The sequence below is a fragment of the Mobula hypostoma genome, chromosome 14 (genome assembly GCF_963921235.1).
Source record: "Mobula hypostoma chromosome 14, sMobHyp1.1, whole genome shotgun sequence".
Lineage (NCBI taxonomy): Eukaryota > Metazoa > Chordata > Chondrichthyes > Myliobatiformes > Myliobatidae > Mobula > Mobula hypostoma.
In genome coordinates, this window is record NC_086110.1 from 10,484,047 (window position 1) to 10,556,135 (window position 72,089).

The following is a 72,089-nucleotide window of genomic DNA, read 5'->3' on the forward strand; positions in this document are numbered from 1 at the left end:
GCTTAGCTGGGAAGGACTACATGTAGGGTTCTTCCACTACTGAACTAAGGAGACTAAGGAGCTGGTGGTAGACCTGAGGAGAGCTAAGGTACCGGTGACCCCTGTTTCCATCCGGGGGTCAGTGTGGACATGGTGGAGGAATACAAATACCTGGGGATACAAATTGACAATAAACTGGACTGGTCAAAGAACACTGAGGCTGTCTGCAAGAAGGGTCAGAGCCGTCTCTATTTCCTGAGGAGACTGGGGTCCTTTAACATCTGCCGGACAATGCTGAGGATGTTCTACGAGTCTGTGGTGGCCAGTGCTATCATGTTTGCTGTTGTGTGCTGGGGCAGCAGGCTGAGGGTAGCAGACACCAACAGAATCAACAAACTCATTCGTAAGGCCAGTGATGTTGTGGGGATAGAACTGGACTCTCTGACGGTGCTGTCTGAAAAGAGGATGCTGTCCAAGTTGCATGCCATCTTGGACAATGTCTCCCACCCACTACATAATGTACTGGTTGGGCACAGGAGTACATTCAGCCAGAGACTCATTCCTCTGAGATGCAACACAGAGCGTCACAGGAAGTCATTCCTGCCTGTGGCCATCAAACTTTACAAACTCCTCCCTTGGAGGGTCAGACACCATGAGCCAATAGGCTGGTCCTGGACTTATTTCCTGGCATAATTTACATATTACTATTTAACTATTTATGGTTTTATTACTATTTAATTATTTATGGTGCAACTGTAACGAAAATCAATTTCCCCCGGGATCAATAATGTATGACTATGACTATGACTAACAGGAAGTGGCTGTGCTGGGTGAGGAAGCCCCTCAATTACTGTAGTAGTGTACCACACCAGGGGCCACATGAGTGGCCACAGTCCTCTGGTTTTAAGAAATGATCTTCTCTGCAGTCTTCACAATCCTACGTAGGGGCTTGCTATCAGATACCTTGCAAGTCCCATACCAGATGGTGATGCAACTAGTCAGGACACACTCAATGGTGATCCTGTAAAAAATGATTAAAATGGTGGTGGGGGGGGGGGCGGGAAGCCTCAATCTCCTCAGGAAGTGCTGTGCTTTCTTGATTAAAGAGATGGTATTGAGGGACCATGGACCATGTGTTGTGGTTATGGTCATGCAGAGGATGTCCACAAAAAGAACTGTGATAAGCTCTAGATCATTTTGTGTGCTGTAGCACTTACTTTTTATTCACAGTTATTTTGTAAATAACACTATTCTTTGCAATTCTGGTTAGATGCTAACTGCATTTCATTGGCTTTGTATCTGTGCTTGGCACAATGACAATAAAGTTGAATCTAATCTAATCTAACTTTGGTTGTACACATTGGATCTCAGATACCATTGTTTTCATTCCAACTCTTTAATGCAGAAGGTGTGATTAAGATGCTTAGAAATGTAAAATCAGCCATTTGTTTGAATGTTTTAAGATCGCACCGGCAATATACGGCAATGTCTGTGCGGGCAGCTCACAAAACTACAGGATACTCTACTCGCTATACTTCTTCTGAATTATGATCACTGCAGTCTGCATTTCCCTTTAAAAGTGTATTTTTTGAACAGTCTAAGCAAACTAATGACTTTACAATCTCCTGAATTATAAGGTGAACTTGACTCTTGTGACTGCGTGTACGGCTATGGTGGGGTAGCCATCACTGGCGGCAGGTGGTGTGTTGAGGCCCGCGAGCAGACAATTAACCCGTGCTCAGCTCCATTACTCCACACTGATTAAAATGTTGAGCCAGTGGAAAGCAAACCCGTGCCCTTCTCAATGTTAGCCAGTATCCCCCACCTGAACCCATCCCATCTGCTTGCATTTGACCCATCTCCCTCTCTTCTCGCTGCTACCATCGGGCAGGAGGTGCAGGAGTCTTGCAAAGGAAAGGGGCAGAAGCTAGAGTAATAAGGTGAGGGAGGGAAGGAGTACGAGCTGGAAGTGACATCTGAAGCCAGGTGAGCGAGAAGGTAGATGGGTGGACGAGAGAGGGAGACCCAAGACCTCAACAGGTGAATGGCCGGTAGCACTCACATCTACAGTGATGAAATGCTTTGAGAGGTTGGTCATGACTAGACTGAACTCCTGCCTCAGCAAGGACTGGGACCCATTGCAATTTGCCTATCACCATAATAGGTCAATGGCAGATGCAATCTCAATGGCTCTCCACATGGCTTTAGACCACCTATGTCAGGCTGCTGTTCATTGACTATAGCTCAGCATTTAATACCATCATTCCCACAATCCTGACTGAGAAAGTTGCAGAACCTGGGCCTCTGTACCTCCCTCTGCAATTGGATCCTCAACTTCCTAACCGGGAGACCACAATCTGTGTGGATTGGTGATAACATATCCTCCTTGCTGACGATCAACACTGGCGCACCTCAAGGGTGTGTGCTTAGCCCACTGCTCTACTCTCTATATACACATGACTGTGCGGCTAGGCATAGCTCAAATATCATCTATAAATTTTCTGAAGATACAACCATTGTGGTAGAATCTCAGGTGGTGACAAGAGGGCGTACAGGAGTGAGATATGCCAACTAGTGGCGTAGAATGTTGCTAGGACAGTTCTGGCCATATCATTGTAGGAAGAATATCCTTACCTGCAATGATGTGTTCAGAACATTCTTAAATACAATCTGGGAAAAGAATTCTACCCACCCCAGTCCATTGGCTGTTGCAAGTCTAAAAGTCACTGCATAGTTGGTTGAGGTGGAATACTTGGGTCCTGTTCCTCCTCCTCCACTGAGAAGAGGTCATGTTCTGGGTGGCATCTCACCCTAATGAAGGATGCCACCGTTTTGAGGCATTGTCTTTTGAAGTTGTCCTCGATGCTGGGAAGGCTAGTGCCCATGATGGATTTGACTGAGTATGCAGCTTTCTGCATTTTTCTTCCAATCCTGTGCAGTGCCCTCTGCATATGAGACTGTGATGAAAACAGTTAGAATACTCTCCACAGTATATCAGTAGAAATTTGTTAGGCTCTTTGGTTACATACTAGGTCATATATGATGCCAGATGGATATGATGTTCTATAATCTACAAATCTGGGAATTGAGTATGAGGAAATGGGACAAGTCTCCGTAGTTGCTTCTATACTCAAGGTGCCGGAGTGAAGGGTAACAGGGGGCAGAAAATCTCAATCCCATGTACATGGAGTGCACACGTATGTTTTCATGATTCTTGTGTGTGCTTATTGGTAAAATAGAATGATAGAAAGCTCATGAAAGTTGAAGATGAAGATATTTATCAAGTAACCAGGAACCCAGCAAACATAGGGTTTGTCCATTTCTCTCCAGATGCTGCCTGACCCGCTGAGTTTTATAAGTTGCGCCGGGTTTCCAACATCTGGGATATGCGATGTTCTTTCTGAAATCGGTGTATGAGATTGAATTCGCTCGCGGCTGGTTTCTTGCAACAAAGAAACGAGCAGCGACAACCCACCCCCCAACGCCCGCTCAGTTTAACATTGCCACAGTACGTGTCCGGCACCCCCAGGGCCGCTCCGATCGAAGATGCCAGTGAGGGCTAATCATCTCCTCTCAGATATTATGAATGGGTTATATTTAAAAAAAAATGAATGGACGCTGGGGTAGAAGGCTGGTTACGCGCTGTTGCTCGCACCTGACGCTAAAGAGGAGTTGCGTGGTGACGTCAGCGACGGCGCCCCGCCCGACGTTAGAATGCAAGCCGGCTAGAGAGGGGGGAAAAAAAGAAGCGGGCGCGCGAGGTGGCCGGAGCTGCTGCTCGAGAGGAAAAGTGCGAGAGAATGGAGCGTGCGCTGGGGCGAGGCGGCGGCCGGGGGCGACGCTGAGGGGGAGGAGGTGTCACCGGGGAGTGGGGGACCGAGGGGCCGACTGGAGTTTGGGGGGTGGGTGGGAGGGGAGGGGAACCCCCACTGTCCCGGCTCGGCCTTGCCCTGCCCTCCGCGGGCCACCCCGCACACGGCGCCTCCGCGGGGGGAATATGAGCCCCCGCCGGCCCGTCAATGTGGCTATCTCGCTCGCTGCACAGGGGAGCGGTTCTCGCTGAGGAAGCGGAGCGGCTGCCCTCCCGGTCGGCCGAGCTGGCCCAGGGCCACTTCTACCCGCGCTGCTACCAGCGCTCCGAGGCCGCCATGGCCGCACCGTTCTGCGGCCAGGAGCAGCAGCAGCAGCCGCCGCCGTGCCAGGACCAGCAGGGCCTAGGCCCAGCCCGACCCGAAGCGCCGCCGCCGCGACAGGAGTCGCTACCTCCGCCGCAGCAGCAACAGTGCGGCCTCTGCTGCGCCCGGGGCCCCGGGTCGCGCTCCCGTTCTAGCCCGGCTGACGAGCTGCGCCTGCTGCCTTGCCGCCACTCCTTCTGTCAGGCGTGCCTAGAAGCTCACGGCGGCAGGCGGCGGCGGCCCGGGGGCCCTAGCAGCAACAACAACGGCGGGCCGGCCCCTCACCGCGTCCGGCCCGAGGCCGAGCCCTCGCCTCCCGCCGCGTCGTCGTCCTCCTCTTCCTCCTCCTCCTCGGCCAACTCGTGCGGGCCTCCCGACCTGGCCTGCCCCATCTGCGACAGCCGCATGCCGGCCGCCGACAACGACGGGCTGCCCGCCGACCTGCTGCTACTCAACAACCTGCTGGACGTGGTGTCGGCGGCCGAGGACGAGCTGGACGGAGGCGTGCAGCGGCGGAGCCGCGCCAAGGGCTCGCAGTCGGGCTGCAGCTCCTGCGACGAAGGCGCGCCGGTGACTTCCCGCTGCATGGACTGCGCTGAATACCTGTGCGATCACTGTGTCCGGGCGCACCAGCGGGTCCGGCTCACCAAGGAGCATGTCATCCAGCGCTTCAGGCAGCACCATTACAACCAGCAGCCGTTCGCCAGCCTGCCGCTCGCACATGACCGGCTCAGCTACTGCCAGCACCACGACAACCAAGTAGGTCTGAGGTCGGGTCAGCTCTGCTATTGGGGAGCAAAATAGTTCTGCACTTGCAAACAAAGCTAAGGTTTACATTTTTCAAATCGGAATTTTGATAAGAATTGGTGGAATTTTAACGATTTACGAAAACGTCATTCAATTCCTCATTAATGAAGTTTTATTTGCTGTCATTTTAATTTTTCGTATTTGTGTCACGTAAACCCGTGTCATCAACAACAATATTCACGATATTGTATACTTTTGATATCGGGAAGTCACAATGTTAACGTTTGGGATGATCTAAGTTTTAATTAACGACGCAAATTGCGGGAGGTACTCGGGCAGCATCTCTAGAAATGTGTAAACAGTCGACGTTTCGGGTCGAGACCCTTCAGGACGGCTTTAATTATACTTCCAAATAAGCGAATTTGATTTCTGGGGAAAAAAAATTTATTCAACGTGCTTAGTGTTCCATGCACAGCGTTAAACACCGGGTTATTCGTTTACTCCCCCCCCTCCCCGAAAATGTTGCGATGACCCTACTTTGGATGCTGGTCGAGCCGTGAAACTGCTCACAAAGATGGCAATGATTCAATCATTGCAATCGTCAGCTTATTAGTATTTGTCTCAAATAAGTTATAAGCAAATCTAATCTGCAGGCAGTGTCTTTTCGTGGGATTTGTAATCATTCTGATCAAATTCTTTAGTGCGATGACGATATTGTATTGCTCGATGTTTTCGTTTCAACGATATTTTACCTTTGGTTACAAATTCCGACAATTATGATTTTCCATGTTGGAATATGCTAAAAATCCAGCAATGCAATTTACTTCATATTAAATTTTAATCTGAAAATTTATTTGACTAATAATTTTTATTTTTTAAAATGTGGTGATTTTATTTTCCTAGCCTCGATTAAAGACGCCGACCACTCTCCTTCGATGGTGTCAGTTCGTTAATGTGCCACCTTGAAACAATGTTTTGGAAAACGTGGTATGGGAGCAACAACAGTTTAGTAGTGTAGCAGGCCATGTTCCTCATCTCGAGCTAGTGATGCGCGGTCTCCATTCATGTCCCTGCCACAACATATCAATAGCGTATCGATTTGTCCTGGCATGTCGGCCGGTCGGAAATAATTTAATTCAGCGCCCTGGAGTATTTTAAAAAGTCTGATTTTTTTTTAGATTTGGCATGTGTGCGCGTACACGTGCCGTCCTTCCCTTCCAATCTAGGGTTGCTCGGCTTGTTTTTCGAGAAGAAAATGGTGCCTGCTGTTGGGCGGGCTGAGTCAGAGCGTGCGATAAAGCAATTAGATCCATTCATGTTTTGCATGCTGCAAGCGAAAGGGCTTTGTCCCCCTTTGCAGATCACTCTACGAACAGCGTGAAGGTAGAGCCGTTCACTGTTAACTCGCATTAAACGAGAGCACGATATCAATTGGCTGTTATCTAATTGTTTATAAACGAAGATTTTCCATTCAAAATAGAGAAAAAATACCCAACTATTTAGCGTACGCTACATAAATAATGGGTTTAGTCATTGGAATTTGGTAATTTTTGTAGGGAGTGCTTCAAAATCTAGGTGAGAAACAAACTTTACATTTGGTACATAAACCCATTTCAAGGGTGCTTTTCACAAAAATCCAAAGGGCAAATGTGCAGGGTTATTGTGAAGACTTAAAAGGCTGAAGAAAAAACTTCAAACAGTTCCTAGATTAGTTTTAGTTTAAGTTAGTGTGCACTGTGCTATAAAGTCATGAGCATTTCAACATGCTTCATATCTGTGGTTGGGAGGAGTACTTGAATATGTTTGGTGTTCATTTTTCTATGTTTCTGGTACTCCCATGGGTGAAACAATTGTGTATTATTACATTGTTGGAATGTCTTTTTTTTTCCTCTCGAAGACTTAGATACATTTTTTGAGGGTTGGATGTTGTGTTTGGGGAAGTGGTGGTATTCTTTCCTCATAGTGAGATTTCAGAGCAGGGCTGACCACAGTAATGCATTTCTGACCAGTGTTGATCTTAGAACCTGAACCATGATTGATTAATTCTGTCATTATTTGAGTAGTGGTGAGTCCTTCAGTATTATTTGCAGATGTTATTAGGATTTGTTAATTGTTGGAGGACTGAAGGGTGTTCCACACGTGGCTAACCAAAAATGGCATCAAGTTGAAAAGGAAGTTATACAATGTTGCAGAGATTAGTGGAATTGATTTTAGAAACTAGGAAAGATTAAGTTGAAATTGAGGTTGACATTAGATTGAGAATCTAGCAAGAAAACTAAAAATAGAACTCTACAAAAATCTGCAGAATGGCTGAGGTAAACTTTTGTCTTTTTGTAGGACAAGAATTAATAGCAAATAGGAATTGTTAGAGACTGAACAAATATGTTTGTCTTCATAGCTGGAGACGTCTGTTTTTTTAAATACAGTGGTAGAAAGCCAGGGGGAAGAGAATTTATTTCCCCTCACACGATGAAATCCACTAGGCATCCAATGAGATATCAGCAGACAGATTCCATGGCCTTTGTTATGAGGCCTTAAAGAAGTGACTCCAGAAATATTGGATTCAGTAGGTGCAGCCTTCCAATCGCCTACTATTTAAGAGAAACGCTGATTGACCTTGCATCTTTTTGGTGGGGGGGGTGGGGAGGATGATGGAATCCAATATTAAGAAAGTGGGAGCAGGATGTAGAGAAAATCAAATAATGACCATGTTTTTTTTGAAAGCGGAATGGCTTTAGATAACTTCATTGCAGCTCTTTTAGGGTGGCAAGGAGGATAAAGGTGGGAACCATTGGATATCTTGTTAATTGGACTTCTAAAAAGCAGTTGATAAGGTCTTCATGAATAGGATTGTTTTCTGTTAATTAGTCAGCCTGGATAATTTGAAAGTTGGGACATCAATTAGTACAGTAACTTGCATTAGTATGGTAACAGTACAGTAATTAGTACAGTAACTTGCAATCAAAGTTCATACAGAATGTATTGCAGCCAAATTTGCTGAGAAAGCAAATTATGGGATTTCATCTGCAGAAGATTACACTTACCAGATGGAAGATAATGCAGGAGAATGTGAAGCTACTCACTTAGCTTAGGGAGAATAGTAAAGCGGAATGATTAACATGAAAGACATTGGGGCATGTGTCCTTGTACAAGAAACTGAGTTACGGGAAGCAAATTGGACTTCATTGTAAAAGGGAAGGAGCAACAAACTTGTACGGCAACACTCGGACAGCATTTGGAGTACTTACTGCATGCTACTTTTACTTAAAGGGATAAAAAGTTCATTATTTTACTTGCTGTGAAGGTGTTTAAGGAAACAGTAAATGGATTAGGCCCCTATCAGTTGAAGTTTTAGAAGAATAAGATGTAATTCTATTGAAATGTGGGATTTTGAAGGGCTTGAGAGGCTGTGGGTAATGTAGAACAAGGGAGAACAGTTTTAAAGTAAGCTGCTAGTTCTGAGGATTGAAACTATGCAGTGCTTTAGAAAGCAGTAGGATGCTGCATTATTAAAATCTTCATGAAGATGGAAGCAGGCAGCAAAGGCTGCATGGTATTCTTCATTTATCTCCTAATTTATTCTGTGAATAACTACCTATTGTCATAGTCTCATTGCAGCACAATTCAATGGTTGAAGTTATTAATGATTTGTACAAATATTTGGATGGTCCATGGAATTGGTCTAGTTTTCTGAACCAGCTGATCATGTTATAGATAGCATTTTCATTGAAATGTGGGTTCAAGTCTGCTTTATTTCCCTCAAATCATTGCATTGGTTTCTGAATAATCTACCCATCATGTTTTTGTGTATATATTATTCATTTACCTTCTAAAAGCTACTATTAAATGTTCTACTATTATAAAAATCCTTTATATAACTTAAAAATTTTAACATGGGTTTCTCTTTAGTAATTATACTCCTGGGTTAGAAACTAGTGGTCATTTGGGCTTTTGATTACAAGCAAGCCACCCAGGCTGTTCAGGTGATGCATTAAATTATCTCCACAAATTGCAACCAAAAATCCCATGCCACTTCCAAGAGCAGAAGAGTTTTGGCTAATGATTCTCACTTATTATTAAAATAGCTTATGTGGTCACTTTTTTGTGATAGTCAATTGTCCCACACATTTTCCTATATTACAACAGTAACTAAAATTTAAGTGATACTTTTTTTTACAGAAATCTTGTGGATATAAATGCCTATTTATAAATACAATAAATAGCAGTCAATTTCACTTTACGTAGAGAATCTAATAACTGGATTTTAGACCACTCAATTGAATTAATTTATGGATATGCTGTAATGATATGCCCATGATTATTGGAATTAATTTATTGCTTTGGATCCTCTTTAGTTCAATGCTAGAATAATTTCTGCACAATTTTTATTAGAATATTTGTATATTCAGCTCTCAATATATTCAAACTACAAATACTTGGTTTTGAATGTAATTCTGATGTTTGCCTAAATCATTTTTAGTTCACCAAACCTCCCTTTTTTTGTACCTTTTGAAAGATACTAGTGGAAAAAGATTATTCTGTTTTTATCAAGTTTCCATCACTTTGTTCTGGCTTAATGTTTGTGGTGAGCCAAGATGCAAAGTGTAAGTTTTAAGTTGGCACTTGTTTGAGGATTCGGTGCAGGGTGGGGGTAAGAGAGAGAGCAATTAGTGTGTTCTTTTCTTCAAATTTCTTTTCAAAGGATTTATTCCGTCTTTCTATTATGCCTCATAGTTGCAGCATCTCTCTCAGCAGGCCTCCTTCATGGAAAATCATGACAACAGTAAAAGTTGTGTGGGAGGGTAGCTGGCATTTGAACCTTATGGTCAAAATGGAGCCAAAGTTGCAGGATGTTGGTATGGCTGGTTCAGTGGGAACAAGTTGCTAATCAACAAGATTAAGTCTTTAGAATGTTAAAGGTTTTCAGTGCCAAGATTATGCCTTTGCGTGAATTGCATCTTTTTTTTGTGTATCGGATCACAACTTGGAGTCAGTCATGGGAAATGCATGATGAATATTTTTATAGTTAATTTGTATGCAGGAGTTATTGGTAATAGATTTTCTGGCTTTTTGACGATATCACAACATGAGTTACTGAATTTGTGATCTAAATGGTCAAGCCTTCATTAGTGAATAAACAGAGCAATCCCAGTACAAATTTACAACATTGTTCTCGGCTTCATGAATCTGAGAACAATAGAAGTATTTAAGTAAGGCAGTAAGAAACTTCTACAAATTGTTGGCCAGCTCAAAAATGTTCCTGCCCAAAAGCTTCTTCATTTGGGCATTTAGACACAAGTGGGGGGGGGTGGGGGGAAGAGATGCATGAAGAAAATACTGCTTTCTAGTGGCAACAATTGACTCATCATATAAATCAGTAAAAGTTGTTACATTTTGAAGTGGATGGTTGGCAAGTAAGTTCAATGAAAATGTGAAACACATACTAGAGTGACTGACATCCAGTGATATAGTATAGATTTGTATGCTGTTTGACTAGGGGGTGCCATGTTTATCTGCATGTGGTGTTCCTCTTGCTAAACCAATTGTACCTGGCTGGTTCTGCTCACTTTTGCTGACTGGAGTGCTCGATTTGTATAATTGGGAAGTCATTGGGTGTTAACCTGTATCCTGATGCTAGGAGCTTTTGAGTGAATTAATAAATACAACCGAATATCCTGCTAATTTTGATAGTTTTGGCCAGTTAAGTATTTTAAACTGTGACTTCCTTGCTGCATTTGCTCCATGTGACCTTTTTCCACTGCATGCTGCACAGCTGTGTAGTTTTATTGATTGTGCAGAGTGAGGACCCCATGGTGGTGAACTAAATTTAATGTTGTGCTTCAGGCATTTTCTACAAATCTATATATAGGTTTACTTCTTTGAATTTGTTAAGGATGTCTTCAGCTTCATAATTTTTCTGGGCGTAACAAGGAGACACTTGCTATGCTCAACTGTTTTAATGATGAACGGCACAACAGTTGGGCCTATTCCATTTCCTACTCACAGCTGCTTTCCATGTGTGCAAGCCAACTTGCTAACCGGTAATAACTTGAAGTAAATGTGTATGTTAATTGTTAAGCATATAGTTAGTCTAAGTTTAAACAAGTTATTTTCTAACTGTGTATATGAAATTATTTTGATTTATCCAATTTCTCTCCTACCCTGCTGCAGAGTTTTCATTGAACTCCTTGGTATCGTGTTCAAACTGATCTTCAAAAATATTTCTCGGTAAATAAATACCATGACACTGAAGCTTATGGAGTACTCATTTGTCTCTTTAAAGGTTACTTAGAATAGATTTGGAATGACTTTTGGAATAACCATATAACAATTACAGCACGGAAACAGGCCATCTTGGCCCTTCTAGTCCGTGCCGAACTCTTACTCTCACCTAGTCCCACTGACCTGCACTCAGCCCATAACCCTCCATTCCTTTCCTGTCCATATATCTATCCAATTTAACTTTAAACGACAACATCGAACCTGCCTCAACCACTTCTGCTGGAAGCTCGTTCCACACAGCTACCACTCCCTATCAATAGACCAAATCTTTTTTGGTGGTTTGGCTTTTTTTAAAACTCAAATACTTAGTTCCATTTGTGAAGGAATATCTCTTGTTACCCACCATCCCGATTGGGACGTTTATTGCATTATTTTGGTGGTTTAAGATTTTGGAACTCTCCAATTGATATTTCTTGGTTGCAGGTGGATTTCACTTGTACAGGAATGCTGAATACAACCATCTCCTATTGTTGATAGGCCACATTAAAATGTCTGACTTAACAACATTTCCAGCAGTGAACACCTTCACTATCTCTGTCCCCATCCTTTATCAATCATTATGTCTTACAAATTTTTAATTTCTGATGTGCTTTTGCATTAAAGACCCCAGGTGAGAAGAAATTAGTTTGGATAGTTAAATTTCATGGGCCTCTAAAATGAGTCCACCAGATGCTGTCAGGTAGCATTTGTTGAAGAGCTGTCCTTTAATGCTGGTGACCTTTTGTCAGACAATAGAACCATAGAACATTACAGCACAGAAACAGGCCTTTTGGCCCTTGGCTGTGCTGAACCATTTTTCTGCCTAGTCCCATTGACCTGCACCTGGACCATATCCCTCCATACACCTCTCATCCATGTACCTGTCCAAGTTTTTCTTAAATGTTAAAAGTGAGCCCGCATTTACCACTTCATCTGGCAGCTCATTCCACACTCCCACCACTCTCTGTGTGAAGGAACCCCCCCCCCCAATGTTCCCTTTAAACTTTTTCCCCCTTAACCGATGTCCTCCGGTTTTTTTCTCCCCTAGCCTCAGTGGAAAAAGCCTGCTTGCATTCACTCCATCTATACCCATCATAATTTTATATACCTCTAACAAATCTCCCCTCATTCTTCTATGCTCCAGGGAATAAAGTCCTAACCTATTCAACCTTTCTCTGTAACTGAGTTTCTCAAGTCCCAGCAACATCCTTGTAAACCTTCTCTGCACTCTTTCAACCTTATTAATATCCTTCCTGTAACTTGGTGACCAAAACTGTACACAATACTCCAAATTTGGCCTTACCAAAGCCTTATACAACCTCATCATAACATTCCAACTCTTATACTCAATACTTTGATTTACAAAGGCCAATGTACCAAAGGCTCTCTTTACGACCCTATCTACCTGTGACGCCACTTTTAGGGAATTTTGTATCTGTATTCCCAGATCCCTCTGTTCTACTGCACTCCTCAGTGTCCTACCATCCACCTTGTATGTTCTACTTTGGTTTGTCCTTCCAAAGTGCAATACCTCACACTTGTCTGTATTAAACTCCATCTGCCATTTTTCAGCCCATTTTTCCAGCTGGTCCAAATCCCTCTGCAAGCTTTGATAACCTTCCTCACTGTCCACTACACCTCCAATCTTTGTATCATCAGCAAATTTGCTGATCCAATTTACCACATTATCATCCAGATCATTAATATGGATGACAAATAACAATGGACCCAGCACTGATCCCTGTGGCACACCACTAGTCACAGGCCTCCACTTGGAGAAGCAATCCTCCACTACCACTCTCTGGCTTCTTCCATTGAGCCAATGTCTAATCCAATTTACTACCTCTCCATGTATACCTAGCGACTGAATCTTCCTGACATGTGGGACCTTGTCAAAGGCCTTACTGATGTACATGTAGACAACATCTACTGCCTTCCCTTCATCCACTTTCCTGGTAACCTCCTCGAAAAACTCTTAATAGTTTGGTTAAACATGACCTACCACGCACAAAGCCATAATTTCTAAATACTGTGAAAAAACTGATAAAATTAAAAATCATCTGGTTTTCAAATGCTGCATAAAGGTGTGTGTGTGGACAGCCTCCCCGTCTGATTTGTCATCCTTATCTGTAGAGGGTGGGGAAAGAAATTCTAGTGGATGCTTTCCTACAATGATGGTTGATTTATGGCAGGTGGTGTAACTGGTGTAGAATAACTGCTAAGGCACTTTCTAGCTGAGTTGCCAATGAATTTTGTTGCAGTGACAATATAGAAGTTGTCATTTAACAAGGTATAGTGACTAAATTTGTACGAGTAGCTACTTATTTTTCTACCGATTACTCTTTTTCCCCTTCCCCAATTCTCAGAGAAAGTGAATTAAAAAAAAAAATCAGTTCAGGCAACATTTATGAAGCAGAAAATAGTTAATGTTTTGGGTCAATGACATTTCATCTGTGCTGGCCTTGAGTTGACCCCCCCCAAATGCTTTGTCCTCACAAATTGGTAATTTCTAAATAATATACCCCACCTTGTCAGCAAATCCTAACCGTGTTAACAGAATGAATTGTGGGTTATTTAGGGTTTATGTTGCACATTTATGGATTTAAGTTGACTGCATTGTCATATTATCTGCATTAAGTTGCTTGGTGTTGTCTGACAGATTTATCACATTTCAGTTTTAATATCAAACACAGTACATACTCAGTGAATTACTTCCCACTTGCTTCTGTGGTAGCATGACCAGTATTGATTCATTAACAATTAGTGATATGTTAACCCAAAGCTTGCTTTGCTCCAAAGATACTGACCTGTTTCCAGCATTCTACAGTTGGAGTGCTGTAGTTCTAACTTGAAGATTTAGATTTCAAAATGTAAAAAACCAGGTCTAGTGCCCTCTCTTTCTGTGATAAGAGATATCTGCAGCAGGCACTTCAAAACACTGGAGTGATATCATGAGCACTGTCTATACAAAATTCCGGAGTCTGTCGGCAGAGTTGGTGTGCGTGTGTCAGCCTGATCTCCCAAATCTTTTATAACAATCGTTCTGATTCCACTGAGTGGATTCTGGTCTCGTCACATTTGCATGCTCAACAGCATGCTTTAGAAATGGATGCACTATCCTTGTGCCATGAAATGACCAGATGGGCAGAGAAAAAATTGAGGCATTCTGAAAATTTCTTGCAACATTTGTACTTTCTAATGGGAATCTCTGCCCTGTGACCACAAAATGTAGAAAGAACATTTGAAATTGCGTTAAGCTCTTGAAGCTATTTCAGGAACAGCTATAATTCTGATGGAAGGGATGGCAGGGTTAAGGTTCTCTTCCAAACTAGTCACCCGCCTTCCTATTACACACCTTCTGCTCATGTGATGGAAAATGCAGTATCCACAATGGTCTCATCAGTTACAGAGCTGGGTCTGAAAACAAGTAATCTCGATTTAAAGGATCTCCTGAGAAGAGAAGAGCATGGCAAATTTGGTTAGCTTCTGATCTGAGATCCCCAAAACAGGAGAGCTAAAGAGTGGGTAGTTTGGGAATATGGGAATTCTAACATGACAAAGGAAATGCATTTTGAAATTGGGAATGGTTCAGCTGAACATTTGAAGTCAGCAGAAGCAACTTTATTTTCCGTTGTTCTTGACCTTTGGGTGATTTGACATGAGGTGGCCACAATGGGGAGTATAACCATATAACAATTGCAGCACGGAAACAGGCCATCTCAGCCCTTCTAGTCCGTGCCGAACGCTTACTCTCACCTAGTCCCATCTACCTGCACTCAGCCCATAACCCTCCATTCCTTTCCTGTCCATGTATCTATCCAATTTTTTAAAAAAATGACAATCGAACCTGCCTCTACCACTTCTACTGGAAGCTCGTTCCACACAGCCACCACTCTCTGAGTAAAGAAGTTCCCCCTCGTGTTACCCCTTAACTCTCAGCTCACGTCCTCTTGTTTGAATCTCCCCTACTCTCAATGGAAAAAGCCTATCCATGTCAACTGTATCAATCCCCCTCATAATTTTAAACACCTCTATCAAGTCCCCCCTCAACCTTCTACGCTCCAAAGAATAAAGACCTAACTTGTTCAACCTTTCTATGTAACTTGGGTGCTGAAACCCAGGTAACATTCTAGTAGATGTCCTCTGTACTCTCTCAATTTTGTTGACATCTTTCCTATAATTCAGTGACCAGAACTGTACACAGTACTCCAAATTTGGCCTCACCAATGCCTTGTACAATCTTAACATTACATCCCACCTCCTATACTCAATGCTCTGATTTATAAAGGCCAGCATACCAAAAGCTTTCTTCACCACCCTATCCACATGAGATTCCACCTTCAGGGAACTATGCACCATTATTCCTAGATCCCTCTGTTCTACTGCATTCCTCAATGCCCTACCATTTGCCATGTGTGTCCTATTTTGATTAGTCCTACCAAATATAGCACCTCACTCTTATCAGCATTAAACTCCATCTGCCATCTTTCAGCTCACTCTTCTAACTGGCTTAAATCTCTCTGCAAGCTTTGAAAGTCTACTTCATTATCCACAACGCTACCTATTTTAGTAACAACTGCATACTTACTAATCCAATTTACCACCCCATCATCCAGATCATTAATGTATATGACAAACAACATTGGACCCAGTACAGATCTCTCCACCACTACTCTCTGGCATCTTGTATCTTGTCCCTTGTGTGATCATCTTTCACCCTGAGCACAAACTGGACATCATCTGAAAATTCACGAATCATTTAAATACTAAGCTTTTGATTCCATGGTAGCTGGCCACCAGCATGGAGGTTAATTTATGGTCTTTATTTCACTCTGGAATTGGACTGTTATAAATTTGGCTCTATTTTAAAAATTTGGTGCGTGATCTGAGAGTAAGCTGTACTCTACAATTTTGTGGAGAAATTGTTTCTGTATGGGTCACTTAAAATGAAACTGGTTAATGTTTCAGGCTCTGGATTGTTTTTCATGTAGGTTGGAATTGGGTGCACTGGTAAAGGATTTTCTGTGCAAGTAGCTGGGGGGGGGGGTGGGGAAGTTAATTTGATTCTGCTTGTAGTTACTTTTGAGTAAATTTGTGTGTATATTCATACTTGACCAAATCTGTGGTTTTAAGAATATCCACTAAAACGGGTTCCCAAACTGGGGTCTACGAACCTTTGCTTAATGGTATTATTGGTTCATGGCGTTAAAAAAGGTTGGGAATCCCTGCACTAAAGGAAGAAAACATTGAGTTGGTGGTTACTTTTAAGGGAATTTGCTATTAGAACTCGATAAGAAAAAATACTTCTCATAAACAATAGCGTAGCAATTAGAGCAGCAGCAATCACCAATCAGTGTTTGATTCCTACCACTGTCTGTAAGGAGTTTCTGTGTTATTCCTGGACTCTGTGGGTTTCCTTCAAGTGTTCAGGTTTCCTCCTACATTGCAAAGACTTGTGGTTGGGGTGAACACCCAAGTATTTGTACTCTTCCAGAATGTATACAGGACTCGTAACAGTCCTCTTCCTCCATCTTCCTGGTTTAGACCACATTCAGGTGCAGGTGATTTCTCATGCACCACTTGTCCACCAGTCCTCTGTACTCTGACTGCTGCCCATCTCTGATACATCTAACCACTGCAGAGTCATCAGAGAATTTCTGCAAGTGGCAAGACTCAGTTGTACTGAAAGTCAGGTGTACAGTATGAACAGAAACAGACAGTACAATCCCTTCTTCAGTGCCACTCAAGATAGAAAACTACCCAGTCCTACAAATTGGAGTCCATCAGGTAGTCAGTAATCCAGGGGATAGCGTATTTGTCTCCGCCCATCCATTGCAGCTTCTCACTCTGAAGAAGTGGCTGGATTGTATTGAAAGCACTAGAGAAATCAAAAAATGTGATTCTCGCAATGCCACCAGCATCATCCAGCTGGGACTGAGCTCACTGTAACAGGTAGATGATGGCATCATCTAGTCCCACATGGGGTTGGTGGGCAAACTGTTAGCTTAAACAATTTAAGAGGCTAAATGACAATTAACTGATATGATGCCTGATATCTTCGCTACTGATTCAATACATCTTAGGAATTGTTATTTGATAGAAGCATTTCATGAGGTGAGGAAATCAATTTTGCATTTGAGGACTTAATAATCTGGTTTTACTATTTTGGAGCAACTGATACCAAATTATTGTAAATGTGCTGCTACAATGTATTGAGGAAGCATTCTGATCCCTACATTTATCAGTAAATTTATTTCAGTAAATACATTCACGTATATGTATATTTCCTTGCGCATTACTACTTTAATTCTAGGCCATTATATATTTTGATAGTAACGTAGATTATAGCAGTTGCGTGTGTTTGTGTTCAAAGAGTAGTGATTTTTGTTGCTGATGGTGATAAATAAGCAGGAAGACAATTCTGAACTGTTCTATTTTGAGGTTTCAAGCTTTCAGGCTTGGAGATGCTGGAAACGGACAGGAGTAAAAATGAAATTATTTTGCTACTTCAAGTTGGAGACTATGGAGAATTTGAAGGTATCAACAAATCATCTTGAATGTTACAGTGAAAATGAAGATCTCAAGGATGCAATCGTTGAAACATTCTATGAAGGCAGTCCATTGTTTGAACTAGATGATTGCATGGATTTTGTTCATTCTGTCAATCAAAAGTGTACATTGGATGAATTCCTTTATTAGGAACTAATGCAGGTCTATAGTACTGTATTGCTAGTCTTCTAATTTGTTCTATATTTCATCTAAATACAATTTGTTACTCAAACAGTAGTTTCTTTTTTTAAAATATAGCTTTTTAACTATTTCCATGCAACTTCGGATAATCGGAGCAGCTGCTTGGGCCAAGATGCACTGATCCCCATGTGTCCCAATTAACCAGATTCTACTGTATGTGAATAGTGACTACATAACTGATGACAGCTGTTGGTGGTATTGGCCTCTAGAGCTTGTTATTAATGTATGACCTTTTTTTTTTGTTACTGGTGACCTTGTGTTCCTGGAGATATGACCTTACATGCTTTGCTTTGAATTGAATGCTTGGAGTAAGACTGTAGGCATCTAAGGTGAGAAGATTGAAGAGAACATGGGTTTTCTGCGGATGGTTGTATTTAAGTATTTTGGGGATGGGGTCTTTTTTTTCCCCTTTCAAATACAATTGTGATTTAAGTTGATGTTTAGAAACATAGAATTTCATTTAGATGCTGTAGCTGGCCATGTATCCCCGAGACAGGTATAAGAAAAGTAAGCTGAGGTTCCAGAGCCTATTCAGTAATTTAACGAGAGTAGAATTTATTTTCTGATGTCTTTCATTGTTGAAATTGCCAGTCGGTTTTAAGGATTGTCCTGAAATTAATCTTCAGTTAAATGAAGTGAATCCAAGTGTAATGGTCAGAACAGACTCACGTGAATGGAGTGGTACGCAAGAAGGTAGAAGCAGAAGATTAAAGCTTTAGGTTGAGAAGTGGTGAGGCTGCCAGATTTCAAATCTGTGGAGGCCTGTTATGAAAATATTTTGAAACCAAGTATGGGAGATTGGAGTACAACAGGGAAATGTAGGTCATTGAAACTGGTACAAAACAATGAAGAATTTTTTTGGAATTTTACTGAGAATAGAAAATTGGTGACCATAAAAGTAGTGGAACTATTGAGCTTATAAATAACAAAAGCAAGGTTAACATTTTCCACAGCTTGGACTGCATAAATGTGCCTCTGGGTGATATAGATGGGTTGCTTTTAGTGTCCTCAGCCGCATTGACAGTTCACTGTTATGTAGTAGCTATAGCAGTATGTCAGTGAAGTTGTAGTTGCTAAGAGTGAAATATTTGATTTTGAAATTTCATAATTTGTCCTTGTGCTCCAGTTCATTTGGGCAATGTTTAACATTCTGGTCTGTTCCAGTTACCACAATAATACTAGTTTAGGCATTCCAAAAATGGTTTTAGAGCGTGGTAATTTTGTGGTATTTGATATTTGCGTTGTTCGTGTTAAAGTAGCAGTAATTGTGGCAAAAATTCACTTTTGTTTTGATCAAGTAAAATGCCAGGTATTGGAATAGTTTTTCGCTTGTTCTTCCAATCAGAACCTCTTGTGACTGAAAGGAGATAATTTAACAAAGTAATCAAACAAGTTTTGGAAGAGATACTTAATGACATCTTGCCATGTATGCTGTTTTAGGAAGAATTTTAGATCTTTTGCAAAGTCTGTTTGTACACAGTTGCTCACAGCTTTAAGGAAATAATTGGTTGACACAAGGTGAAGTTTAAGTGAATTACTAGCACTTAATACTGTTTTGGCATGTTGCTAGAACAGTTGAACCTGGCTTGTATCCAAACATTGACATGTCAACAATTGAGAGTAATGATTATACATTTTGTACCACCCTGTAGGCAAAGTTGAGGAAGGTTACACAGCAGAGCACAATTTCTGTACTAGCAGCTAGCCCAAAGTCTGGATGCTAGTTTTCTTTGTTTTTTTTCCCCCCAAGTTTTTGTCCATGAATGAAGTACTCTTATTTAGTATTTTCCCTCCATTTGTTATGTGACCTCCCCATTCACTTTTATGCTGCTGAACAGTTGAGATTATGGATTTAAAATGCTAGTGTACTCTTACTTTTCATGCTACTGGAATTACTAATGGAGTCAGGCAATGTAAATTATGATCTTCTATCCTGGATTTCAAAGTTCAAAGAAATTTATTATCAGAGTACATACATGTCACCACATACTACCCTGATATTCTTTTTTTGGGGGCAGTTGGTTTTAGCTGTTGGGATGCCTTCAGCAGAATGGGTGAAGCTCACAAGTTCTGAACTTTTAACAGTTGAATTCTTGCAATATTTGGTACTTATGCCTTTCCTACACTGTATATTTATTAAGCTTTAAAATATGGGATTGCTTGAACTGGATCAGAACTCGTGCTGAAAAAGTTTGATGATTGCCAGCATTTTACAAATAGTGGTGATACCAGAATTCTACTCCAGGGGTGTATTTCTTAGAATTATGTACATTAATTTTTCAGAGACCCTGAATTAAGCTTTGTGTGTGGTACTCTTGCATTTTATTTTTCATCATCTTTCTTTATGGAAATGTTCTACTTGTGAGTTAGTACCTGAAGAATTTGAGTAATTAAATTTTTTGGAAAGCACCTATTTGCGGTTGCAGAAATAACCACATCTAATTTGTCATAAAACCAAATCGGTAAAGTGTGCTACTTGTATCTTTGGGAATTGGCTTGTGTATTAGTCCTTATTGACAGTGGTGTTGTGGTTTAAAAAGGTTTAATACAGTAACATTTCACATCTGGGATGTTGCCAGCAGCAGCGTAGCCTGGCAGACGTCCAAATAACTCATTGTGTACTGTGGTTAGTGTTATGAGAGCCAGAGTTTTAAATTCTGATAAACATGTTGTTGTTCACTCCTGGACTTTTAAATACCTTGTCTTTATAAAATGTAAATGCCTGTCCAGCCTGTTATATGGACCAATTACATATGTTCAGTATATACATTTTTCTACCAGCTATGGAATTATACAAGAAAAGTAAAGCACTAACTGACCATTGAAGTTTAAACTTGTACGTTACAGAAATTTGCATTTAGTTGCCTCCCTTGTACTTCCTTATCCACTTAACTAGTTTTGCCTCCTACTATGGAGGTATTGCATTTAATCTTTCATAACTGTGGGAAGTTTCTAAGTACATCACAATCAAAACATGAACAAGATTCCACAAACAATTGTGTAATAATAATTGATCTGTTTCAATAATATCAATGTAACAATAAATAATGCTGACACATGGAGATGAACTCTTTTCTCTTCGGAAGTGGTTCTCCGGGATTTCTAGCATCCATTGGAGAATTTGGATGGGGGCTTCTGTTTCATATCTCAAGGATTAAACATTTTCAGTTTAAACTCAGAATAGGAATTGGGTTTATTTTCATGGTCTTATGGCAATGAATTTGCTTTGCAGCAGTGATACACAACAAAGGCATAAAATTACTACGTGTTCATGAATCATTGACAAATCTGGCAGAAGGGAAGAAACTTTCTGAATCACTGAATGTAAGTTTTCAGGCTCCTGCACCTTCTCCCTGTTGGTAATGAGAAGATGACATGGCCTGGAAGGGCAGGATGCTTAATGATGGGTGTCACCACCATTTTTCCCATTCATCTTTTTTTTGTATGTCCTTACTACATTTGTTTTTTACCCATTGCACATTCCTAAATCTTGACTTGCTGATCTCCCCTCTTTTGCTATTGCATGAAATAGAGCCCCATAAGCTGATGCCACGCAAAATGAGACTTTGTTCACCCTGGTTAATTGGTAGTCGTGCTCTGTGTCTTTATCGAGTACTTCAAGTGAGGTGGTTTTGGCCTTTGGTTAAATAGCCAAAATGCCACTAAAGGGGGTGTGTTTTTCAGTGCTTTAGTGTTGATATCTTAAGTCAATATGTGATTTTGTGAGTCAGTCAACAAAGTGGGCTTTACACCTAGGGCGTAGATAATTGAGAACTTTGAAATTTTCTGGTGGAGAGCATTTTGGACAAAATTTAAACTACATTTTATGTTATGGCCTTAAAGTTGGGCACCGGCTATGAGATGTCTATGGTCACAAACCTGATGTAGCCTTTTTTCCCATGGAAAATTATTTGGGGTAAAATAAAACAGATGGATTAGTCTTTTTCAACATTGAGAAGGGGAAGGACTTTTCTATCTATACAAGTTCCACAGAACCAAGTTGGATACATACCCTTGTTCTTCCTGAACTATCTTGTGTTAATACATTGGAGATTGATACTTCTTTAAAGATATGAATTTTGTTGAGTGTACAAAATATGCCAAAGGAGTTTATTGCCAAACAGACAAAAACATTGTATGAAGAGTTAAATTGAAGTTGTCTTGTGCTTCCTAATTCAAACATTGAGTTACTGTAATGTAGGTGTGAACAGTTTAAATACTAACAGGACATGTTGGTCCAGGATTGCTGTACCTTGACAGTCATTTTATGCAGAAAGTTGTCATTTATCTTAATGGCTGTTAATTCAAAGTCTTTGCTCTGCTTAACAAAGTTGCTACTGAAATCTTAAAAATAACTAAATTTTATAGATATTATGGGATTATTATTGAAAGTTGTAAACCTAAAGGTCATACCCAAGGAAATGCATATTTGTATTTTCCAATAACTAATGCGTTTCTCCTCTGTATTTTTCAACTTACAAATGAATATCAGTTTCATTTCAGCACCATGGCTTAGTAATGGGTTATCTGTTATGTTTTGAGTAGACTAAAACTTCAGTCACATCTTGTCCAGAAGGGAGTACAATAAAAGTTCACCTAGATTGAATTCTGGAATAGGATGGGTTTTTTTTATATGAGGAGGTAATTAAGCACCTTTGGGGACCCAACGCTCTGAGTTTATAAACAGAATTTCTTGCAGGTCTTGATGGTCAATGCAGAAATATTCCCTGTGGGATGTTTGGAACCAGAATTGTGGTCTCAAAGCAAGGGCCACTGGGGTAGTGCACCTTTTGGAACTCTAGTATTTGAAACTAAGATTGATAAACCTACAGATATTAAGGAAATCGGGTGATGTGGAATCAATCCAAGTACAAGGGGCCAAGTGTATACATCTGATATTTCTGTTGTTAAAATGGTTTATAGGAACATCTTCTGATTGAGTGATTTCCATTCTTGTGTACATAAATCTCTAGTTGGTGACCTATTGTAAATGAAGTTGCTTTTAAATTGGTCTTTGTCCAAATGGATGTCCAGAATGTGGATGTTTTACAGACTGATATCTCAAGCTTTTTAAGAGTTTACTTTTAAATCTTTGCCAGATTGGCTGGCTCTATCATCTTAAGCAGTAACTGTTCTTCACATAGATTGCTGATGCGCCTTTTGAACAAGCTTGAAAGAAAATGGCCCACGTGTTCACAGAAAAAATGATCACAAAATGCTAGAGGAACACAGCAGGTCAGCTATCATCTATGGAGAGGCACTTGGGAACTTAAAGGGTCTCAGTCCAAAAATTTATGGACTGAAACATTGATCTGCTGAGTTCCTCCAGCATTGTTGCTCTAGATTTCCAGTATCTTGTGTTTTCGTACAGTAACGCATTGTATTGGTAAAAAGTTTCATTTCTACCAGTCCCATGTGAATATGATGTAGTATCTGCATCGAAGTCTTCAGATTTGAGAATTAGTCATGTCTCATAATCAGCCTTTGTTACCAGGTAGATCTGGCATCTATTAATTGCTCAGTGGCATTAATTGCTACCCAGTCTGCTGTGCAATTTCTACATTTTTCTTCATTTGCAGTTCATTTATCATTTAAATTTTTTTTTGTGGAACTCGTGTGTGCAATCTGGTTGATCCTGCTTGATTATTGTTACCTTCACAAAACAAGTTAATTGAATAGGGGTACTCTTTTTTTCTTGAGACTAGATATTTAACGGATTATTAAGACTTCATTGTGGTCTACAAACCGGAGGATAGGGATGTAGTTTGATTTTCCCCATATGCTGTCCAGAAACCTTGGATGGTGCTAAGGGAAGATCGTGCCCTTTCTCTCCATGCTGTCACTGAGGTACAAGGGTATTTTCATTGGACAGTTGTACTGCCAGCACCAGGTTTGGAGGAATTATGGAATCCTAGAAATCTGAAATAAAATGTTGGAAATGCCCAGCAGCTGAAGCAGAATGTGTGGGAAAAGAAAGAGTTTTAAGTTGAAAACTTTGTTTTACTAATCTACCGCAAATGATCATGTGTTCGCCTCAGTACCTTGATCTCATCTGTTTTTAATTTCAAAGTAGATAGTTGTGGTTTGGAAGCTGAACATAGGGAAATTACAAATGCAGTATGGAAGGAAATGGCAGAAATATTAAAGAATGAAAATCATCAGAAATTGGAAATCCAAATGTAGTATTACTGGTAATGAAAGAAGGGAAACGTAACAGGGAGTTCAGACTAGATAACTATTTGTGTAATGGGAGGGGGAAGAGGGAGGGGTAACAATTAGTGCCAGTGTGGTTCTGTGGTAGGGAAATAATTTTCAACACTTTTTTAAAAAAAAATTGAACTGCTAGGGTAGTTAAAAGATAAAGTAGGATGTAATTTACCGAAAGGCATTTGATACCAGTTAGGCTGTTTCATGCTGTATGATTCTAAAATGCCACAAGGTGTTGCCTTGTCATGCTGAGGATCATGTGTTATATTGTGTAAAAGGATTAGTTAACTAACTTAAGATGGGAATACATTGATTTGTGGTTAGCAAGCTGTAAGGAATAGCACATTGTGGACTCCAGCTATTTGCAGTGTGTATTGATAAATGAAAGAAAGAACACTGTTCACTGACAAAACACAAATTACCTATGCAGGTTGTGAGGATCTTTGCAAAAAGTCTGCAGAGGGATAAAGGTGAGTGGGCAACCAGGTGGCATTTGCATTATGCAATATATGATTATTTAGTATGTTAGGAAGAATATTATTTGAATCATGTCACTAATGAATACTGGTGAACGGAGAAATTATGTGCCTTGTGAAAGAAACACGCAATGCAAGGAATTATGTTTTTCTTTTTGTAAGAATGGTGAAGTAGAAAAGTGGGTTTTGCAGGGTCTCAGATGAAGCTGAGACAATGTAGTTTCCTTTCTGCAGGAAAAGTACAGTAGTTAATTTCTCAGTTGGAATTCAGTTCCATCCAGTTATCCAGTGAGGAAAGATCGAGTAAAGTGAGCATAAATCTTTGAAGTTCAGAAGAATCCAAGTGATTGGACAAAGCATCTTGGACCTGTATCATTTTTCTCAAATCTGTCAGAACTACATTTTCTATTTTTTAAAAATTGGGGAGATTTGACAAGCTCAGTGCTGTGAGGGGCCTAGATAATCAGTATTTAAGGCTGAGACATTTCTTCCGTTGAAGGTTGTGAATCCTTGGAATTCTTTTCTCAAAGCTCTGGGTGCTAGGTTACTGAGTATATTAAAGGCTGAGGTGATTTCTTTTAATTTGAGGCAATCAAGGGTTGTAGGGATCAGAAAGGAATGTGGAGTTAAAGCCAGTGGTGAGATCAGCCATTGAATTCTGGAGTGATCTTGTGGGGAATAAATTACCTACTACTTCTATGTTTTGAAATAACTTATGAATATTAAAAATCCCTGATTATTAGGAAGTGGAACCATGGTTACCATTTGAAATTTATAGTATTTTACCAAAAAATAATTATTGCACAATGAACTGAAGTTCCTTTTACAGAGCAATTTTGCAAAATTATTCATTAAAGCCTTATTTCATTCTTGCTTTCATGAACAAATTGAAGATTTTCTCTATACTAAATGTCTTAATTTGAAATTTATCAATGCTGATGGGTTTCTTCTGTTTCAGGTGATGCGTCTGTACTGTGATACCTGCGCTGTGCCGATTTGTCGAGAATGCACAATGAGCCGTCATGTAGGTCACAGCTTTGTCTACCTCCAGGATGCCGTACAGGACTCCAAAGAAATAACCTTACAGTTATTAGCAGATGCACAGCAAGGCCGGCAGGCCATTCAGGTTTGCAAATGTGAAGTTGTAATTTTCCTGAGTGTTTAATTTGCTCTAATCTTTTCTAATCTCTTATACTCTTACTCCTTTCTGATTTCCACCCTCCCTGCCCACCTCTCCCTGAACTTGTATGCCTTAGCAGTAGTAGAGATGTGGCCATTCGTGCTGTTCAGCTATATTGATTGTCAGAGCTATAACAGTTGATTCCTGTTAGCAAGATGTGTGCAATTTTTCTGAAGTTGTTTCTGAATGCAGTTGGCATTCAGAAATAGAGCTCGGTAAGTTTCGGGTCTTAAGTAGCTACATTTATACAAATGTGCTAAACATCCAGCAACATTTACAACTATGGACATACTAGATTAAAAAGCAAATGACCACCCCACCATTTGCTTTCCGACCCACAACCATAAATTTCCCATTTGAACTTGCAGAATCTCATATCCTCTACCAGTACTTGGCCTAATACAGCCGAGTGAATGAATCCTAGGACTTTTTGCTATGCTGAAACATGCAGTACACAATTCTGTATAAGGCTGCTGAGTCATAATGGGGCCTTTAATACTAGAACTAATGTAATGGCTTCCTTTTGGATTTTGGCATTTTCCGTATAAATGTTTTATCAAGGATTCTTTCTGTAAATCTATTAAGGAGCTACTTAAGGTAAGGGTACTTAAAATAAATTGTACGTCTTTCTTTTTCCTGTCTATTGTGGTTTGGAAAGTGATGGTGAGGCCTGTGTCAGTCAGGCTTGACCACGGTGTTGCGTCCTAGCCATTTTAGCTACGCAAGCCAGGGCAGTACAATATGGAGAGCAAGCTGTTGCCCATGTAGCAAACTCCCCCTCTCTAAGCATCATTTGAACCCAAATGAACAGCAGAGACCAATGCAGTTTGGTGCCAGCAGTGTCGCAGGAGTTGCCAGTCAGCTTTGAACTCAACGTAGGACTTCCTTTGAGAGTCCAGCTCTAGATTTTTCTCTCTGGGTTTACTCCTAAAGCCTTCACTATGAGAGGATATAGTCACAAGGCAGCAGAGGCTTAAGATCAGAGTTTTCCTTTTCCTAAATGAGCTGCCAACCATGGCTGACGAGCCCCATCTGCCCAAAGCGACTGGTTTTAAGGCTCCAGAAACCCACCTTTACCTCTTCTGTCCATAGAAACGGTTCTGCCGGGCATAGAAGCTGAGCCAAACGTGAAGGCCGGGAGCTGACTTGGTGGTCAGAGGCTTGGTGGTCTGCCATTGGGAGCACCTAATAGGTAGTGGGAGCTTGTTGCCACTACCACTCCCGGGAGCCACCAGAAAGTGAATGCTGCCGTGAACCATGTTTACCTAGCACTGCTATTTAAACATTGCTTGCACCCACAACAGTGTTTGGAAAATAATTTGTGAGCACAAAATCACTACCTATTTTGAGGAAGTCAGAAATGCATTCAGTTGTCAGGTTTATGGAGTCTTGTATGGTTTTTTTTATCAAGCATAGGCTTGGCGTTCTTCTAATACTTTCCTCCCTGAAAGGTACAAGATTGGTACCTTGTTTGAGTGTTATTAAACCCTTTGATACTTAGACATAAGACAGAAGATTCTTTGCTAAACTAGCTTTAAAAATAACCCCAGAATCATCAGTATTAGTGTCTTCTGTGTTCAGGAATATAATTAGTTTATTATGGAAAATTTGGTAACTGAGGGTGAGTATAAATCATAAGACAAAGGAGCAGAAGTAGGACATTCAGCCCATCGAGTCTGCTCTGCCATTTTATCATGAGCTGATCCATTCTCCTATTTAGTCCCACTCCCCTGCCTTCTCACCATAACCTTTGATGCCCTGGCTTCTCAGATACCTATCAATCTCTGCCTTAAAAACACCCAATGACTTGGCCTCCACTGCTGCCCGTGGCAACAAATTCCATAGATTCACCACCCTCTGACTAAAAAAATTCCTTCGCGTTTCTGTTCTGAATGGGCGCCCTTCAATCCTTAAATCATGCCCTCTTGTACTAGACTCCCCCATCATGGGAAACAACTTTACCACATCCACTCTGTCCATCAGCTTCTATTTGCTTGATTCGGCATGGCTGTTGAGTATACCTGTTGCAAACTCAACTGTTAGATTGTTTACTGGTCTTTGGGATGTTTCAACTTGGGTTTTATTTTGTCCTCTTACAAAGACAAAAGTTGAAGGACTTTAAGATTGCCTTGATTTAGCATTCAAGTCCACAGAGCAGTTAGCATTTGGCTGCCATTGACATAATCTGTAGAACCACCTTCAGTGTTGGTTGTACATTCTGTATTCATGATTAAGTTCCCACTGTGCCTGTACTTATCAGAATGGCAAAATGCCTTCTAAAGTACCTATTAAAAGTATAAAGTGTAATCCTCTGCTGTGTTTCAGCTTTTCTTGTTGTACTGTTAATGCAGTACTCTTTGTTCCCGAGCAGTTACTTTGGATATGGCTTAGCCACTTAATTCTTTGATTCTTCTTTGAGTTGCAGAGCATTCTAGAAAGCCACGCTGCACAATGAGCAATCTACAGTTGCCATTCTACCAAATTGTTTGGACTTATTTTTTGTAATGTTATACCTCTGCTTTTCTTGCACTTCTTTAATTCTCTAATTTGGTGTTCAGTTTGTCTCATAACTGGTCATTTGTGGGTGTGGTGCTGAAGGAGAGCTGTCGTCAGATTAAAATCAGTATTGTTGGATAGAATGGCAGGACAGATGGATATTACCTGTAATGCACTGAAACCTTTGTCCCATGTCCAAATCCCAAGGCTTATCAAGATGAATGCAATTCCAGTAGCACGTGTTCTTGGATGAAACTGCTTGGTTTTTTTTCACACCAATTGTCATGTCTCTGTCTTGGTTGCAATGTACAATCCAAAATGTGTACTTTGCTAATACATTCTAAAGCCTTGGCCTCTTTCACTTGGGCAGGCTAGGGCAAATAGGCACATGCCAAACTGGCTGCCTTATTGTGATAGGGCATTCAGTCCATTAATCCAACCAGCTCCCAGCAGAGCAATCCCATCAGCCCTATTCTTCTTTATTGTGCTGTGCCCCTGCACCGTATTCCCTTCCATACCCATCAATTTCCCCTTTACTTATTTCGCCACTTCAAACGAAAGTTCACTGTAGTCGATTAACCTACGAAGGTAAATGCGAATGTATGTACTTTATAGACTGCACCCACTACCCTGGCATGACAAAGCATTGAAATGAAGGTGCAAAAGAGGTTTTTTTGGTATGGTCTATGACCATACAAGTCATAGGAGTAGAATTAGGCCGTTCAGCCCATTGAGTCTGCTCCACTGTTCCGTCATGGCTGATTCATTATCCCTTGCAACCCCATTGTCCTGCCTTCTCCCCATAACCTTTGAAGCCCTTACTAATCAAGAGCCAATCAACCTTCACTTTAAATATACCACTAGCTTGGTATGTCAAGTATATGGCAGCTTCTTTCAGAATAATACTGCCCAACCTATTCCTCTGCTTGCTCCTCCAGACTGCAAATTATTTTTTCAAGTGACTTTCAGGAACCTGTGAGGTGTTCCTTTTTCTTTGAAGCACATTGGTGCTTCCAGTCCAAAAATACAATGTAATTATGGTGAACTTCAGTGCTCTGAATACTTCGTGACTTCTTTTTGGGCAGAGTTGTTAGGTTATCTGTGAAAGTAGAACAGCTCTGTTTTTAGATTGAGCAAACAGGTTAATTTATAAGCATTCAGTTGCTCTTGCGTAATCTGTCTCCTGCCATTTGTCAGGTATTTTAATAATGAAGTCCCGCTTTTTAAAAAAAGCATTGAATGTTTCCAATTTTCAAGGCTAGTTGATTATTTTGAGTTTAAAAACTTGACTTTTAAAGACTAACTAGTAGGTTGAATTTTTTAATTTGTGAAGGGAAATTGACTTCCTTTCACTGCAGTGTTACATTTTCATACATAAAAGTCCTTTTTTAAAATTTGTATTTGATTAAATGAAATATGTGGAATGTGTAATAGATGGGCTTCCCAGACTTGAAACGTTACCATGTTTTTCCATTGGGGTAAACTGCCAAGTACAATAAATGAATTTATTTACTTAGGGGTGTTGCTGTCTAGCTGTTAAAATGGAAGCAGAGTTAAACTGTAGAGAGAAATGTGAAAGTATGAAGCTTGCCAGATTATTACATCTCAAAAGTCTCCCAATGAAATGTAAACATTGTAACTCGGCTGTTATGAATTTGTCTCTGCTTAGATAATCAAAACTCTTTAACATTAGTGAACTGCAACTTAATGTCAGCAATGTTTCTCTTCAATTCAGCGGCTTAATTTTGTATCCTGAAACCATTGAGTTGAGAATTTCATCATACTCAGAATGTGCTGTCTGACATTTATTGCCCATTCCTTAATGCTCCTGGAGGTGGCGATTACCAGTGGCGGTGGTCATTACTGCTGTGTTGAATAGGAAGTCTGAGGCTTCGATCTGTCAGTGAAATGGCAATGTTTCCAGGTCAGGACATTGCAACACTTGAAAGGGTGCCAGCATATATGGTGTCTCTGCGTTCCTGTTCCACATAGTTATCTTAGTGTTTAGGGCTGCATTAAATTCTTACTTGAAATGTATTTAAATCTTGTCCAAAGATTTGGACAAATCTTGCACCATCCTAACAGATACTTCACCTGAACTTGATGTTGGATAACTACAAATCTAAATAGGCTCTTCTCAAATTTAAATCTCAGTCTGAGGACTAGACCTGTGGGCTAAGCACACATCCCTGAGGTTCGTGAGTGTTGATTGTCAGTGAGTGAAGATGTTATTTCCAATCTGCGCTGATTGTGATCTGGTTAGGAAGTCAAGGATCCAGTTGCAGAGGGAACCATAGAGACCTGGGTTCTGGAGCTTTTCAATCAGAACTATAGGATATCTTTTTAACTATTTCTATGAAACTTTGATTAATTGGGGCAGGCGCTTAATTGGGTCAAGATGTCCTGATGTGTCCAATTAACAATCTACTGTAAATATAAGTGAATCATGCATTTCTCTGCTTTTGTGCATAAAATAGAACATCACACAGTTTTTGTCTTCCCCTATCTAGACAAAGACATTGAATCATTAACTTGCCAGATGTGATGTGTAACTTGCAAGACTCAGAACTGACCAAGCTCTTCTAGATACACATTCTGAATGTTTGTCTCAAAACTGTAGCGCTTGGTGTAGAATAAACTTGTTGCAAATTTTCTATGCGTTTATACCCCAATCTGTTGCTGCTGCCATATTAGAAATCAGTGGTTGTGCATAATAGTCCATTTACAACTGAATTGGTGTCAATAATTTTCTTTTTTATAATCTTATTATGACCGGTAGAAAGAGCGATTGAGCACAGTCTGAATTGAATTGAATTTTTTTACATCCTTTACGCATATGAGTAAAAATCTGTTACGTTCCAGTCTGAATGTGCAATGTGTGATTTATAGTAATTTGTAAAGAATAGTATGTACAGTAATATCACATAAAAATACAATTATTATCAGTGTGAATGAATCAGTCTGGTGGAAGAAGCTTTCCTGGATGGTAGCAGCTAGAACAGTTTGTGGTCGGGTTGACTCGGGTCCCCAGTGATCCTTTGGGCCCTTTTTATGCACCTGTCACTGTAAATGTCCTGAATGGTGGGAAGTTCATATCTACAGATGCGCTGGCCTGTCTGTACCACTCTCTGCAGAGTCCTGTGATTGAGGGAAGTACAGTTCCCATACCAAGCAGTAATGCAGCCAGTCAGGATGCTCTCAATTGTGCCCCTGTAGGAAGTCCTTAGGATTTGGGGATTCATGCCAATCTTCTTCAACCACCTGAAGCGCTTTTGTACTTTTTTTCATCACACGGCTGGTATGTACAGAACACACAAGATCTTCGGTGATGTGTATGCTGAGGAACTTAAAGCTGTTCACCCTCTCAACCACACATCCATTGACGTCAATTGGGGTTAGCCTGTCTCCATTCCTCCCTGTAGTCCACAACCAGCTCCTTTGTTTTTGCAGTGTTGTTTTCTTGACACCACTGTCAGGGTGATGACTACTGCTGTGTAGGCTGCTTCATTATTATTGAGATGAGGCCAATCATGTAGTATCGTAAGCAAATTTAATTAGCAGATTGGAGCTGTGGATGACGGCATGATCATGGGTATACAGAGTGTAAAGGAGGGCTTTATTCCCTGGAGCGTAGAAGAATGAGGGGAGATTTGATAGAGGTATATAAAATTATGATGGGTATAGATAGAGTGAATGCAAGCAGGTTTTTTCCACTGAGGCAAGGGGAGAAAAAAACCCAGAGGACATGGGTTAAAGGAGAGGGGGGAAAAGTTTAAAGGGAACATTAGGGGGGGCTTCTTCACACAGAGTGGTGGGAGTATGGAATGAGCTGCCAGACGAGGTGGTAAATGCGGGTTCTTTTTTAACATTTAAGAATAAATAGGACAGATACATGGATGGGAGGTGTATGGAGGGATATGGTCCGTGTGCAGGTCAGTGGGACTAGGCAGAAAATGGTTCGGCACAGCCAAGAAGGGCCAAAGGGCCTGTTTCTGTGCTGTAGTTTCTATGGTTCTATGGGGCTTAGGACACAGACCTGAAGGGCTCCTGTGTTGAGAGGCAGAGGTGAGGGAGCCCACTCTTACCACCTGCAGGCGATCTGAGTCTGCCAATGTTTTGTTGTTTGAATTTTAATAATTTTATTGAATTAATGTTCCATTTCATGAGACTGCATTTGATCAACGTACCTTAAGTGTTTCAAATTCGAGGCAAATAATTTTTTAATTAACTTTATTGCTGCTAAGGAATGACAGTTGATTTTTTTATTCCCACAGCCAGTTAAAAAAGGAAAAAAAAATATTCTAGCAGCAGTATTTTCTGCAGATAGCATAGGTTAGAGTTGTATAGAATTTTTACAGTGAGCGCTTTCTTGCACCGTGAAAGGCTGTATTCACTCACAGGATGTGGATATTGCTGCGAAAACCAGCATTTCTTGTCTCTTGGACTGAGTCATTTACTAGGGTCTTTCAGAGGACAATTGAGTCAACCGTGCTGATGAGTTTAATGTTTGATATGGGCCATGCAGGGTAACGATACCAGATTTCCATCTGAAAATCGTTTGGTATCAGATTCTTTTGACTATATAGTAGCTTCTTTCACAATGACAGAATTTATTAATATAACTGAAGATTTATTTAAATATTTTAAATTAGGGAATGGGGTATGAGGAATGGTAATCCAGCTGAAAAGTGGGAAGATAATTTTTCTTAATGAGTTGTAAGTCATCTAGAGATTGTCCTACTTTGCATTGAGTTGATTTTTCAGCAGCACCATATTGCCTTTTTTATATATTGGAACTGAGTAAATGGATTTCTAGGCCAAGATGGTAATGCATTTCATCCTTTTGCTCAAGTATCTGCAAATAGGATTCTAAAGGGGAGGACATCTTTGACTTATTTTAAGGATTTCAGAAGCTTGGTGGATGAATATGAACTATTGGATACCTACCCTGTATGTTCATTTGCAAAAGATACTCGATAAAGTACCTCGAAAGGTTACTGTGACCGATTAAAAATACATGGAATAGGTAGAGGATTAGCTAATTCGAAGAAGATAGATTTGGGCCAAATAAAATGGGCCATTTTAGACCACAAGACATAGCAGAATTAGGCATTTGGCCTTTTGAGTCTGCTCCACCATTCAATCAAAGCTGATCCATTTCTCCCCCTCCTCAGCCACACTCCCCAGCCTTCTCCCCGTAACCTTTGATGCCATGTCCAATCAGGAACCTATCAATCTCTGGCTTAAATGCATTCAATGACCTGGCCTCCACAGCTGCCTGTGGTAACAAATTCCACAAATTCACCACCCTCTGGCTACAGCAATTTCTCTGCATCTGTTTTAAATGGGCACTACTCTATCCAGAGGCTGTGCCCTATTGTCTTAGACTCCCCTCCCCAAGAAAACATCCTTTCCACATCTATTGTGTTTAGGTCTTTCGACGTTTGAAAGGTTTCAATGAGATTCTCTTCCCCACCCCCCACATCCTTCTGAATTCCAGCAAGTACAGACCCAGAACCATCAAATGTTCCTCATATGATAACACTTTCATTCCTGCAATCATCCTTGTGAACCTCCTCTGGACCAGCTTCAATGCCAGCACATCTCTTCTAAGTTTTGAGGAGCCCAAACCTACACAATACTCAAGGTGAGGCCTCACCAGTGCAACATCACATCCCTGCTCCTGTATTCTTGACGGCTTGAAATGCTAACATTTCATTTGCCTTCCTCACCACCGACTCAATCTGCAAGTTGACCTGTCTCTTTACATCTCAGATTTTTGAATTTTCTCCCCATTTAGAAAATAACCTAAATTTATTTCTACTACCAAAGTGCATGCCCGTACATTTCCAACATTGTAATTCATTTGCCACTTTCTTGCCCATTCTCCTTGGGTCCTTAAGTCTCAAGTCCTTCTTCTTTCCTCAACACTACCTACCACTCCACCAATCTTCCATATCATCTGCAAACTTGGCAACAAAGCCATCTATTCCATCTAAATCATTTATATATAAGCATAAGAAGAAGTGGTCCCAACTCTGACCCCTGTGGAACACCATTAGTCACCGGCAGCCAACCAGACAAAGGATCCTTTTATTTCCACTCAGCCAATGCCTAACCATCTTAGTAACTTTCCTGTAATACCATGGGCTGTTAACTTGGTAAGCAGTCTCATGTGTGGCACTTTGTAATGTACTATGAAACAATGTGTTCATGGCATTTCCAAAAATTGCTCACTGAAAATTGTGATTTCAGTGTGAAAAGCTAGTTAATCCCTTGTTTGGGAAATCCCCTTCCTGAATGAAATTAGCATGTGAATAAATATTTAAGTTAGTGTTAGGAAATTTATGGCAAGGCAGATCTGTTTTTAAGCAATTTGGTATTTTTGACCAAACTGGTCATTGCATTATTTGCTACGGTAAACCCGAACTATGCTTCAGATGTTGTCCTTGGAAATAGCAGTTGATGAAAGACAGGCTTTTGGAAGAAAATTTTAAAGCAAGTAACATTTTGAATAGACATGTGAACATGTAGAATGAGAGGGCTTGTGTTTTGTAGCAACTTCTATTAGATAACTTGAGCAAGCTCAAGTTATTAAAACATTAAAAGAATAACAGCTCACTGTTGCATAAGAGCTAGAGCTGTTGAAGTTCATGTTGGGAGCTCAGCATGGTTGAATGACAAGAGTTGAGATGTACATTTGGGCAATGTTATTAAAAACCCCTTTTGGAAGCATTTCAGTAGCATAGTGAATGCTTCACGTATAAGTCTCTAGAATGGGAGTACTCCAAATCTGCACCTATTGACGTCATCAAGCAAACTGACAAAGCAGTGATGCCCATCTGCTTATCAGTTTCAACATTACAATTAGCTTAAGCTGGTTTTAAGTTTACTTCACAGCTTGTAACATTCAGAAAATGTTTAATTTTATAATTTGATTTCACAAAGGAATAGACAGGATTGAATTATCCAGTTATCTAATGATCAGATTTACTGCTGTTTGAAAAATAAATGATATCAAGAGTGTTGGAGGCAGTTGAATCTTTTATATGGCAAGCATTTGTCTCAGGTTACCATCTCAGAAATTATGGTGCATTTGCACAGCTTGGCACTGAAAAAAATGTTTATAATCCACAAAATAGTGTTGCCACTGAGGGTGCTGCACACTTTAAAAATTCTGTTGAATAAGTTGATCTGATAGACTTCAGTCAAATAAAAGTGCTGTCTTTTGGTTGTGCGATTGGAACTGTACGTAGATCAGAGTGAATAATCCAGCTTCAAGATGTACATCATATTTTGGCCCATGATAGTTCTGTAAGTTCATTATTGTAGTCTGAATTGGAAAGAAATAATGGATTTCAACATGTACTTGATAGTTAACTATCATCCTTCGAGATTACTTCTGAAGTGTGATCTCTGCATTTACAATTCCTGTTTGTACTGCAACAATTTGCTTTTGTCTTGTTCTTTGGAATTGGAGCATTGCTAGTAAAAGCTGAAATTTTTGGCACCTGTTTACCCTTAATGTCTTTTGATTTTTGGATACAGTGGAGAAAGAGCTAAAGATTATAAAGAAATGGTTTGATGTTGACAAGTTATCACTGAATCTAAGTAAAACTAAATTCATAATATTTGGAAACCGTGTACCAAACTCGTATAGTAAACTTGGAATAAATGATGTTGAAATTGATGAGGTATCTGAAACAAAATTTTTAGGAGTAGTAATAGATAATAAATTATGCCAAAGCAAAACTGTCAAAATCTATTACAATACTGTACTGCAAGATTTCTTAAATCAGGAATCTTTGTATACATTATACTGTTCACTTATACATGACTTACTGTGTAGAGGTATGGTGAAATACATACAAAACAAATACAAACTCAATTTTCTACTCCAAAAGAAAGTCATACTCATTGTAAATAAGACAATTTATTATGAGCCAACCAGTCCACTATTTATTCAACTAAACACTTCAAAATTCAGAGATTTCGTACATTTTAAAATCATACAAATTATGTATAAAGTAAAAAATGGACAGCTACCACAAAGTATCCAAAGGTTGTTTAAAATGAGAGAAAGTCAACATGATTTGAGAGGAACGTATATATTTTAAAAACAAAAGGATAAGAACAAATGTAGAAAATCTCATTGTATTTCAGTCAGAGGGGTGAATCTATGGAACAGTTGTAGTGAGAATTTAAAAACGTGCGCCACACTTACCAAGTTTTAAAAATTATTTTAAAATAATTGAACAAATAACATACATGATTTAAAATAAATAGGAGTAATGTAAATAAATGGTACTTGAAATTGGATTTTGTGTTAAAAGATTATGAAATTTTTGTTTTGATGTGCTGATTGACACCAAATATGTTGTGTAAGTAAGAGGGGTAGGTGTAATGAGCTGTAGCTTCAGCCTACACCCTTTCGGTCTGTCTTAAAGAATATCTTTTTTTGTTGTAATTTTGTCTTATGAAATCATCGTTGAAAATTATCCTTTTTATGTTTGTACCGACCAAAATAAATTTCATTCATTCATTTTAGTCTTAACAACACCCTTGAAGTCATGCAGTTAAATAGTGCTTAACAGCCATTGATACTAAAGATCCAAATACTTGTTAGTCCAGGGTGTTTTGGGGGTTAATCCTGAGGGAAAATCCCTTCTCAAAAATTTATTGCAGCCTTGATCAAAATTCTGGTTGGCTGTCAAGGAGTTTGGGGAGGAAAAGTTAAACTAGTCATATGTTGAATAAAAGTAATTCTGCGCCAAAGGTTATGGTAGTTAGATTTTATTGATTATTTTAGTATTACTACTGTAGTAACAGTAAATTTTATTTTTTTGTTCAAAGCTGGAAAACTGGCTCATAATGAAACTTTTTGAATCCTCCCCTACTGCAGTAAAATGTTCAGAAATGGTATTCCAGGTTGCAGATGGCAAAATTTGTTTTTTTTTGTCATTGTTAGTTTGAAATGTATCCTTGGAAAATGAGGTTTTAATTACAGATTTGAGTGAAGTGTAGCTTTGTATAAATTAAATACCCAGTGGACCCTCAGCGATGAGGAATCTCCATACTGGCGTTGACTGTACTTCAGTACCTTAGCAACACACACAGAATGCTGGAAGAACTCAGCAGACTCGGCAGCATCTATGGAAAAGAGTAAATAGTCGATGTTTTGGGCTGAGACCCTTCTTCAGTCCCTTATCTGTGTTTGTTGAGCCTGAAATAAAGTGTGACTGCAGGCAATTTTACTCTTCATTTGAGACATTATACAAATTAGTCTAATCTTGAAGTTCAAAGTAAATGTATGGCACCATATGCAACCATGAAATTCACTTTTTTGTGGCATACTCAATAAATCTGTAATACAGTCAAATGAAAGGCCACACTTGGTGTTCAACCAGAATGCAAAAGGTGATAATGTGCAAATACAAAAATAAATAATAAACAATAAATTCATGAGTTGAAGTCTTTGAAAAGTGAGTCCATGGGTTGTTGGAACATTTCAGGGATGGGGCTAACAGTTCAGTGAGTGGTTTGGGCTCCTTTTAATTTCCTTAAATTTGAAATTTCATTAATCAGCTGTCTTACAATTAAGTAGAATTACATCTCAAAGCTTTGGGTGCTGGGGGCAATTTTAAAACTTAAAAATGAGAAGAGTTTTGGATAAGAGTCTTGTATAATTGTCCCTCTGAACATGTAGTTCTGATACTTTGGAGCATTTGTGTGATGCCAGTGCTTTTTGTTCAGTGGCCATGTGAGTGTAAATAATGTTATTTGTGATATTAATTATACTTGCACCTCTTCCCTATTATTACCATTGCCCCATACTTCCTCTCCATCTTGCAGCTCAGTATAGAGAAGGTTCGAGCTATGGTGGAACAAGTGGAGATGAAAGCTCAAGTTATTCGATCAGAAGTCAAAGCGGTAACTTCACGGCACAAGAAGGCTTTAGAGGAACGTGAATGTGAGCTATTAAGAAAAGTGAGTTGGAGTTTGCTCAATTTCTTTTTCTCTGAACACACTTTCCAGTCTATCTGTTTGATTCTATTTCAAATCATTGTATTAATTTGGATTAAATTCAAGTTCTGATAGTTGAACTCTGAACTGCAGCATATAGTTTGACTGATGCAACTCAATATTTAATGTCAGGTGGAATATTGCCACTTGCCCTACTACAAAATTTCTTTGCCTCTCAAATGTTATATTTGGACTTGTATGTGGATTTAATGATGTTTCCAGTTTCACTTGTTTTGAGTTAAAGGAAGTGATGTTACTCGTGATAGATGCGGTGTGGATTCAGTCCACTGAGCATCATCCACCCAATTACAGTAACCCAAGATTAATCCCATTTGTGTTTTATTTATAGATACAGTAACATGGGTCAGGAGCCCACATTATCCAATTGTACCCGTGCAACCAATTAACCCACTAATCTGTATGTTTTTGGACTGTGGGAGGAAACTGGAGCACCCAGAAGAAACACACACTGCCAAGGGGAGAACTTACAAACTCCTCTCAGGCGGCGGTGGGAATTGAACCTTGGTCACTGGCACTGTGATAGCTTTGCTATCCTACATTCTCATCAACTTCCCCCATAATCTGCCAATCACCTGCACAATAGGGGCAATTTACAATGGCCAGTTAAACTCCCAACCCACACTTTACAGAAGAAACCCACGTAGTTATGGGAAGACAGCATTGGAAACCAGGATTACTTCCCAGGCCTCTGGTGTTGAGGTCTTCTAATGGCTCTTCTAACGTGCCATTGTCCTGCTTTGGTAATGATGGACACAAAGGTGGTGGTTGCAGATCAGTAGGTCTCATGCATTAATAGTGATGGTTCTTGTTCTTCTGTCTTTATACGTTTGTATATTTTTTAAAAAGAGTGCAATCTGTTTGAGTGAAATGTCAGAGGGCAAGTGATGTATTTCAGCAGAGAAGAAAATGTTATATTAAAGTAAATATTCATAGAAGTAATTTTTTGGAATAATGTTCAATATTTTCAATATTAATTAAAATCTTCATATGAATAGGTGGAAAAGATCCGGCAAATGAAGGCCAAGACTCTGCACCTCCAAGTAGAAGCACTGCGTGAGAATTTATCCAGGCTGGAGAGCACAATAGACTGTGTGCAGAAGGCCCTATTAGATGGGCGAGATGTGGATGTACTCTTGGCAAAAGAGCAAATGTTTGTCCAAATCCAAGATCTGAAGAAACTTAGGAATCTCCTCCAACCTCAGGATGACGACACCCTTTCATTCATTCCACCTGATGGTGTATTATACAAGGCCATCAAGTCATTAGGCATAATCAGTAGCAGTGCATATGCCCCACTATCTACAGCTACTGGTGAGGGACTGAAACGAGCACTGCGTGGGAAAATGAGCAGCTTCACCGTGATCACCAAGGATCACACTGGCGAAGGGAGATCATCTGGTGGTGATTTGGTAGTAGTTGTTATAATGGGACCTGATGGGTGTCTCTTTCGAGCAGATGTTCTTGATCATCATGATGGCACCTATGCAGTTAATTACTCCCCACACCTGGAAGGAGAGCATGTAGTTTCAGTCACAATTCGTGGGCAACATATTGAGAATAGCCCCTTCCGTGTAATTGTCAAAGCAGGTCGTAACTACACTGGGATTGGGCTTCCAATTTGCTCTTTTGGTGGAGAAGGGGATGAGGATGGGCAGCTCTGTCGGCCATGGGGCGTCTGTGTCAACAAAGAAGGTTATATCATTATTGCTGATCGTAGCAATAATCGTGTCCAGGTGTTCACACCAAGTGGGACATATCACCACAAGTTTGGCACAGCAGGTTCCAGACCTGGACAATTTGATCGTCCGGCTGGTGTTGCATGTGATCAGAATTGTCGGATCATAGTGGCCGATAAGGACAACCACCGTATTCAGGTTTTCACCTTTGAGGGGCAGTTCATCCTTAAATTTGGGGAGAAAGGAAGCAAAAATGGCCAATTCAACTATCCTTGGGATGTTGCCGTCAATACTGATGGGAAGATCCTGGTGTCAGACACCCGCAATCACAGAGTTCAGCTTTTTGGCCCAGATGGAAACTTTGTCAGTAAATATGGCTTTGAGGGGGCTTTGTGGAAGCACTTTGATTCTCCTCGTGGAGTGGCCTTTAACCATGAAGGACACCTAGTGGTAACAGATTTCAACAATCACCGGCTGCTGGTAATCCACCCTGACTTCCAGTCAGCACGCTTCCTTGGTTCCGAAGGCACAAGCAACGGGCAGTTCCTCCGACCTCAGGGTGTAGCAATTGACCAAGAAGGCCGCATCATTGTAGCCGACTCCAGGAATCATCGTATTCAGATCTTTGAACCAAATGGCAACTTCCTGTGCAAGTTTGGGACGCAAGGCAGTGGCTTTGGGCAGATGGACCGTCCATCTGGAATAGCCCTAATGCCAGATGGACTGATAGTAGTCGTCGACTTTGGCAACAATCGTATCCTCTTGTTTTAATGCTGTGTTCTTGTTTTTCTATATTGTGGATTTGTTGCTCAGGGACAATGTCTTAATTGTTTTCCCTATAGAAGACAGGTATTTTTTTCTGTCATCTACCTCATGTTGGTATAGTGTGAGCTTGAGCTGTGAGACTACTTCAAAACTACATAAATTTATAGCAGACCTACCTCACTGCCTGCAGATGTTGGGCTGACTAATGTTTGAATATTTCCATGGAACTGTGCAAGTGTGTCCAGGCAATTGGTGCCTTTATGATCTGAATCCAAAGACTTGTATCTTAGTATTAAAAGTTGTCTTGTAGCTTTATTTAATGCAAATCTCTCAGGTAGGAAGACTATTGGCCACTTGTATAAGCCTAAAAATAGCCAATTGTGGGTGACTGATAAAGGCTTTGGCTGCCTACCTGCATACATGTTGTTTTCAGGGATTATTTGATATTGAACATCTTGTATGTTTAGCCCTATGCTTTCTGAATGTAACCCTACACTCCACCTGAATGTAAACTAAATACCTCTTTTGTTTTGTTTTAGGGTGTAATGTTCTTTGGCCTGATGCACATAGAAGCTCTTGAGGGGTTCTTCTGAGTGTTTATTTTGGGGTGTTTCGAAAAACAAAAATATTGAGTTATCATGTGATACCCTGAAGCTCAATCTATATTTATGGCACCTGGAATAATGAAAATATATTTACCTCTACTGCAATCTCAGGTACCTGTATGAAATCTATTTCCTACTCAATTAGTAGGCTGTATTTGGTCTTGGAGGCAGTATTACTTAGTATTGGAAGAGAATTGGCTGGTTTTAAAAATAAAAAGAATGCTCTGTTTTTGGCTCTTGTATAGTCCTAGTTGGGATCCGCAGAAAAATGGTGCAAATCTGCTTGGCATTTTACCATGTGCTGTGACCAATACCATAGACAGAAATTAGGTATGGGCCTAATTTGAATATCTAGTATGTTCTCAATGGTGGCCTTTCTCAATGGGAAAATATTCAATCATCTGAGCAATTGTACTCAGATATAATAGTGCTTTATGCATTATTTCTATTGGATTTTGAGAAGACCTGATCAGTTCTTTATTGCAGGGATTAAGAGAATGTGGTTGTATTCTGTCCTTTGGTAGAAATTAGCTCAGTTCTTTTCAACTTGAATATAATGGTTTTGTTTGCCATGCACTGAAGCAATGGTAGAACACGTGAAGATCCCCAAGGACTGGCAAGAATTACTGACTGTAACAGTGCTGTACGTGAATACTCTGGTAGAATTTTGGTTTCGTATTGGAGCAAGGATAGACTCCATAGATTTAATTCCTTCTCTCAATCACCTATTTCCTTGTAGCCCAAAGCAGCCAGTTTATTTAGAAACGAGACAAAATGTCTCTTTAAAATTATTCTACAGTGTTTATGCAAATTTCTATCACAGCCTTGAATTGGAATTTGAGCTTTAAAAAAAATCAGTATTTATAGTCTGGGAGCTGCAACATATAAACATGACACTTGCTTAAAAATTGTTAACAACCAAAGTAGTATAATTTTAATGCAGCCAGTTTCAGTTGACATTCTGGGATGCTCCACTACATCTGCCTTACTAGTCTGGTAATCAATGTTACAGGCACAATTTATTTCATGTTTAAAGACAACAGCAAAGCTACAAGGAATATATGTACCATCCTGGCAATCGTGGGATAAGGGTCCAGTAGTTCTTTAAAAAAAAACAGTGAACACTACGGATTTCCAAATGTCTCCCTGTTTTAACACAACTGCTTTTGTTTCAAAATTTGATTTTTGAACTTCACTGAAGTTCAGCTACTTATCAAAACATGGTGTTGCCCCAGAAAGGATTCGCTTTGAGCTTCAACAACAATGAATGCTTTGGCCAACCTCTGGATGCAGTCTTTCTAAATTCTAACGCACAAGTTCTGAAATGCAGAGTAATTTTAACCCTACTCCAAGCTGACTTAGCTGTTTAGTAGGAATTGTTTAGAATGGAGGTGGGTGGAAACGTTGGTCAGCAAACTATTGGGAAATCTATTATGACAGGGTAATATTTATACAAATCAAGTTCTATAGGTTCCAACCAATTTATGCAGAAAGGTAATAATTTCTAGCTGGTCTTCAATAGGATTGGAAATTACCTTAGAATATACATGATCCAGAGACAATTTAAAGTGTGTGTTCTGCATAATTGTGAAGTTCCTGATGGAGTGGTTTAACTTTCAAGATGAAACTGGCTAATGTGCTGCTTCAGGTGGACTGTAACAGTTGATTTGATAAATTGTGGTTAGCTGTTGTAGTGTAGAATGGCTTTTATTTTACACAATAGGAAATTGCTTGAGCAGTGGTTAATAATTCACACTAAACTGTTGTGGAACCAGTCAGTTTGAAATCTTTTAAAGCTCTCCAATGTTTTGAAATTTGAAATAAGCTTTGTCTTTAGAATTAAAGCTCTACTGAGTCTAGTTCCTGTACTTTGAATGCTGTGCTCTTAGCTTTGAGTTTTTTTTACAGTTGCAACATTATGTGGGCTGCTTTAGATCTTTTGGGCATTTTTTTTCCCTTCAGCACAAATTTAAAGATGCAAGCACACACCTGGCACCCCCACTTGGGGTGTTATCAAAGATAATGCCACTGCCTTTAAAAACCAAAATAAATAACTGTATAAACCAAGGCGGTTTGTTAATGTACCGTATTATTGAGTTCCTTTGGGATAGCAGTGATCCACATTTTTCAAAGCAAAGTATCTTCTGAAAGTAAAATAGGATGATCCCATTCCTAGTGTTCAAGTCTTTTGATGTGAAGTAGGACTCGGTGATTTCTGGAGTAATGGAGTTTTGACTTCTGACCATAACTGCTTTGCTGTGGCTCCTGGGGACTTCGCTAGTACAAAATATGATGACCTGTCTGATCATGTTGCTTCCCAAAGAGATCATCAGAAAGGATTTGGTGGAATGGCTGTTCAAAGCTGATTTGTTTGTAAATTTGTCTCTTGAACATTGTTTTAATGGGACCATATATAATAATGGAAGACCGGGGGACCTTTTCCAGATGTAAACTGCATGTTAAAGATTGGATTCAGGGGTGATGAAGTTAAATTTTATGAAAAAAACTATTCCTTATTCTTTCCTGCCTATTTGGCTTAGATGTCTGCTATCCAACTGGTAACTTAATATGTTCTTGATTCAAATGTGTGTAATGTTGAATTGTGTGATTTAAGACTTGGGATTATTCAAAACACGTCACTTTCCAATTTTGTACAAATCTCCATAGTCTATTTTAGCTTGAATTCAGAAAAAATTCACACAGCCTTACAAAACAAATGTGTAGAAAATTCACTAAAAGTGCTTAATGGATTTATGTTCACAATTCTTAAACTCAATCAGGCACAGTATTTTACCTCAACCTCAACAAAAAGATCAACTTGCAGAACCCTAAGTAGCCAATAATTTAGAGACTAGGGTCTTAATGATACATAATTCTCAGGGAAGTGATCCTACTCTCTGAAGGTTTTAGGGTTGCAAGACATGGTTCTCGTGCCTTGTCAGGTAATGGCTTTTGTCTACCTCGGTGCTTCTTTCTGCAGCAGTTTCAAACTACCTCAAGTTTCATCCCAGTTGGCTCACATGTCACTGGGCAAACGGCTTGCACCGGGGGCTAATTGTCATTGTTTTGATACTGGGATTTTAATGGAACCCATGAATCAGCTGCTGAAAAAGTGTAGAACAAAGTAGTATTTGAATACTGGTTGGTGTAAAACCTTACTAGTAGAACTAGGTTTATCTCCTTTGGCCACAGGAAATCCCATTCTGCCTGCAGTGACTTATTGACAGTATCTGAAGTTCAATTACAATCTTTTACAGGAAAGAAAGGGCTTTTACAATTGCAACATTCCTCCTTATTTGTAGCAAAATGTTATTTCCATTTACTGCATGAAGGACCTTTCTTCCTTTCGACTCAATGGCATCAAAAAGAAGATCCTGGGAAAATTTAAATTTTCTATCTAGTCCTGCTGAATGTTGCCAATTTATTAATATAAGCACACCACTTGAACTTTCAGTGCATCGATATAATTTCATCAAATTGTGGTGTTTCACATCTGTTGTTATTGAGTTGATAAAATGGTAGCCACCAGTTTTCCTTTCTCTACACATTGAATGTGTATACTTAAAAGTGTAGAAATAGTTGGAGACAGATCTTCAGAATAATTGCTGGGGAGAGGTGGCTGTGCCATGCTTGGCAGAGAGAAGTCTCGGATAAGGCAGATTTGGGAACCAGTTGGACTACTGGCCATAGAGGTTGTTCATAATCCACAAGTGTGCCTGCACAAATGAAACTTGGTGATTTAGGCACTTGGAATTGGTGGGTTTTCTAAGCTTGCCAGTAGGTCCAATTTAGTCTTGCAGGATTTGGCCTTTTTTACTAGCCAGTGCAGTTGTCTCAAACCTGACTTGAAATTCAGTAATCCATTTCACATACCTAAATAGTTTGATGTTAAAATGTAGACAAGAGTTGTTGACTATTCATTGACAAGATGTGACCCCAGTTGATAATGGGAGCACCTGATGTGCTGTTTGTTTAAAACAGATTTTGTTTTTGTGGACTGATTTTATGAAGTGCTTAAGTTTTTTTTTATATTCTGAAACTGGGTTTCAAACCACTAGTTAAGCAGACTTTATTCAAAATTTATTCTTGAGAATTTAAGTGTCTGGTCCAAGATCCAGAAATCCTGGTTGAGAAAACGTAATATATAGCTTAAAAGAAGTTTTCGCTGTTTTCTAAAAGCAGTGAAATTAAGTTCTGGGCTCATTATTTTAGAGGCAGAGCTGCAGTAAAATCAAAAGTTCTATTGATTTGTGTAAGAAGTGATTTTGCTTATTGCCTCTGTTCTAATTTTAACTGTAGTCTGTGTTCTAGATTAAGGGGATAGCATTAAAATGTCTGGTGCAAGTGGTCAAAGGCCCTTTTCTCAAACTTAGACAAGTGCCTCAAAATAACAGAGCCTGTATCTGTATTTAAAGATGTCCAAGCAGTATTGTTTAAGTTACTGTTGTGCAACAACCCAGCATTTAATGTTCATTGGTGGTTACCACTGCTTAAAGGAGAGGGGAAAATGGGGTCCTAGACTACCAAGAAGTTCATTTTAAAAGAAAATTCCTCTTGGGTTTGTCTTTACAGTAAGGTGACGGGTATTTTTTTTTCCTCCGTTATATAATTTACCTCTGAATTGTAAGACCCAGCCTCTGCACCAAAGAATGAGGTTTACTGACCTGGAACACTTCTTATTCCTGTGTGTTTGAAAGCCTAAATTGATGTTTGTGCAATTTTATCTGGATGAAAGTTCAATAAAATTTGTTTACAAGTTAGTACATTGTTGTATTATTTCTTTCAGAAACATTAATTTAATGTGATATGACCTTCAGGATTTTGTGGGGATTTTTCACAATGGACTGCGACCCAATTTTCTATTGATTATAACAAAGCATGTTTAATTTGAAAGGTGTTAAAAGTTGGAGGGTCCAAAGTTCATTAATTTATTATGGGGCTAAGTAAAAATATCAACCCCTGGGGTACAAAATTACCTATCCAATCGTCTACACTGAAATGAATTCATTTTAAACATGAGATTCTCCAGATGCTGGAAATTCAGAGCAATATGCCAAACGCTTGAGGAATTCAGCAGGTTAGGCAACATTATGGATGGGAATAAACAGTTAACATTTTGAGAAGGCCCTTCATCAGGATTTGATGGTTTCTTGCAAAATTTTGTAATTTATTGACAGTACAATGCTCTTAACATCCCATCATTTGGCAATCTAAACTTGCATCCATCATCTGCAACTACCTCCTAGAAACAGAATGAGGAGCCTGTAAATTCCTGTAAATTTTCCAACTTTTTTAGATATTAACTCTATGTACAAGAAATTAAGTTCCTTACACTGCTTTGGCTCTTTGTTGGAGATCTAAGACGGTCTGGATGACTCTAATATATTCTCCCAAGCATACGATTGCAAATTAGTGAATTTGTTCTCTGGACCACATTAGTAATGTGCTTGATCTATATGAAGCCTATAGTCTGAATGTACTGTCTTTACATAGATTAAATCTTTTTGTCTCCATTAGCTGCAATTGGAAGACCTATGAGATACCATAATTGTTCTTTTACTTGTTAACTATTATTTTCATCCCTATTGATTTTTTTGTGATCTTTTATTACTTAATCTCCATTTGTGCCTCTAAGTTCATCTGGTTACAAATGTTTTGTACACTCAGCCACTTCCATTTGGTCATTGATTTTAACATTTCCCAATGTTAAATATGCTTGCCCCTTACATTAAATAGGGCTGTAAATCTGAAACATAAGAGCCACATCTTTTGGGAGCAAACATTGCACATGTTTTTTTGGAATTGGTAAAGATTAAACTATTTTGGTAGTTCAAGACTAATGATTGAGTAAAGTGTGCTATTTCAGAATGTAATTCTTAATGGTGCTGAGAAAACAATGTCTTGATGGGTTATAAAATTCAGGCAGTTACCAAGATGTATAATGGTCTAAATTTTTTGGGACTTACTGGACCTTTTAATTGTGCCCCAAAATTAGATAATGTATTTTCATTATTAAAGTGCTATCCAGCAGAAAATGATTTTACCTGGAATAAAGTGCAATTGTAGCTATGTTTTCACCACCCTTGAAATTTGATTGGCTACTTTTCGTATGACCCAACTACATCCTGTCATGCATACTTGTACAACCACGATATAATCTGGAGCTAAATCCATCCAATGTTCACAAAATGCTGGAGAGAATCATTCTTTCCAATGCTGTATATTGCATTGTACTGCTGCAAAGCAACCACATGCCAGTGGTATTAAACCTGAGTCTGACTTCTCAGGTTTACGCATATCATTAACCATCCTAACTGATTATCCTGTCAGTCAAAGCTGGGTGCACACTGAGGGACGGCAGTCAAGGTAGGAAACCTGCTCCAAAAGAAACAGCATGAAACTGGCAGAAAAAGAACAACATGCCGTATCACAGGAGTGAGACTTTGACACACCTCTAAAACTAGAGGATTAACCTGGATTATATCACCTTTTAAAACAAGATCATTTAATCGAGGGCTAAAGGCCCCATACTCTGCTATACTGTTCTATTTCTATTACAAACATCATGTGGCCTTACTACTCATTCCATTTTCAATCATCACATCTCCAAATGACAGGCAATTATAAAATGGGATCTAACCCCTCACTGCAAATCTGTTGAAAGGGTGAAATCAGGTGCATAGGAATGCCTGTTATGCTCTGTCACACACATTGCTGCCTCCCTAAACACTACTGACACACAGCCTTGAACATCTATTAAAGTTCAGTGGTTTTTAATGTTCAGTTGTACTGGGGAGCATTATAACATTTGGAAAGCTTGTTTTTTGCTACTGCCTTCATTCAAAAGCAAGACGATGCATGTGGTAAGGAAAATGTCATGTGACTTGTGAATCCAATGTGCAGATTTTTTTTTGATCTGCTTTGGCAATGCCATGGAGTATGTACCCTATTTGGCCTTTTCAATAAAGCATTAATAACAGAGGTGAAAGTAATAAAGTCATTCTAGTTTGAATGAGAGGAGCGCAGCAAAATAACTCAGTAGATAAGTGAAATAATACATGGTCAAGCCTTACACTGACACTATGGTGGCCATAGTGGGTCAACAGTGTAATAACTTGTCTATTCCTTTCAATATCTGGGACATGGAAGCATGTTGCAGCAGCATCACTCCCCCTTATAACTGAAATGTCACAGATCTGGAAGTGGAACTTTAGAATAAACCATTAAACTTTTGTTAGCTCTATTCTATGGAGCTAACAATTCTATTCCCTTATCTCTATTCTATCTGTGCTGAAGGGTGCAATTATTCTGTTTGTCCTGTTGACAGCAGCCTACAAATGTATAGCTGCTGTAAAGTAATGCAAAATCCAGGATGCTACAAAGCCATTATTGAAAACAATCACATCAAACAAAGAACCTGGGAAACCAGAATTGGTTTTAGAAAGCTGTTAAATTGGGAGACCGTATAGGATGTTGGCGCATGGCCAAGTGGTTAAGGCATTCGTCTAGTGATTTGAAGGTCGTTAGTTCAAGCCTTAGCTGAGGCAGCGTGTGTGTCCTTGAGCAAGGCACTTAACCACACCAAGCTGCATGGGTCCTAAATACCCTTCCCTTGGACAACATCGATGGTGTGGAGAGGGGAGATGTACAGCATAGGCAACTGCTGGTCTTCCATACAAACCTTGCCCAGGCCTGCACCCTGGAAACTTTCCAAGGTGCAAATCCATGGCCTCATGAGACTAATGGATGCCTATTATAGGATAAGATAATAAGCAAATGAGACAGATTGAGTTTGAGGTTTGCAAGAGCACAAATTTGACAAGTTACCATGTAGGAAAGTATCAAAATAGTCAAAACTTCCAGCAACAAAGAGTTGCAGAAACTCATTTATTGTTGGAACAAATGTAGATGAGCAGAAGGGCCTGGAGTGTGAGTAGGGGTAATTGGCAATGGAAGCAATATGTGGCAGAAACCATGGTTCTATGTCAGCTATAGCTAGACTGCAAAAATTCTGGCTCTACTTTGGACAACTTCCTGGTGACCCAGCAGCTGATTTACTTGTCCAAGGACCAAGAACAGTGGCTTTAGTCTGTTAGGGTGTATTCTGAAGTTAGGGTATATAGCAAATATTAATTTCAACAGCCACCTGTCTTCAGCTCTGAATATGGATTGTAGATTGAATTTAAAATGCAGCTCACAACAATGGTCTTCCTGGAGGTGCATCTCAGGATAAATTGCAGACCAGGAAATACCCAAGTGACCGGCGATGTCCGCATGTGCATGAATGCAGCTCAGATTAACGCTCATTGGGTTGGTGTGAAGACCTGGATGTTTGAAACTGTGCAACTCAAAGGAAGCACTATGAATACATTGTAGCTATAGAGATAGTGATGTGATATTGAGATGAAGGAGGCCTGTTCTTCCCAGAGTGTCTGCAGTATGATGCCTGCTTGTGTGCTGAATAAAGACTTCTATATTACTAGCTTCAGTGTGTCTCCATTCACAGTCACAACATTTGGGGGCTGGTTGGGGATATGTTCGTATTCCATCATGTGGGCAGTGAGTGAGTATTTTAAGATAGGCATGCACGCTTGGATCTTTTCGGGTTGCTTGACCACAGGATCATGAACACGGCGGAGAGCTGAACTGATAGATATAAAAGTAGTGTAGTGTGCATACGTGTATGTAAGAGGCTAGATGTTATTGTGTAATTTTGTGAGATAGGACAACCAGTTGTGAAAGGTTGTTACAGTTTGGGACACTGGCGGGGGTTAGATTTATACTCATTCGAGGAATTGTATGGTAGCAGACAGACAATCAACAGTCCTTACCACAAATGGTTTACATTTGGGGAAACAGTGTGCTGGGGCAGTCCGCAAGTGTTGCCACACATGCTGGTGCCAATAAAACATGCCGAACACAACAAGCAACAGCAAAACCAAGCCCCTTTCCTCCCACTTACATAAACAGTCCTTTAAAAAAGGAGGGAGAGAGAAACCGGGGAATTATAGACCGGTTAGCCTAACGTCGGTGGTGGGGAAACTGCTGGAGTCAGTTATCAAGGATGTGATAACAGCACATTTGGAAAGCGGTGAAATCATCGGACAAAGTCAGCATGGATTTGTGAAAGGAAAATCATGTCTGACGAATCTCATAGAATTTTTTGAGGATGTAACTAGTAGAGTGGATAGGGGAGAACCAGTGGATGTGGTATATTTGGATTTTCAAAAGGCTTTTGACAAGGTCCCACACAGGAGATTAGTGTGCAAACTTAAAGCACACGGTATTGGGGGTAAGGTATTGATGTGGGTGGAGAATTGGTTAGCAGACAGGAAGCAAAGAGTGGGAATAAACGGGACCTTTTCAGAATGGCAGGCGGTGACTAGTGGGGTACCGCAAGGCTCAGTGCTGGGACCCCAGTTGTTTACAATATATATTAATGACTTGGATGAGGGAATTAAATGCAGCATCTCCAAGTTTGCGGATGACACAAAGCTGGGTGGCAGTGTTAGCTGTGAGGAGGATGCAGGGTGACTTGGATAGGTTGGGTGAGTGGGCAAATTCATGGCAGATGCAATTTAATGTGGATAAATGTGAAGTTATCCACTTTGGTGGCAAAAATAGGAAAACAGATTATTATCTGAATGGTGGCCGATTAGGAAAAGGGGAGGTGCAACGAGACCTGGGTGTCATTATACACCAGTCATTGAAAGTGGGCATGCAGGTACAGCAGGTGGTGAAAAAGGCGAATGGTATGCTGGCATTTATAGTGAGAGGATTCGAGTACAGGAGCAGGGAGGTACTACTGCAGTTGTACAAGGCCTTGGTGAGACCACACCTGGAGTATTGTGTGTAGTTTTGCTCCCCTAATCTGAGGAAAGACATCCTTGCCTTAGAGGGAGTACAAAGAAGGTTCAGCAGATTGATTCCTGGGATGGCAGGACTTTCATATGAAGAAAGACTGGATGAACTGGGCTTGTACTCGTTGGAATTTAGAAGATTGAGGGGGGATCTGATTGAAACGTATAAGATCCTAAAGGGATTGGGCAGGCTAGTTGCAGGAAGATTGTTCCCGATGTTGGGGAAGTCCAGAACGAGGGGCCACAGTTTGAGGATAGAGGGGAAGCCTTTTAGGACCGAGATTAGGAAAACCTTCTTCACACAGAGAGTGGTGAATCTGTGGAATTCTCTGCCACAGGAAACAGTTGAGGCCAGTTCATTGGCTATGTTTAAGAGGGAGTTAGATATGGCCCTTGTGGCTACGGGGGTCAGGGGGTGTGGAGGGAAGGCTGGGGCGGGGTTCTGAGTTAGATGATCAGCCATGATCATAATAAATGGCGGTGCAGGCTCGAAGGGCTGAATGGCCTACTCCTGCACCTATTTTCTATGTTTCTATGTTTAACTTGAAGATAGGCCTCCAGCCTTCAGCAGACACTGGACTGCGGCCTCCCCAGTGGATCTGCAGACTCGGAGATCAACTCCCAGACTAACGATTTGACCCTGGGCCTCAATTCCTGTCAACTTAATTTCCCAATTCTGGCCAGAACAGGATGCCTCCTCTGTTTCCAAGGTTTTCTTCAAAATGCACTCCATTTATGGAAGCAAATACTGGGAGCCACTAGGTCTGGTACACTGACTGCCAGGTCATAAGGACCAGGATTACCAGGCCATTGGCACTCTCTCTCCACAGTATCCCCATCCTTCCTGTAGTGAGTTTACCAGAACACAATACTCTAAGTGGGGTCTAAGCTCTTATAGCTGTAATTTTACCTCTCGGCTCTTGAACTCAATCCTATGGTTGATGAAGGCCAACATGTTCATCATAAGGCTTCTTAACAACACTGTCATGAGTGGCACAGAGTCCAAGATATCTCTGATCCTCCACACTTCCCAGAGTCTTACCATTAATATTCTGTCTTCAAATTTGATCTACGAAAATGAGCCGCTTCACGCTTAACTGGGTTGACCTCCATTTGCCACTCCTCAGCCCACTTCTGCATCCTATTCATGTACTGCTGTAACCTCTGACAATCCTAACTTTTGTGTCATCAGCAAACTTACTAACCCACTTACTTCTTCATCCAGGTCATTTTTAAAAATCACAAAGAGGAGGGGGTCCCAGAACAGATCCCTGCAGAACACCACTGGTCATCGACCTCCATGCAGAATACAAACCATCTACAACCACCCTTTGCCTTCTGTGGGCAAGTCAATTCTAGATCCACAAAGCAAGGTCTCCTTGGATCCCATGCCTCCTTCCTTTCTAAATGAGACATCAAATGCCTTACTGAAATCCATTGGCACTACATCCATTGGCCTACCTTCATCAATATGTTTTGTTACATCCTCAAAGAATTCAATCAAGCTCATAAGGCACAACCTGCCCTTCACAAAGTCATACTGACCATCCCAAATCAGATTATATTTCTCCAAAATGCTCATAAATACTGCTTCTCAGGATCTTCTCTAACTTACCCACCACTGAAGACTCACTGGCCTATAATTTCCTGGGTTATCCACTACTTTTCTTGAACAAAGGAACAACATTTGCAACCCTTCAATCCTCTGGTATTTCTCTTGTCCCTATTGATGATGCAAAGATCATTGCCAGAGAATCAGCAATCTCGTCCCTTGCTTCCCACAGTAGCCTGGGGTACATCTCGTCCAAGCTTAGTGACTTACCTAATGTAACGCTTTTCAAAAGCTCCAGCACATCCTCTTTCTTAATGTCTATCATACTCAAGTGTTTCAGTCCACTGTAAGTCATCCGCACAATTGCCAAGGTCCTTTTCCCTGATGAATACTGAAGCAAAGTATTCATTAAGTATCTCCTCCAACTCCATGCATACATTTCCACTATTGCACCTGATTGGTCCTATTCTCACACGGCTCACTCATCCTCCTGCTCTTCACCTTCTTGTAGAATGCCTTGGGTTTTCCTTAATCCTGCTCACCAAGGCCTTCTCATGGGCCCTTCTAGTTCTCCCAATTTCATTCTTGAGTTCCTTCCTGGCACCTTTGTAATTTTCTACCCCAATTAAATGTTTTCCCAAATTGTCTGCTCTTATCCCTCTCCAGCGCTACGGTTAAGGAGAGAGTTGTGATCACTACCTCCAAAATGCTCTTCCACCGAGAGATCTGACACCTGACCAGGTTCACTTCCCAATACCAGATCAGTACAGCCTCTCCTCTAGTTGGCTTAACTACATATTAAGTCAGAAAACCTGCCTGAACACACTTAATAAATGTCATCCTATCCAAACCCCTTGGTCTAAGGAGATGCTAGTCAATATCAGGAAAGTTAAAATCACCCATCACAACAACCCTATTATTATTGCACCATTCTAGAATCTACCTCCCTATCTGCTCCTTGATGTCTCCGTTACTATTGGGGAGTCTATAAAAAGACCCAGTAGAATTATTGCTCGCTCCCTGTTTCTGATTTCCACCCACAATGACTGAGTAGACAATCCTTCCATGACTTCCACCTTATCTGCAGACGTGATGCTATCCCTGATTATCAATGCTACTCCCCCACCTTTTTTGCCTTCCTCACTGTCCTTTTTGAAACATCTAAAGCCTGGTACACTTAGCCCCTGAGACATCCAAGTCTCTGTAATGGCCACAACATTATATTTCCATGTTTTGATCCATGCTCTGTTCAGCTGCCTTGTTTATGATACTCCTTGCATTAAAATAGACACATCTCAAACTATCTGGCTGAGTGCATCTTTGCTCTATCATCTGCCTATCCTTCCTCACAAACTCCCTACAAGCTGTCGCTACTTGTGTGCCAACCACCCCATCCTCTGCCTCTTCACTTTGCTTCCCACCTACCTGCAAATGTAGTTTAAACCCTCCTCGATAGTTTGAGCAAACTTCCCTCCCAGGATATTGGTTCCCTTCCAGTTCAGGTGCAACCTGCCCCACTTATATAGGTCACCCCTTCCCCAGAAAACTTGAAACCATCTTGCATCATCTCCTCAGACACTCATTCATCTGCACTATCTTCCTATTCTGACCCTTCCTAACTCCCTAAACTTAGTGCCCAGGATCTCTATCTCTCCCCTGCTTATGTCATTGGTACTAATATGAACCATGACTTCTGGCTGTGCACCCTCCCCTTCAAGAATATTCTGCAACTGCTCAGAAACTTCCAGGACTCTAGCACCCAGGACGTAACACACTATCTTGGTGTCTCTTTTGCTGCCGCAGAATCTCCTGTCTGTCCCCCTAACTATTGAGTCCCCTATCCTACCTTTCTAAGGCTCAGAGCCGACCACAGTGCTATTGGTCTGGCTGCTGCTGCCTTGCTCGGATAGGTCATCCCCCTCAGCAGTATCTAAAGGGTACTTGTTGCTGAGGGGAATGGCCACAGGGGACCCTGCACTGACTTCTTTTTCCCTTTACCTCTCTCGGTGTTCACCAATTTACTCCCTGAATTCTGCACTCTGGGTGTAACCACCTGCTCAAAAGCCTTCCAGCTGATCCTGAGTTCATCCCACTCCAGCTCCAGCTCCTTAATGCAGTCTTTCATGAGCTGGAGTTGGCTGCATTTCCCACAGGTGTTGTCATCAGAGAGACCATTGGGTTCCATGAATTCCCAAATACTACAGGAGGAGTATTCCACTGTCATAGCTGCCATTCTGCCTGCACTGTACTATGCACAACCAAGACCAAGTCAGCAATAACGAAAGGAAAAACCTACCCTTCTTACCTCTTTCTTTGGCCTCAGCCTCTTCTCATCGAAGCCTTTTGAGCCAAAGCCACTGTTCCCTCTCTGACTCTAGCCCCCACTCCGCTAGACCCTATCTCTCTTTTGTGGTTTAAAAAATAAGAAAACCCCCATGCAAGGAGAAAGAAATCACTGCATTTGGTGGTGCTCTGCCTGCCTTCTGATGCCTCTGACGCTTCTCACACCTGCACACTGACTACTATTGGAACATTTATGGCCACTTTGTACCTGCATCCACTACTACTGCAAAATCTGTGCCCATGAATGATCCTGTAAAATCCACATGAATCCTCTGCCAGATTAATGCAGGCCATTCCCAGGGATGGAGAGGTGCTGTTCTTGGCATCTTCTGGACGAGTTGGCATACCAAACAGTGCACGGTGAGCTGCTCAATCAGTTGATCTGTCCCAAGGCCACCAGACAAAAGTTTGAGGCAACTCTTTCATTTTGTATCAGCTTGAATGATACAATAACTCTCAGTCCCCACATAAGACAACTTCCGTCAAGGGCAAGTTCATCTTGGCTCTGGTAAAAAGGGGGAACTGGAGTTCCTGCTGCACATTCCAGCCATGTAGACCTGAGTCAGTATGGTGTCTTTAATGGTTTCCCTTTGGATAATCTTTGCCATAATTGGGAGACTTTTGATTTGCATGAGGAAGAATATGTCCAGAGGAGTGTCCTCTTTTGTAAATTTTTCAGGTATTTCCTTTTCCGAAGGTAAATGGGGCATCTATTAGCATTTCTATGAAAATGTCCTCTTGAATTCGATCTTGTAATTGTGTCCTCCAAGAAACTGACCCCATCTTGCATTTGTAATGCTGCTGTCGGTAGAACAGACTTCTGTGGATTTGAATGGACACTAGTGGTCCTGACGAAGGGTCTCGGCCTGAAACATCGACTGCACCTCTTCCTATAGATGCTGCTTGGCCTGCTGCGTTCACCAGCAACTTTGATGTATGTTACTAGTGGTTGATGATCAGTAATGAGGGTATAAACCCTCCCATACAAGCACTGGTTGAAAGGTTTAACACCCCATAACAGACTCAAGGGCTCTCTATCAATTTATGCATAATTTTTCTCTGCAGCAGCGAGGGAACGTGATGGGAAGGCAATAGGGTGTTCACTTCCATTACTCATAATATATGACATGACTGCTCCTAATGTATACCATAAGGTGAGGTGCCACTGGATCATGTGGATCATAATGTGTGAGTACAGTATCTGACGTCACCATTTCCTTTGCCTTTTGGAAGGTCATCTCACACTGCTTTGTCCATTGCCATTTCTTCCCAATCCATAGTAATGAGTTCAAGGGTGGAGTACAGTAGCCAGGTTTGTCAGAAACCTGTTTTAGTAATTGACAGATCCTAAAAAGAACCACAATTGTGACATGTCCTTTGGCCTTGGGGTATCCACTACTGCTTGAATTTTCTCAACATTTTGTGTAAATCTTGCATGTCAATGGTATGACCACAGTAAGTCATGCTTGGTTTAAAGAATTCACACTTATTGCATCATATTTTGAGCCTATAATCTTCTTATCTTTTTAACAGTGTTGTGAGATTTTGGAGATGTTCCTTGTCTTCCTTACTGGTAGGAAGGGAAGGGAATGTCGACTCAGACCATGAGAGGCCTGCATCGGGTATTTTCACGCCTTACAAGGCGCAGATTGGAAGTCTGTGTGGGGCACCACTCCTCGCACAGACTAGAGCAATGTGTGATTAAGTGCCTTGCTCAGGGACACAAACTTGCTGCCCCAGCAGAGGCTCGAACTAGCGACCTTGAGATCACTAAACGAATGCCTTAACCACTTGGCCATGTGCCCACACAATTGTTACTGGTAACAATGATGTTATTGAGTGCCTGGGCAGACCTGTAGCACCTGGTCCATAGCTTTCTGCTAGAGTGCAGGTGCAGATGCTAATCCAAAAATAAGCCAATTATAGCGCTAAAGCCCTTTGTGAGTGTTTATGGTGAGAGACACTTTGGACTCTTCTTCCAATTCCATTTGTAGGTAGGCCTCAGTTCAGTCCACTTTGCTGAAGCTTTTCCCTCCAGAAAAGTTTACAAAGATATCCTCTGTTCTGGGCAGAGGGTATTGATCTATTTTCAGTACTGGGTAGATGGTGATTTTAAAATCACCACTGATCCTGAAAGACCCATTTTTTTTTGGCTAGTGGGACAACTAGTATTGCCCATGGGCTCACTCAACCTCGGAAAGAATTCCTTCAGCCTTCATGCAATCTTGCTCACATTGCCACTTTATCACAATGGCACAAGGAACCAAACACGAGGAAATCTGCAGATGCTGGAATTTCAAGCAACACACATAAAAGTTGCTGGTGACCGCAGCAGGCCAGGCAGCATCTATAGGAAGAGGTACAATCGACGTTTCGGGCCAAGACCCTTCGAGGGTCTCGGCCCGAAACGTCAACTGTACCTCTTCCTATAGATGCTGCCTGGCCTGCTGCGTTCACCAGCAATTTTTATGTGTGTTGCACAAGGAACCAGATAGGCTTTGCAAAACTTGGATCTGGCATTTTCACTTAACACTATTTTACTCTTGATGTGTTTTGAGTTTTCCAGTGCCATCCTTCAACACTGCTGTGTCATCACCCAGTACCTTTCTTAATTTGCTTTCAGTTGTCTCTATTGTAGGGAGATGTGGGATGCAAATGGTGGATGGATCTTCAATCAAGTTGTAGTTGTCTCAGCCAATCACAGCACCATATTGCTGATATTACCACATAAAAGCCCAATGTGGCTTGTTGGTTGTTGTATTTCATTGTTCATGCTATTCCCACAGGAGTTACCTTTTCTCCCTAAATTCTTAATTAGATATCTGTAGGCTTTAGTTCAATATCTTTGAAATGCCATTCTAACTCATTTTGTGTAATGAATGAAATCAGCTGAACCAGTGCCCAATTTCCGTTTTAATTAATTTGCCATTCACTTCTGGTGTAAGACATATTGCTTCCTTCCTGTTAGTTTTCACATGATGAGTCTCAACCCTGTACTGTGTAAATCTCATCATTGTCAGAATTTTCATCAACAGCATGTATATTAGTGCTCCTTATGAAACCTGTAGCTTGACTTTTTATGTTTGCTCTCTTCCTTGTCCAGTCCATTTATTTTTGTCTGCTTGTGTTTACACTGCCAGTGTTTAGATTGGCTTTGCCTTATCAGACTTGGTTTGGGTGAGGTACATTGTCTTGGAAGTTACTCTCTCTGTCTGTCCTTATTTGTTACCTCTCCTCGTCTGTTAGGGCATAGTAGGATAGTGAGAAGTGTTTTATACTCTATGTGGGATGTGGGATGTGGGAAGTCTGGGAGGCTGGAGGCTGCGGCTCCTGAGAGAAGGCATTAAGGAACTGGAGCTGCAGCTTGATGAGCTTTGATGCATACGGGAGAAGGAGGAGATGATAGACAGGAGCTACAGGGAGGTAGACACCCCTAGGTTGTAGGAGACAGTTAAATGGGTGACTGTCAGGGGAAGGAGGGGAAAAACACAGCTATGGCCATTCCCCTTGATAATACGTACATAACTATAGGTACTATTGAGGGGGTCGACCTACCGGGGGGAGCCACAGTGACCGGGTACCTGGCACCGAGTCTGGTGCTGTGGATGAGAAGAGCAGAGAGGTGAAGAAAACTGCAGTGTTGATAGGAGATTCCTTAGTCAGAGCAACAGAGACGAGGTTCTGTGGGCTTGATAGAGACATCTGGATGGTTTGTAGGCAGCAGGCGCCGGGATCAGGGATGTTTCAGATTGGGTCCACGGCATTCTCAAGGGTGAGGGTAAGCAGCCAGAAGTCTTGGTGCATCTTGGCACAAGGTGAAGAGGTCCTAAAGAGAGATTTTAGGGAGCTAGCTAAAAGATAGGGCCTCCAGGAAAGTAATCTATGGATTACTAAGGGTTCCGGCCCGAAACATTGACTGATCTTTTCCACGGATACTGCCCAACCTGCTGAGTTCCTCCAGCGTATTGTGAGTGTTGCTTTGACCCCAGAATCTGCAGATTATTTTGTGTAATCTATGGATTGCTGCCTGTGCCATGTGCCAGTGAGGGTAAGAATAGAATGATTTGGCAGGTGAATGTTTGACTGAGGACCTGGTGCAGGAGGCAGTGGTTCAGATTTATGGACTATTGGGATCTCTTCTGGGGAAGGTATGACCTGTGCAAAAGGGATGGGTTACACCTGAACCTGAAGGGGTCCAATATCCTTACGGGCAGGTTGGCTCGATTTATTCAGGTTTAAACTAACTTGGCAGGGGAATGGGAACCAGAGTGATAGTGCTGAAGATGAGGTAGTTGGTTTACACCCAGAGGTAATGTGTAGTCAGACTCCTAGCAAGGAGAAGCTGCTGACGTTCCAAAAGGCAAAGGAAATGGTGATGTCAGACACTGTACTCACACATTATGATCCACATCGTCCAGTGATGCCTCACTTTATGGTATACATTAGGAGCAGTCATGTCATATATTATGAGTAATGGAAGTGAACACCCCATTGCCTTCGCATCACGTTCCCTCGCTGCTGCAGAGAAAAATTATGCATAAATTGATAGAGAGCCCTTGAGTCTGTTATGGGGTGTAAAAGACCCTGCAACAGTGAAAAGACCCTGATGAAAGTTATATACAGAACCCAAAAAAATAAGGATGACGTTCTACAAATTACAGCTGGAAATGTCAATAGGGCAATGTTATAATAGTGATGGGGAATTTCAATATGCAAGTAGTTTTAGAAAATCATGTTGGTGCTGGATTCCAAGAGGCGAAATTTCTAGAATCTAACAGATGACATTTTAGAGCAGCTCATGGTTGAGCCCACGAGCTATTCTGGATTGGCTGTTGTGCAATGAACCAGGATCGTAAAGAGAGCTTAAGGTAAAAGAACCCCAAAGAAAAGTGATCATAATATGATCGAATTCATCCTGAATTTCAAGAAGGAGAAGCCAAAGTCAGATGTATCAATAGTACATAGAACATAGAACACAGAACACAGAAATATACAGCACATTACAGGCCCTTTGGCCCACAATGTTGTGCCAACCATGTAACCTAGTCTACAGACTTCCTGGAATTTCCCTCGCGCATTAGCCCTCTATTTTTCTAAGCTCCATGTACCTATCTAAGAGGCTCTTAATTAAAAGACCCTATTGTATCTGCTTCCACTACCGCCACTGGCAGTGTATTCCACGCACCCACCACGCTCTGTGTGAAAAACTTACCCCTGACATCCCCTCGGTACTTACTTCCATGCGCCTTAAAACTATGCCCCCTTGTGTTAGCCATTTCAGCCCTGGGAAAAAGCCTCTGACTATCCACATGATCAATGCCCCTCATCATCTTATACCTCTGTCAGGACACCTCTCATCCTCCATCGCTCCAAGGAAAAAAGATTTGGATTGTCGAAGATTGCAAAGAGACATTAATAGGATGCAGAAGCAGGCTAAGAAGTGGCAGATGAAGTTCAACCCAGAGAAGTGTGAGGTGGTACACTTTGGAAGGACAAACTCCAAGGCAGAGTACAAAGTAAATGGCAGGATAGTTGGTAGTGTGGAGGAGCAGAGGGATCTGGGGGTACATGTCCACAGATCCCTGAAAGTTGCCTCACAGGTAGATAGGGTAGTTAAGAAAGCTTATGGAGTGTTAGCTTTAATAAGTCGAGGGATAGAGTTTAAGAGTCGCGAGGTAATGATGCAGCTCTATAAGACTCTGGTTAGGCCACACCTGGAGTACTGTGTCCAGTTCTGGTTGCCTCACTAGCCTCACTATAGGAAGGATGTGGAAGCATTGGAAAGGGTACAGAGGAGATTTACCAGGATGCTGCCTGGTTTAGAGAGTATGCATTATGATCAGAGATTAAGGGAGCTAGGGCTTTACTCTTTGGAGAGAAGGAGGATGAGAGGAGACATGATAGAGGTATACAAGATATTAAGAGGAATAGTTAGAGTGGATAGCCAGTGCCTCTTCTCCAGGGCACCAATGTTCAATACAAGAGGACATGGCTTTAAGGTAAGGGGTGGGAAGTTCAAGGGGGATATCAGAGGAAGGTTTTTTACTCAGAGTGGTTGGTGCGTGGAATGCACTGCCTGAGTCAGTGGCAGATACACTAGTGAAGTTTAAGAGACTACCAGACAGGTATATGGAGGAATTTAAGTTGGGGGCTTATATGGGGGGCAGGGTTTGAGGGTCACCACAACATTGTGGGCCAAAGGGCCTGTACTGTGCTGAACTATTCTATGTAAGACCAAGTTCACTCAACCTATTCTCATAAGGTACGCCCTCCAATCCAGGCAACATCCTTTGAAATCTCCTCTGCACTCTCTCTATAGTATCCATATGTAACACTTGAGTAGCACCAGTCTTACCGTGTGCAATTAGCCGTTGCACTCTTTGAAGAAAATCAAATTACACTAGGTGCTAACAGGCCATCAGAAGAGTCCGGGTATGGGAAGGAGGCAGTGAACAGAAACCACAAAATTCTGGAAATAAGGTTTTGCTTATAAGAAAAACAATATGTACAAAATATTTACATGAGCAAGAACAATTCAAAGTGCAACATTCTGTTGAAGTTCCAAATCTTAGATATCAAAAAAAGCCAAATTCTTGTCAAAATCAGTGACATTTATTAGAATTACCTTTGTTACTCCAATTTCTCTAACTAATTAGGTCTAGTGTTATTCCCTATTTAAAAGTTTACAGACTAAACTTCCCTTTTTATTTATACCTGGTTAGTTAGAAAAGCAAATATAATTCCTATTCTCAAGTATTATAGTTAACTTCAGTTTCAGTTCCAGGCAGTATATCTACAAGTTTAAATTCATATTCAAAAATTAAATATACACAGTTTAACTCCTTTCATGACAAGTCTCCTACATCACAACTCTTAAACAAAGTAAATCTCATTTAGTAACTTATCAAAGTCTTTGAAGAAATAATCAGTTCTCGCAGAAAATCATTTCGGATTCTTCGTATGAAAATAAACTTATACATCCAACCATATTAAATCCTCTGCGTCATTACACATTCGTTGCCACTCTGGTTTTTCATTTGGGTGGTGTCCATCTTGGTTCGTTGCATGAAATAGTTGATCATCCACAGTAGGTCAATTCACAGACTTGTACAAAACTTGACCAAATGCCCTGGTATGATTTTGCAGACCAAATTCCCGACAACATGGTAGGGATTTTGGACACTTGTTTCTGCCGATATTGTCTCGTTATAGCTGCTGTGTGTTATAGCCGTAGCTTCAATAGATCTTTTATCGCTATTGTTTCACCCTGAGGGTTTCAAATTAGTAGGGTAAAGATGCTTGCTACTAATTCCATTCTTAACAGTTCATGTCTTCAGCTTCTAATTGTTGCTGCGTTTTTCTCCTTGTCTGTCCCATGTTCAGTCAGCCCCTCGCTCACATAACATTTTTTTTCAAATTCTTTTTCTTTAAATTGGTAAATCTCATTTTCATCCATCCGCAGACTGCAACTTTCTAACATTACAATTTTGGGTTTAATTAACCTGGGTTACACACATCCTTCCTGCAGTGAGGTGACCAGAACTGAACACTGTACTCCAAATGGGGTTCTGACCAAGCTGTTGTAACATTACCTCACGGCTCTTGAACTCAATCCCGTGGTTGATGAATGCCAACACACCATACACCTTCTGAACAACACTGTGAATCTGCACAGTAGCCTGGAGTGTCTTATCAACACAGACCCAAAGATCTCTCAGATCATCCACACTGCCAAGAGATTTACTTTGTTTAAGAGTTGTGATGTAGGAGACTTGTCATTTATATTATATTCTGTCTTCAAATTTGACCTACCAAAATGAACCACTTCACACTTACTGTATCTGGGTTGAAGTCCACCTGCCACTTCTGAGCCCAGTTCTGCATCCTATTGATGTCCCGCTGTAGCCTCTGACAACCCTCCAGGCTATCCACAACACCCCCAACCTTTGTGTCATCAGCAAACTTACTAACCCACCCTTCTATTTCTTCATCAAGCACACTTATAAAAATCACTAAAAAGAGAGGTCCCAGAATAGATCCCTGCAGAACACCACTGGTCACTGACCTCCATGCAGAATACGAACCATCTACAACCACTATTTGCCTTCTGTGGGCAAGACAATTCTGGATCCACAAAGCAAGGTAATTTGGATCTGTCTTCACTAGGGAAGACACAAACAATCTCCCGGATATAATAGTGGCCAGAGAACCTAGGGTAACAGAGGAACTGAAGGAAATTTGCATCAGGCAGAAAAAGGTGCTGGGTAAACTGATGGGACTGAAGGCTGTTAAGTCCCCAGGGCCTGATGGTCTGCATCCCAAGGTACTTAAGGAGGTGGCTCTAGAAATCGTGGACGCATTGTTAATCATTTTCCAATGTTCTATAGATTCAGGATCAGTTCCTGCAGATTGCAGGGTAGCTAATGTTATCCCACTTTTTAAGAAAGGAGGGAGAGAGAAAACAGGGAATTATAGACCAGTTAGTCTGACAGCAGTGGTGGGGAAGATGCTGGAATCAATTATAAAAGCTGAAATAGCGGCATATTTGGATAGCAGTTGCAGGATAGGTCTGAGTCAGCATGGATTTATGAAGGGGAAATCACGCTTGACTAATCTTCTGGAATTTTTTGAGAATGTCACTATGAAAATGGACGTGGGAAAGGTAGTGGATATAGTGTACCTGGACTTTCAGAAAGCCTTTGATAAGGTCCCACATAGGAAGTTAATGGGAAAAATTAGAGCAAATGGTATTGGGGGTAGGGTACTGACATGGATAGAAAATTGGTTGGCAGACAGGAAACAAAGAGTAGGGATAAATGGGTCCTTTTCAGAATGGCAGGTAGTGACTAGTGGGGTACCGCAAGGTTCTGTGCTGGGACAGCAGCTATTTACAATATACATTAATGATTTAGATGAAGGGATTAAAAGTAACATTAGCAAATTTGCAGATGACACAAAGCTGGGTGGAAGTGTGAAATGTGAGGAGGATGTTATGAGAATGCAGGGTGACTTGGACAGGTTGGGTGAGTGGGCAGATGCATGGCAGAGGCAGTTTAATATAGATAAATGTGAGGTTATCCACTTTGGTGGCAAGAACAGGAAGGCAGTTTACTATCTGAATGGTGTCGTTAGGAAAAGGGGAAGTACAATGAGATCTGGGTGTCCTTGTTCATCAGTCACTGAAAGTAAGCATGCAGGTACAGCAGGCAGTGAAGAAAGCTAATGGCATGTTGGCCTTCATAACAAGGGGATTTGAGTATAGGAGCAAAGAGGTCCTTCTGCAATTGTACAGGGCCCTGGTGAGACCACACCTGTATTGTGTACAGTTTTGGTCTCCAAATTTGAGGAAGGACGTTCTAGCTATTGAGGGAGTGCATCGCAGGTTCACAAGGTTAATTCCCGGGACGGTGGGACTGTCATATGTTGAAAGATTGGAGCGACTGGGCTTGTATACACTGGAATTTAGAAGGATGAGAGGGGATCTGATTGAACATATAAGATTATTAAGGGATTGGACATGCTAGAGGCAGGAAACATGTTCCCAATGTTGGGGGAGTCTAGAACCAGAGGCCACAGTTTAAGAATAAGGGGTAGACCATTTAGAACAGAATTGAGGAAAAACTTTTTCACACAGAGGGTTGTGGTTCTGTGGAATGCTCTGCCTCAGAAGGCAGTGGAGGTCAATTCTCTGGATTCTTTCAAAAAAGAGTTAGATGGAGCTCTTAAAGATAGCGGAGTCAAGGGATATGGGGAGAAGGCAGGAAATGGGTATGATTGTGGATGATCAGCGATGATCACAGTGAATGGTGGTGCTGGCTCGAAGGGCTGAATGGTCTACTCCTGCACCTATTGTCTATTGTCTATTAAGGTTTCCTTGGATCCTATGCCTCCTTACTTTTTGCAGGAGCCTTGCATGGGGAACCTTATCAAATGCTTTACTAAAATCCGTATACATTACATCCACTGCTCTACCTTCATCAATGTGTTTTGTTACATCCTTACAGTGTAGTAAAGGGAATTACTGAAGCATGAGATCGGAGTTGGCCAGAATTGATTGGAAAAGAACACTGGCAGGGATGATGGCAGAGCAGCAATGACTGGAATTTCAGTAAGCAATTTGGAAGGCACAGGATATATACATCCCAAACGGAAAGAAGTATTCTAAAAGCAAGATGACACAACCGTGGTTAACAAGATGAGTCAAAACCAGAATAAAAGACAAAGAGAGGGCATATAATAGAGAAAAAATTAGTGGGAAGTTAGAGGATTTGGGAAGCTTTTAAATACCAACAGAAGGGAACTAAAAAGTCATTAAGAAAGTGAAGATGGAATACGGTACACAAGTAAGCTCACCAATAATATTAAAGTGGATACCAAAATATGTTTTGATACAGAAAAAGAGAAGCGAGAGTGGATATTGGACCACTGGAAAACGATGCTGGAGAGGTAGTAATGGGGGACAAGCTGAATAAGTATTTTGTATCAGTCTTCACTGTTGAAAACACTAGCAGTATGGTTCCAGGGGTCAGGGGTCATGAAGTGTGTGAAGTTACCATTACTAGGGGCAAGGTTCTTGGGAAACTGAAAGATCTGAAGCTGGTAAAGTCACCTGGACACACCAGAGTTCTGAAAGAGGTGGCTGAAGAGATTGTGGAGGCATTTGTAATGAACTTTCAAGAATCACTAGATTCTGGAATGGTTCTGGAGGACTGGAAAATTGCAAATCTCACTCCGCTCTTCAAGAGGGGAGAGTGGCAGAAGAAAGGAAATTATAGGCCAGTGGTTGGGAAGGTGTTGGAGTTGTTTGTTAAGAATGTGGTTTCAGGGTATTTGGAGGCACACGATAAAACAGGCCATAGTCAGTATGGTTTCCTCAAGGGAAAATCTTGCTTGATAAATCTGTTGGAATTCTTTGAAGAAATACCAAGCAGGATAGACAAAGGAGAATCACACTGCTAGTAAGTAAGCACACTGCTAAGTGTGTTTGTAAATGTGGCTGCTTTAATGAAAGTATTTCCCATTAGGGATCAATAAAGTACTTATTATTAATATTTTTGCTATTACAGGTATCCCCCGCTTTTCAAAAGTTCGCTTTACGCCACTTCGCTTTTACGAAAGACCTGTTTTCGCTAACTGAAAGAAATCCGAAGAGGATTTTCACTTTTATGAATAAAGGCGAAAAGCAAAAGTAGCGTTCAGCATTTGTTTTGCAGCGAGCTGTTATAGAGGCAGCGCGCACCCCAAGCAGTGAGAGTGCTTTATCTCGATTTATTTCTGCATCCATTAGCAAGATGTGTCCTAAGGTACCACAAAAGCCTAGGAGAGCTCATAAGGGCGTTACACTTAGCGTAAAACTGGACCCAATTAAGCATTTCAATTGTGGTGAACAAAATAAAGACATTATGTGTGTGTAGAACTTGCCTGCGCCCGCCATTCGTACTTTTACACGCAGAAAGAAAGAATCTTGAAAGCTGCAACTCCAAAACATAAAACTAATTGAAACAAAAACACTGGAGCCAGGGAGAGTGTGTATGCTTAGTTTTTACTTTAGTGAGGTGCTCACATATGATGTGATGGCGTACTGACGTATGCCATTCACATACTTTTACATATAACCCATAATGAATTATGTAAACAATAATGAGTGCTTAATCAAACAATATATTAAACAATGTAACTGAAATACTAAATACACAAGAACAAAAACAACAGTAGCAAAACAAGCCCCTTTCCCCCCTCCTACCAACACACATACACAGTCCTCTAACCCCAAGGCTGGCTGGCTTCTTCGGCCCCCAGCCAATAGTGGACTCGGATTTGGAATCAGAAACATAGACTTTAGGCCTTTAACTATGCCAGCAGACCTGCAGAGTTGGCTCCAGCCAATGGGCCTCGACTCGACCTCCTGACTTCAGGTCTCTTGGCCTCGTAAAGCTGAGTCTTTCAGTCCTCCCACCAAACAAATCTGGAAAAAGGGTTCACGGTCCAAACTCCTGCCCTTAACCGAGGTCCAATACAACTGGAACCTTCCGCTCTTTATCTTTGTTTGCTGCTCTTGATAAACTCACACACAAACTTAGCCAAAAAGTGCCTGGTTCAGCTTTCTCCCTTTGATCGCTGATTGTGGCTTTTAACTCCATTCTCTCCCAACCCCCGCCCCAGAAGGATCTCTTTGTTCTCCGTTGAATGGGCATTCCTGCCATTGCTGTCTGTGCAGTGGATTTCATGGTGCCCTTTGACAAAGAGCAGACCCTGGTCTTTATCCCTGTGAGGCTGTACAGTAACAGGGAGTTTGACATAGAGGGTGAAAAAAATGTGTAGATCCTCAATTGTCCCGACTATTAAAGGACCATTGTGGGAGGCTATCCCAGTCCTCACATTCCTGGTTACAATGTCCCTTTAATAGAGAGGGGATGAGCAGTGAACTGGTGGCGAAAAGAAAAACCTCTTTGGTGGATAAATCACACATCAGCCAGAAAACATGGATACCCATGCACCCGCCCCCCCCCCCACTCAAGTTGTTCTTGTAAATCAAAGAAACTGCTCTTCAAAGACCGAGGGAGGTCCTTTCTGAGTGACACGTGTCATTTAGCTGTGCTGGGATTTGCCTTGTCGGAGGATGGAGCTTGCTGGGTGAACCAGTGGAGGATGCCTGTTCCTCGCCCAGCTCCACAGTATTATTACAAGCCTTGCTCTGTGGGAGAGTGCCTCATAAAACCCAATCGTCCCACCACCATTTGGTGTGTTAATGACCTGGAAATGGCAACACTTGTGTATGTGTCACCTTGGTCATAGCTGCACTCTCGGTTCTGGCCTCCTTTGATTCAGAATTAGAATCTGGTTTATTATCACTGACAGATACCATGAAATGTGTTCTTCTGCTGCAACAGCACTGTGGTTCATTGTTCATTCAAAAATTTGATGGCAGAAAAGAAGAAGGTGTTTCTAAGAGGTTGAGTCAGGATCTGTACCTTCCCCCCGATGGTAGTAATGAGATGAGGGCATGATCTGGGTGGTGGGGGTTCTTAATGATCGGTGCTACCTTTTTGAGGCATTGTCTTTTGAAGATGTCCTTTTATGGGGCCGGTGGGGCGGGGGGGGACTAGTGCCTATGATGGAATTGGCTGGGTTTACAACCCTCTGCAGCTTCATCTGTCCCTGTGCAGTAACTGCTCCATAACAGCTGGTGTGGAAAATTCACTCCGCAGTGTGAACATTCTCAAGGCTTTTTTGTTTTAAAACAGAAAGCTCTCCCAGTTTCCCCCATCTTTTTTCAGCCAGAAAGGGTAGCTGTTGTCAGAAATGTACTGCCTGAGGTGGGGCGCGTGGGTGGTGGAGGCAGTAGTTAAGAAGTACTTAGTTGAGCACTTGAAATCACAAGGTTTAGAAGGTGATGGGGAAGATCAGAGTGACGGCACACTGTTGGTTGAGTCAAAGGTTAAAAGTGAAAGGTGAAAAATTTATGGAGTACCTGAGGGTAAACTACTTCACTCAGAGTGTGGAATGAGCTGCCAGTGGGGGTGGTGGATCCACGATTCAAGATTTAAGATAGTTAATTGTCATTCTTCAGTACAAGAGTGAGAAGGAGAACAAAACGATTGTTACTCCCAATCTGATGCAACATAGACACAATAAACATAAAGAACATAATAAAAATTACAATAAGTATAAAGATAAAAACAGTCCTATAAGATACAATGTATACATAACTGTTTGTACACAAGATTAGTTTATATACATCGACTGTTTGTGCATAAAGTGACAGTGATGCGGGAGTATCTAGCAGGTATGATTTCAACGTTTAAGAGAAAGTTGGAAAAGGACATGGATGGGAGGGGTATGGAGGGGGAGAGAAGGGAGGGGAGGGAATCATACCCCTGGGAGGGTTGGAAGGCTACGGTCCCAGTGGGTAGGTGGGACTCAGCAGAATAATAGCTTAGCACAGAGCAGAAGGGCCAAAGGGCCTGTTTCAGTGCTATAGTGTTCTATGACCATAAATGCAGGTAAGTGAGATAATTGCAATGGCCCAAATGGAGCTGGTGGCCTGAAGGGCCTGTTCCTAGGAGTGAACAGCTCCAACAACTTGTCCTGGTCCAATTATGTAGAAACCATGGACACAAAAGGTTTCCATCTCTGCAACTTCCTCACAGAGGCTAGAGAAGAGGAGGCCAAATGAAAGGAGTTAGTATGCAGTTAGTAGTAGGCCTTTTAGTAGCATTGAGATACAGAGGGAGGGATCTTGGAATCCAGGTCCATAGTTCACTAAAAGTGGCACTGCAAGTTATTGATAGGGAGTGTGGTAAGTAGTGAGTAGAATGCGTTTACCAGGGGTAACTGTGGGATCAGGTTGGGTTTAAAAGACTTTTAGATAGACACATGAAGATGAAGGCAATGGACAATACGTAAGAGGAGAACATTTCATATAACTTGACATCAAGTTTGGCACAATATCATGAGCCAAGTGGGCTGTCCAGTGCTGTACTGTTCTATATCCTTGGAAAGCCTGGGCAATTCTTATTGATGCATTTTAGGAAGCCTGATCAACTCGGATCCTCACTGCTTGGAAAGACAATTGCTCTGCCTGAGACTGCTAGAAATTGTGAGGGATGTGGGCACAGCTTAGTACATCGTGGGTTCTAAATTACATTTTTTCTGCCTCAGTAAAGCAATTGACATAATCAAAGATCCCACACAATGCCGACATTCCATTTTCTCCCCCCTCATATCGGGCAGAAGGTACAAAAACTTGAAAGCATGTACCACCAGGCTCAAGGATAGCTTCTATCCCGCTGTTATCAGACTATTGAATGGTTTTCTAGTACGATAAGATCAAAGTTCAATGTTGATTTATTATCGAAGTACATGTATGTCACCTATTGTATACTACTCAGAGATTATTTTTTGCAGGCATTCTCCGTAAGTAAAATGAAACAATCGAATCAATGAAAAATCGCACACGACAGAGACGGACAAACAACCAGTGTGCAAAAGGCAACAAACTTTGCAAATACAATAAGGAAAATAATAATGATAATAAAGACATAAGCAATAAATATCAGGAACATGAGTTACAGAGTCCTTAAAAGTGAGTGCATAGGTTGTGGAATAGGTGTGGTGTTGGGGTGAGTGAAGTTATCCTGCTGGTTCAGGAGTCTGATGGTTGAAGGGTAGTAACTATTCTTGAACTTGGTGGTATGGGTCTTGAGGTTCCTGTACCTCAGAATATACCTTCTCACAGCCTTGTACCATATTGCCTTGTCTGCATTGCACTGACTGTGAATTTAACACTGTGTTCTGAATTCCCTTGTACTACCTCAATGTGATGAAATGATGTGTTTGGATGGAATGCAAAACAAAGCTTTTCACTGAACATTCATACATATCACAATAATTTACAAATTACTGATTAATGACCATGAACTGAAGAAGGAGTATAGAGACAGGTTAAGATAGATCAGCAAGAGTGCTTATCATTGGCCTACATCACCACTGAGCACATTTACTCGGAGCACTGCCACAAGAAAGCAGCATCCATCATCAATCAACACACATAAAAGTTGCTGGTGAACGCAGCAGGCCAGGCAGCATTCTAGGAAGAGGTACAGTCGACGTTTCAGGCCAAGACCCTTCGTCAGGACTGGTCCTGACTAGTCCAGACAAAGTTGTCTCGGCCCGAAACGTCGACTGTACCTTTTCCTAGAGATGCTGCCTGGCCTGCTGCGTTCACCAGCAACTTTTATGTGTGTTGCTTGAATTTCCAGCATCTGCAGAATTCCTGTTGTTTGCGTTTAAATCCATCATCAATGATCACTTTCATCCAGGCCACGCTCTCTTCTCACTGCTACCAACAGGCAGGAGGTGAAGGAGCATTGGGACTCACACCACCAGGTTTAATAACAATTATTTCCTGTAAATACACAAACATCAAGCTTCTGAACCTGCGTAAATAACTTCGCTCACCTCAACACTAAACTGATTCCACAATCTACACATTTACTTTCAAGGACTCTACAACTCATGTTCTCAGAATAATTTATTCTTTATTTCCACAGTTTGTCTTCTTTTCCTCAGTGGTTGTTTGTCAGTTTTTGTCACGTATGGTTTTTCAACATTTCTTTTGTATTTCTTATTTTCTTGTAATTGCCTGGAAGATAATGAATCTCTGTTGTAGTGTATGGTAACATATACTTGCTTAGATAATAAATTTACTGAAATTTTGACTTTATAGAAATGGAATGAGAAAGGGACATCGACATGACATGAGGAACAGTGAAACTGAAATGGAAAATTCCAGAAGGTTGGAATTGCCTTGAAAGAAGACAAAATGTTCCTCTTCTTTCGTTGGGCCTCACTGTGACAGTGGTGGAAGCCACAGATGGACAGGTGGGAGTGGAGTAACATACAGACACACACAAAATGCTAGAGGAACTCAGCACGTCAGGCAGCATCTATGGAGGGGAATAAACAGTTGTCATTTCGGGGCCAAGAGGCTTCATCAGGGGAATAGAAGTGAGATACAGAATTATAATGGCAGCAACAGGAAGATTAGAGTCACACCTGCGGACTGAGCGTACGTTTTCCGGAAACTGATCACCTAATCTGCAAAGACAGATGCTGAAATCTGCCGCAACAAGCATTCTGCTGGAAGAACTCAATGGGTGGAGCAGAATCTGTTGGATCCTCCCGAAATGTTGACTGAGGTGACACAGTAGCATAACAATTAGTGCAAAGTTATACAGGGCTGACAGGAACAGTTTGATTCCTGCTGCTGACGGTAAGGTGTTTGTACGTTTTCCCTGTGACGCTGTGGCTGTCCTCCAGCCACTCCAGTTTTCTCCCATGTTCCAAAGATGTACGGTTAGTGTTAGTAAATTGTGGGCATACTATGTTGGCACTGGAAGCATGACAACACTTGAGCGTTGCCCCCAACGCTTGGTTGGATTGTGTTGGCTATTGATGCCAATGATGCCGTG

At 41.0% G+C, this 72,089-nt stretch overlaps 1 protein-coding gene across 1 annotated transcript; it reads left to right on the forward strand.

The window, feature by feature from the left end:
• The first annotated feature begins 3,284 nt into the window (after window positions 1-3,284).
• Window positions 3,285-46,086, forward strand: trim71 (tripartite motif containing 71, E3 ubiquitin protein ligase). The gene is made up of 4 exons (XM_063066665.1): window positions 3,285-4,913; window positions 25,554-25,721; window positions 38,124-38,258; window positions 39,311-46,086. Exons 1-4 carry the CDS (start codon window positions 3,999-4,001, stop codon window positions 40,760-40,762), a joined length of 2,670 nt encoding a protein of 889 aa, XP_062922735.1. The 5' UTR covers window positions 3,285-3,998; the 3' UTR covers window positions 40,763-46,086.
• The last annotated feature ends 26,003 nt before the right edge of the window (window positions 46,087-72,089 follow it).

What these genes read in the sequence shown, in the direction of transcription:
- trim71 (XM_063066665.1), top strand. Translation starts at nt 3,999, where the DNA reads ATGTGGCTATCTCGCTCGCTGCACAGGGGAGCGGTTCTCGCTGAGGAA. An exon ending in AAGGCCGGCAGGCCATTCAG is followed by an intron (nt 25,722 to 38,123) that starts GTTTGCAAATGT and finishes TCCATCTTGCAG; the next exon opens with CTCAGTATAGAGAAGGTTCG. An exon ending in AATGTGAGCTATTAAGAAAA is followed by an intron (nt 38,259 to 39,310) that starts GTGAGTTGGAGT and finishes TCATATGAATAG; the next exon opens with GTGGAAAAGATCCGGCAAAT.